The following is a 60,948-nucleotide window of genomic DNA, read 5'->3' as shown; positions in this document are numbered from 1 at the left end:
AGTTCTAAAGATTGTAATTGTTAGACATGTGAAGCTAGAGATTATACTTCGACCAACTGTCAAGAAAATGATAAAATGAGGAATAAAATGCTTTAATCCGACCCAAGATATTAAAGAAGCAGTTTATTACCAAGATCTTGTTCAAGTATACTAGTTTGAGGATATCGCCGCAAACGAAAGTATATACGTAAAAGAATAAGTCTCAAGTCAGGAAGAATCCGATGGAACATAATCAAAATCTGATTAAAGGCGATGTGTTTCGACACGAAACGCACGAAGATTTTTCTAGTTTCTTTAGCCAGACAAAAAGTTCTCATAACATGGTCCAAATAATCATGAGAGAAAATCATAGCCTACAGAAATATCAAGGATTATCTGCAGGAAAAATAGAAAATTCTTAGAAAATCTTGGTCTAAGAAATAGAAAACATTATCTAATCTATAAAGTTCTCAGAAAGAAAATGACAATCCTCATGGAACTTACGAGAAATAGAATGGAGATGGAATAAATTGCTTCTGAAGAAATAAAGGAGGAATTATAAAACTCAAGATAGAAGTAGCAGAAACAATGTCGTAGATTCATATCGGAGCAATACAGATTATGATAAAAGCTACTTTTAAATAAGGAATAGAATCACCCATCGATATTTATATATTCGATATACGAATGGGTGACCTTCAAGATTCAATACTATGAACAATCTCAGGGAACCTATGTGCAGAGAAAATTGTATGAGTAATTTATCGAAGAATTCCCTATAACCTAACAGATCGAGATTTCAGTAGAGTTTTGACGTTGCATCAGAATTTCAAAGAAAAAAGGCTAATTAAAGAGGTTAATATACCATATTCTATTACCTATCAAATTCATATGCTATATCTAATACACATCATTCAGAATTATTTATTAGAAATGAGTTCATTGAAATACCTGATATATATGAAAAAGTTGCTCACACAATTTATCCAGAAAGAATTGAGTTTCCATTAATATAGAAACCGATATCCAGATCCGAGACAAACCGATTTTACGAAAGAATCAAAGTCTTAAACTAGAACAAGAAAGACTATCTTTTCAAGGAGATAGAATTACGAGCTACAGGTGGGGAAAAACCCATGTTCGAGAAACCTAACATGTACTAAAAATATTTTCGACAATAAAAAATCTTAGATGTCCAGAAAGATGAAAAGAAATCGAAATAGTATTTTATATTACAAAACAAAGGAATCAATTTTCTTGCATTATCGTATAATATTCTGAACAACCTATGATAGGAATTTACTAAGGAATCATTAACATCGGAGAATTGGAAGTTCATATCAATGGAATCCCAATAAAAGAAACAGAACAATTGGTTCTTGGGCAGAGTTTCTCGAAGAACATAAACATTGAAAACGTCCAGAAAATGGAATTAAGTTCATGGCAGATGATAGAATGTGGAAAATCCAATTACCACAAGCTCATTCTCAATACACATCTTAGTTGGGATGTTATATGAGCAATATATGACAAAATATTTTGCTGTTTATATTGATTCATGAATTTAAATATATAAAACAAATAGAGTAGTTTTTCCAAAATAATTAGAAAAATAATACCCTAGATTGATGGATGAGATTTCTTTAAAACAATCTGAATCTTATGTAAAAAGATTAAGATGATATAAATATTAATCGGAGGTGTGGGACAAACACCTTGATACATGAGTTGACATTCTATTAGGAAACAATTTACTACAAATGTGTAATTCCTATACACAAGAAAATGATATTAGAAGATTAGTGTTCACAACATTGTGCGATCACAAAATCATAATCCAGAGACTAAAAGAGTCGTTTTAAAGAAAATTGTCAATACAGTTTCGCAGCAAGCGTGGTGATGAGGAAAACTTCTGAACCCAAAAATAAAGGATTTTAGAAGGTTTAGGGAAACAATACTCCAATTAAGAGCAGATAAGGACCTCCAACCTGAAGAAATAGAATTCCTCAAGATAGTTGTATGCCAGAATGAGATAGAGTTTGAATAAAAAATATCTCTAGAATATTTCAAGAAAAAGATCAAAGAAAATTACAATGAATATCTTTTGACATGATGGATAAGAACCAACTTTAAGCCAGCCTTAAAATTAAGAAAAACAAGGAATATGAGTTTGTCAGAAGTAAACATATAACTTCAAGCCAGCCTTAAAATTAAGAAACACAAGGAATATGAGTTTGTCAGATGTAAACATATCCTGATGAACATAGTTGATTAAAGGGATATGCAGATTATAATCAATGAACATCTGGACCTTGGTTTAATCAAAGCATGAATTTCACCATACAATAGTCCAGATTTTCTTGTAAGAAATCACGGTGAAGGATCGTTTGTTGGGCACTTTGAGGTGCTTCAAACAAAATATTCTCCAAGAGCTGCAATAGCTCGCGTTCTAAGAAAATATACACTGATGAATTAGATCGAGCTTGGTACTAAACCAAACGGGAAACAGTCGAAATAATCCTTCGTTAAGAAACACTGATATATTTTATATCTTGTATAACTGAATGAATGGAAATTACTAGGGATCAGTTCTGGCTTATATTAGTTCAGTTATGGACAGAATGAACTGATATCAGCTGAACCGATCAAATCAATTAAGAACAAAAACAAGCAGTTATACAGAAATAACACAAGATATGTTTATAGATGTTCGGAGATTTTAACTGCTCATACGTCACCCCTTATACCACCTTATGTAGGAACCACTAGAAGACTTTGATTAATTACAATAATTGTAATAACCCACCCAACTTACCCACTGCCTAACTGAACTCCTAGACTAGACTGAAGGCAGCACCTTCCAGCCAACATTTCTTTAACTTATGTGTGTCAAAGACTACATACACAAGTTATTGTCTTTGTGCAAGACTGTATTTGAGTGGTGGTGTGCGTGTGTGTGTGTGTGTGTGAGAACTGATCAATGAAAACTACCCGAAAGTGCTCTCCCACACTGAAGGTGTGTTTGGTTGAGTAGATTAAATAAAGATAGATTAATAGTCAAATATTTATCGTTAAAATTTTAAGATGTTTTAATAATCATTTTGACCCGATTTAAGATCCAATTTTATTAATGAAATAGTTATCCATAACATTAGATCTTAAATCGGGTCAAAATGATTATTAAAACAACTTAAAATTTTAACGATAAATATTTGACTATTAATCTATCCTTATTTAATCCACTCAACCAAACACACTCTGAGGGAAATATGCTTCTAAAACTAAGCTGATAACACGATAAAGTGTTCCCTCTGGGCTGATTGCTTCTTGTAAGCTGATATGCAATATGCGTGCCTTTTTTCTGAATCTTCACACACTCTTGTATGTTCTCATGCTACTGATGATGGTCTTGAGCTTTGTATATATAGAAGCATTGAGACCGTACTCCAAGACTCATCACATGTGATCGTTGCAGCTTGAATGTATTTCTTGGTATATGTGTCTTGACTTTTCTGACATGCTTTCAGGAATCTCTCGGCTTTAATCTTTGCTGCAACGTCCATTATTGTACATTTATTCGTACAAATGCTTTTGTATCTTTGTGCATAGCTGGAATCCACTTAGATAAGCTTATCTTGATCTGCAACTGATTGATTCCTAACTGATGTTTCTAACTGGTAATCTGAAATTATCTTCAGTTGGGCTGGTGAAATCAGTTGACTCGTCAGTTGAACTGATTTTACTCTTTCAGAGTTGAACTGGTCAGCTGAGTTCTTCATCAATTGAACTCTTCATCAACTTGCCGGGCTTCTGAAGGTCTTCTGCTGAACCACCTATCAGCTGGACAATCAGTTGAACCCTTCTTTGAGATAATAGTTGAGCTGATTCAATTTGGTCGATCAGTTGGTATTTTCAGTTAGCGTCTCGATAGCTTCAGTTTTGGCTCGTTTAACTGATCAGTTCGAAGCCTGATCAGTTCGAGCTTCCTGCGCACTTAGGTAAATCATTAGAAACAAAATAAGAAGTTTTGTTAACATCAAAATTAAGATTGCGAACATGAAATGTTCCAACACACGGTGAGATAAAAATGAACAAACCCATATTATTTATTAGTTAACAAGAAATTAATAAGATTTTGGAGTTTGATGGATATTTTATACCTAGTAGAGAACATTTAATCAGTGCATACAAAACGCTAAAATATTCTCTAAATTTTTGTAAATCTGGATTTTATCAAATTCAGATGCATGAAGAAAGCAATAAATTCACAATTTCTCCACACCACAAGGACACTATAATTGAAAAGTCTTACCAATGAGATTGGCTATTTAAATATTATTTCAATGTTATGTTTGTCCATATTAATGATATTCTAATAACATCTAAAAATACGGAAGAACATATCAAGCATTTAAAGTTTTTTTTCTAAAGGTTGTTAGAAAGAATGACTGATTTTATTTGAAAATAAAGCAGTCGTTGTCACAAGAAAGATTGAATTCCTTGGAATAGAAATCGATGAGTCGGGAATAATTTGCAAGAATACATAGTATAAAAGGTGTAAAATTTTTCAGATATTCTAAAAGAAAATAAACATCTTCAAAATTTCTTAGAAGTTATTAATTTTACTGAGATGTTCACTAAGAACTAGCAAAACACATGAAAATATTCAGTTCATTATGAAAAAAGATGCAAGATTTATATGGTAGAAGAACACACAAAGGGACTTATCCAATAAAGGAGATTTTCAAAAATCTTCCAAAAATGGATATTTCTCAAGATGAAGATGATCTGGTACTAGACACATATGCTAGTGATCATTGATGGTCAACGGTTCTAACAAATCTCACGTTAAACAGAGAACAAGCATACAGTATTGCATTTGGCTATTCTCAAAAGTAGAAGCCACAAGATGTCATATCAATGAAAAAGAATTTTATACTAAAAAAATTTTTTTTGAAAAATGAAAATTATTTTTACTAACAAAGAAATTTATTTTAAAGGTTGATAACACAAAGGTGAAGACTTCTTGAAAAATAGAATAAAATAAAAACCCGAGAAAACTAGATTATTAAGATGACAAGCTTTATGTCGAAATTAATTTTTGATATTATTATTATTAAATTTCATGAAAATATTCTTTCAGATTTTTTAACAAGAAATGGACAGCGTTGATATCGTTGTCATCATAAAAATACACAGGCATTTGAGGGAACACTTTGAAATACTTCAAAACGAGTTCAACAAGCTTGCCATAAATGCAGATGTTGCGGGTAGGCTACAACAAGCTGATAAGAGAATTGTCTCTTATCGAATTCAGATTTATACTGTAAGGTCCAAAATGCGATAACGTAACCTAGCTGCATGTAAATCTAGAGAAAATGGAAAATGATCAAATAAACTGTTTTAATTGCATAAATCAATTATGGTAGGCATATTTACATGTTCAAAATATTTTTTTCCTACTAGAATGCATAAAACTGTATTTTTAAAGGTTATTAGTGACACGATCGAGGAACGGAGACCAGGAACCGGAAAAGGAAAAAATATTTTGATTAAATAATTATTTTTAATTATTTAATGTATGTTATATTTTAATTGGTATTTTCGAAGATGACAAATTTTGAGATGTTTTCATGCGTCGAGTCGTATTTTAAACTGGTAATCAATTTTTGATGAAAATAAAGACTTTTTGGGAATTTGGCTAATATTTTCACAAAACTTCCTTAACTAAATATTTTAATTATTATCTAACGAGCCTAATAGACCTAACATACTATGATTAGTGGGCCTAAACCTTGTATCAATTATTTTATATCAACCAAGGCACCAAAACCCTACCCATAAACCACAAAACTCATGCCCCACCCCAGGAAAAACACAAGGACTCTTCCACCAGCACAAACTCACACATACCGCACGATTTTTGAGAGGAGATTCACGTGAACAGTGAAGAAATTCAGCAAGGTCCCTTTCCGCAAACGTTCATCGTATCATAAGTCGTTTTTCGTGCGTAATAAACGCAAAGATATGCTTTAATCTTCATTTACTCATATTTCACATCATATTATGTATGTTTAATCATGTGTGCATGAAATATATAAATCCATCCATGTATTTTTGTTTTATGGCTTGTGCATACCAAAACTTTGATTTTCAGGCATTGAAACTTATGTTACATTGCACAAAGGGGGCTGCCATTGTAGGGATCTTAGAAGGTATGAAATCTAGAGGGTTTAAGGGCCTAGACAATGCTATATAAGGGTTGGACATGGAGGGTAGCAAAGTTGAACGAAAAATTGATTGTATGGGAGTTAGGGTTTCAACTACAGGTCCTTAGCGGGGCCACGGAACTTAGCTGCTATTAGGCACATCCAAGAGACCTAAATGGGTTGTATGATGTTCCTAGGGTGGCTACACAAGTGATGGTTCGAAGGCAAGGGGTTGAGACGTAAGGCTTGGGGCGCATGGCTAGGGGTGATCGTCTTTGAGAGCTGCGACTTCTAGGCGTGTTAAGCTCTGTCCAGTAGGTTCCCTAGGGTTCAGTAATGGTCCTAGGAAGGCTTCATAGGGGCTGGTCGTGTTGGCTGAGGGCTAGGGCTGAAGGGGATGCATGGCAAGTTCAACTAGGTTTCGATAGGGGAAACTTCAGTAGTTGTTCTAGGCATGTTTGATGGTTTTAATGGGCTTGATTTGGGTTGTGTATGGTATGATTAGGTGTTATTAAACTATGGTTCAACTTTGGTAATGTTTTGTTAAGTTTTGAGTCGATTTGGGTTAAAAATGAGATGTACGTTTAAGTTTTAAAAACGGATTACGAAATTAGTCGAAGAGCTTAAGTTTACATCGAAGATATATTTATGAGTGTATTTTAAGGTGTTATGTTAAGTTTGGATGGATTTGGGTCGCAATTTTAAGGTCTAATGATAAATTGGGAAAGTCAGGGTTTCAGGGGAAAAACAGGTCATTTTACACCTTAAAAATGTTGGACGTCTTAGCAGTGCTCTGAATGCTGTAATGAATGTTAAAATGTCTATTTTAAATGTTTATGTAATTTTTATGATAAAAAAGCTAATGCTAAAAGATGTGTTGCATGCTTGGTTTAAAAAAAATGATTTATATATGCATGAATTGTACAAGTAATGAAAACAATGAAAGGTTGAAGGAGGTGAATTGATTGTGACTGTTGGAACTTTTCAAGTTTGCAATTTTGATTTTGATGTTAACAAAACTTGTTATTTTGTGTTACTAATAATCTACCTTAGTGTGTAGAAGATAGGATCAGTCACGAGCTGTTTACATCGCAAACTGAAGACTCAACTGATTGCACAAACTGAATCAGTCTAACTGTTACGTCAATTGAGCAGCCTAGCTGATTGTCCAGTTGATAGGTAGTTCAGCAGGAAAACCTCAGAAGCCTGGCCAGTTGAAGGAGTGTTCAACTGATGAAGAAACGAAGCTGATAAGTTCAACTGAACGAGAGTGAAATCAGTTCAGTTGATTTCACCAGCCCAAGTGAAGATCAGTTCAGCTGACTAGTTCGAAGCATCAGTAAGAATCTTTCGGTTGTAGATCAAGACAAGCTCTTTCTAATGGATTCCAGCTTTACACAAAGGTACAAAGAAATTTTCTAGTCAAAGGACAATAAATGGACGTTGCATCAGAGCATTAAAGACAAAACGTTTCAGAAGGTCAGTCAAAAAGTTGAGACACAAAGTCCAAGAAACGAATTTGAAATACAACAGATATAATAATTGAGTCTCACTGTACGAACAGCTTTCCCGCTTATATAAAGATAAGATCAGTGAAGACTCAATATATACGTTGAGAGAAAAGAAGCTTCAACGAAAATACGAGAGAAAAAGGGCGCGCTCATTGCACATCAGCTTTCAGAAGCAATCTGCCAAGAGGGAATTCTTCACAGTCATATCAGCTTAGATTAGAAGCTTATTTCTCTCAGTGTGTGAGAACATCCTTGTTCCGTTCTCTCACACAATCACTCTCACAATCACTTAAATACAGTCTTGCACAAAGACATTAAATTTGTGTATGTAGTCTTTGACACATACACATTAAAGAAGTGTTGGCTGGAAGGTGTTGCCTTCAGTCGTAGCTAGGAGTTCAGTTTAAGCAATAGTGTAAGTCCTAGCTGAGTGAGTTTGTACAAAGTATTGTATACATCAAAGTCTTCTAGTGGATCCTACCCGTGGACGTAGAAGGGGTGGCGTAGGAGCAGTTGAAATCTCCGAATATCCATAAACACATCTTGTGTATTTAACTGATTAACTACTGTTTTCAAACTGTTTGGATCAGTTAGAATATCCATCAGTTCAGTTGCCACCATAACTGAACTGATGAATGCAAAAACTAATCTACCCTTTTTCAGTTATTTAGTTTACATGAGTTAAATTGTTTTCTAATATAACAGTCTTCTTCACGAAGGATTGCTTCGAGTTTCTTCCGCTTGGTTTTAAACCAAACTCGATTTAATTAATTGGTGTTAAAATTCTTAGAACACGAGCTATTGCAGCTCATTGGAGAATATAGTGTTCAAATGCCTTTCAAGGCACTAGCACACTTGGTCCTTCAGTGACTAATACTATGATATGATGATATGTAAGGCCAATGCTCAGTATGAGAGAGAGTGTTGCTGATGTCTCCGTCGTCTGGTACCATAGTTATACATAGATGGATCAATCAACCTTCAACTGATACGAAGTCACAATTAAGGATCTGAATTCAATAAAAAGGGAAACGTATACATATATGATGAATTGAAATGTTTATGATGAAAGGATAAATGTTTAAAGTTTACGCATTTTCATGAAAGCTATTTTATTAAAAGTATTTTCACTGTTGTTTGTGAATGTATATGTACCACTTGTTATCAGGGTTAAGGTTTGCTGAGTCATTAGAATCACCGGGTGATATCGATGCAGGTGAGCATGATTTTGATGTTGATGGTTGAACTAGCTAGACTAAAGGTACACACAACACGAGGACCGTCGCTAGTTTTTCCCAATTATGTTTATGATTTACGTTTACTTTAAGGATTTTATGATTTATGATGCTTTTGAGAGGTTTTGAGATAGTAAGATGTTTATGCTTTATTTTGAAAAATGATAAATATAGGTTTGGTTGACGATTTACGTTTTCATGTTTTGAAATGTGTTTTTGAGATTTTCATATAATTAGTTGGTGAGTTTATTTTTAAATAGTGCAAAATAATATATATTTTCATATACCAAGCCATTGCCTGTAATGCAAAGGCCTATACTCCAAGGCATCGATAAGCCATTGTTTAATAAATGGAGATTTTTTAATACAAGACTCTATACCTTGAGCAGAGGATTCAAATACCTCAAACACAAGTGTTAAGTCGAGATCATCTCCAGATGAGTCGGCTAAAACACAAATTGAGACTCCAAATTTTTATCTTGAGTCTTCAAGTCAATCCTTCACCTCAGGGATTGAGGAAGGAAAGATCAACCTTAGGCCGAATACATACAAAAGTAAATCTAAGGTTTATACTAATGAAAATGAAGTTTATCCATTTCAGGTGTATTAACAAAATTAGGAGAAATTGAAAATAAGAATATGCATTAACCAAACCACAATCAGGGTTGATGTATCAGAAAAATATCTCAGGGTATGGATGAAACCAAATTCATATCCAAAGGAGGTCAATACATTGTATGAATTCAGGGCCCTTGCCTCAGTATATAAAACATCAGCGATTATCTTAGTGGATCCAATAAACAGCTCATGAAACATGGGCAAACAATGATTATTTGTCCATAGGACATATTTTGGAGCTATATTTTGTCAATACAGCACCAGAACCAGTCGGAAAAGACTCACACGAAATCTTTTATTTTATCAAGCTAAGGAAGTCAGATATGAATGTTTAAAATTTTATCAAGGATCTTCCAGTAGAAGAAATACTCATTGTTGCTTCAATAACTGAAGATGACATATTTACTAGAAGAGCATGATGTCTATAAATCTATCTAATCGAGATGAAAAAAGTCAAGTTTCCATTTAAATTTTATCATAATTCTGTAAATGGATCATTCCTGTAAAATACTATGACATCAAAATAACAAGTTTTGCATAAGACCTATTTGAAAAGAAACGAAATCTTCTGTGGAATAACAAGCTGTCAAGGAGAAAAGAAACTCGTCGAAAATTCTGTAATACGACTCTATGAGAATATGGTCAGAAAGCATCTGCCCAGAATGCCCAAATCAAAAAAAGGAGAGAATTTGGTAAATGTTTTCGACCCAAATCGGACCGAAAACGTCTTGCACAAACATGACCAAGTAGTGAAGGACCACACAAGAAACAATTTCCTCTTAGACAATACAAAAAGCAAAAGATTCCTCGAGAAAGAAAAGTAGACATTTGATCCAACCACTACATTAGTGGAGGATGAACCACTATTAAAAGACGATTCCACTAACTAGTCTAAGAGATAGAGCACTCAACCACCCATAAAGAAAAGCTACCAATTATTGCTTGAAAGGATCATCACTCACTAGATGCTGTCAGCCATAACAAGCAGAATAATTCACAAGATTTGAAGTTCAGATTTCAAATCCATCAAGAGTTTTATAATTACCAAGGCAGAAGGAAGATGAAACCATCGTTCAACCACTTCATTTTCTTTCAAATAAATTGTAATATTTTTCTTTCTAGTTTATGTGTTGTATTCGCATCTACTATAAGTATCTAAAAAAGTTCCTCTAGAGGAGGTTACTATATAATAATAGTTTGTATATTTGAATAAAAAGATCAAGGCTTATTGTCCCTCCCATGTATTATTTTCAAATTGAATTACTTTACTATACAACATGAGGTAGGAAACGAAACAAAGTTGTGATAGATTCTGCTGAAGGAATCTACGTCAGGAACTATCTGTTGCGACTGTGTGGTTAGGCTGTGATAAGCAATCTGTAAAATCCGGTGGATACAACCCAATGCACTCTGGTCAAAAAGGTAAACTATTCAATTTATTATATGGAAGCATGATGAGTCATTTGTATATCTAAAAAAATCGATCATCTAAACATGATATATATGCTAGAAACTTTGCGTAACTGCTTGTCTTTGGGCTATATACTTATAATAACATGTTCAATATGTAAAACAATGTCACATACTATAATTATGAAGATTGAGTATATTTTTGGAAATTTTAAAAAATTAGAGAGCTCAAACAAAGATTTAAAGGAATATGGAGTAAAGAAAAAGTTAAGTTTGATGATGGAGAGTGATTGATAATTTGCTCAAAAATATATTACTATTAATTTTAAAAGATATGAGCTTATTCTAAGTAATATACCGATATAATTTTTGTCCTACTTCTTTCGAGCAACCCAAACCTAGCCCACTATAGTTGGGCCTTTTTCTAACGGGCCGGCCCATCATTCTCTAAGTAGAGTTTTGGAGGGACCTGGGCCGGGCTAGCCCGAGAGATGACGCAAAAAAAGTTGACCGCGATGTGTGTTTTAGGGGTTTTGCTTCGTGCGTAGGAGCAATCCGTTTATTTGTGTCTCTGTTTCCCCGATTTTCTCACTCCAATTTTCAGACCTATCATTTACAGATCGCTTTCAGTTTTATTCTATCGGAGGTCAGCGTTTACTTCCTTTCGGTTATGTTTATTTACTTCTTGTGTTTTCTAGGTGGACCTTTTGGGATTCAGAAATGCTTTGTTATCTAGGTTTCAATCTCTTCTGTTATTGGTTTATTATTGTTATTTCTGGTCAGTGGATTGTTGCCTACATGATTTTTGTTCTTAATGAATACTGCCATTTTTTTTCTGTTCTCGGGGTTGTTCTTGAGGTTCAGGATGATTTTTTCTTTGCTTTTATGCGCATGTCTGTTCTTGTGATTGAATTTGGCTTTTTTTTTTTATTGGTGTTTTAAGATTAAGAATTGTTGATACTGTTACTGAGTACTATGTGCTGTATGACTCATGTTTATACTTTTCTTTTGCATTCAGTCTGCAGCTTCTGTAGATGTTACTTTGCAGTTTCCAAAATGAGTTGGTCCATGGATGTGAGATGCGTTTTTGGATTGTCCATTTTTCTGTGTTTGTTCCTTACCATAATGGAGTATTTTGGTCATGATATTTTTTTGATTGTGATACATTGTGAAAATAGTTGGTCGGGTCAATTATTTTTGGAACATAATTTCTATCTTATCAGGGAGGCGCTATTTTAGTTACATTAGAATGGAAGATCTGCAGCTTGTAGAATAATTAACAATAATTGTTGGATCTTTTGGGGAATTAGGTGACAGTCTGTTAGGTTTTAATTCTATTAACTTCTTTAGAGATCATATGCTTTATATTTATGAATTTATCATTTTGTTTAGGTTGTGTTTAGATGGATGAGTTTAATATGAATGTGAGATTTTGATTTGAAACATAGAGTCGAAATGACACCTATCTTGCTAGCATTTCATTCATATCCATCTCAATTACTATCACATTTTCCTAAATTAATAGAAGGTGGATTTGAATTTTTTTTACCTAATATAAGTTCATCAAAAAAATAAAATAGAATTGAATTCATGTACTTGAAATCCATGTTCCAAATACCTTAATCCAAATGTATCCTTGAGGAAAACTGAGGATTTGAATCTTATCACTTATGAAACTCTTGTGACTCAAGTGAAGCAGTTTCCAGTTATTATATGACTTATTTTATTGTGCATTCTAGTCGGCTCCTTTGCATTTATAAACAAAGCATGCCAATACAGGCCAAGAAGGATACTTTGTGGATATCTATAATGTTTTATCCATATTAAATTCAAAGGTGTGAGTGTTCTTTATGATATGTTATTTTATCATTCATATGTTATACATGGCGATTTAATTTTCTTGAACACTTTTTGTTGTAAATTGAATTTTTATGTTCGATTATGCCTAGGGTCCCTAGAATTCCCAGTGGTTCATCTCTACTCCGCCTTTTCATGATATTACACGTCTGATGTCTTTCTTTTTCATACAATTTCTGAAATTCTATCCCATATTCTAGCTTATGTATGTTTTTTCTGCAATGATAGATTTAATTGCAGCTCATTATTTTGATGGCTGCTTTAATTATTCTCTCTCTCAGGAAACAAGCCCCGGATCACATTTGGAAATCTTTCTTACTTTAAGGAAAAAAGAAAGCTGCTTCTTAGCAAGGGATAATTGTCTTCATGACCTCTTGACATTCTCACAATGTCAGGGTTACCCAATGTAATGATCCTTCATCCACAACAGATACATTTATCGATATCAGATGATAATCTTTAGAAACGTGGATATATTTTTTAATATTTTTTTGGGTTCTTTTACTTTGAACACTACAGCTGGTATCTTTAAATGTGATTGCTCCATGGTCTGTTTGAGATTGTCAATTTCGTTTGACCGATCCAATTTTGTTATCATTTGAGTGAAGATTGATCAATCTAGTAAATGGCTGATCTTTATTCAGTGAAGATATCTTGATGTTGATAATGTGAATATGCACCTAAGATTGATTGATGCTCTTTTCTCTTCATGGATTTTTCTAATTGAAAAGTGATTATTAAAATTTGTCACCATAAGTCAATAAATACTTGACGAACACTGCTACCAGATCTTATAGTAAGAGGATAACAATTTTGGAAACCATGGCTAAAGTCAGGTACTGCATAGTCATGTTGGACTTAGATGTAGATGAGATGATTATTGAAATGTTTAAGCACTTCCTTGGATCTGCAAGAGTTCATCACCCAGAAGCTGTCGTTGAATCAATGGAGACAGTGATGTCATTTATGATAGAAGAAAGTGGAGATGAATCTTCAGCTCTACTCACACCTATTTTTGCTATCTTGAAAAGAAACAAAGGGTTGCTCTTCCAAATGCAAGGAAATTGTGTGAGACGATTATTCAAAATTGTGCATAGAAGTGTAGATGTAGCATCCTTACTTGAGCCACTACCATAGTTGTCAAGGGCACAAGGCGCACCGAGGCGCACGAGGGCTCTGGAGCCTGAGGCGCAAGGCGCAAGGCGAGGCGTGCGCCTTACTGAAGCAAGGCGCACGTTTTTAATTTTATAAAAAAAATATATTTATCTTAGAATAATATATTAAAATATGAAATAATTAAGTCACAATGTCACATAAAACAACAAATAATTAATAAGTTCATAATAATAAGTAACACGATTAAAATTCTTCAATCATCCAAATCAAGTTCATCTTCTTCCATCGAATCATCAGAGTACCTAGAACTTTCGGACTTGTATTCTTCTTTATCTTCACCACTTTCTTGATCCACATCAATTTCTTCTTCCTCTTCATCCAAAAGATGTGAAATTGGCCTTTTTCTGGTTGTTTTGGATGTAGATGCCCTTCCTCTTCGTCACGTTGTTGGCTGTAATTCTGTTGCAGTGCACAAGTCTCGTCGCTTATTTAATTTGTTAACTGGGCTACTAGGGTTTGGGGTTGGGCTGGGCCTTTTACATTTTAAGTTAATAGTTAAAAAAACAGAGAAGTTGCAACTTCTCTGTTACAGAATTTTTAAAAAAAAGCGATATCAGGCGCGCCTAAGGCGCGCCCGAGAGCCTTTCCAAGGCGAGCCCAGGCGTGCGCCTGGGCTCGCCTTTGTAAATTGTTGTGCCTGGGATGAGAGGCGCTCGCCTTTGACAACTATGGCCACTACTAAAAAGACTATTAAACATGCATGATTAAAACTTAATTGCAACAATTAGACATCGAAAACAAATAACTTAATCATCATACAATCCACACAAAAAACAAAACAATAATCTCAATCTTAATCGTTAATACAACCCTATTGAAGTCATAATCATGCATGGGAATACGAGAACCAAATAAAACCTCAACTGGATCACCACTGAAAACCCAATTGCTCTAGCCACTGTCCTGACTGTCCGAACCGTCCAGCCTAAGACCTGGCTCGTGAGATGAGGCGTCCAAGATGAAAACATGGACGTGAGCGACAATCGCCAAATAAAGGATGTACGAGTATACAAACCGATATGATGCATGTAAAATGCATTATGTTCGGATATCAAAGATCAAGTCAAAAATCTCATGCTCATTCTAGATGCACTTGAGTGTGTAGTCTCTGATTTGCCATAGACATGTTTTTGCTCCCACACTAATGAGGAAGACGTGGACCTACAATGTCCAGGGTCTTCAGAGCCCGCGGGTTTCGTCGGACACTGTAGCTCTCGATACCCAACCGTTCACGATACAGAATAGTGCTGAGCGGCCCTAACAAACGAGGTACATCTCAAAAGTATTAGGCTCAACATGATATATCATGCATAAATTTCAAAACAATAAAACATATATTATGCAACAGATAAATATGCTGCATATAAAGTGTATACTACGCTTAAATATCTCAGTCAGTACATCATGTACTTCAGTAAAACAATCTGGGTCAAAACACACTTAAGTCTTGTGAGTGATGCATCAATATACACAATGTACCCTCCTGATCCAGATGACAAAGCTAAAACTGGTGGAGTTGTCAAATGTTGACGCAGTTCATTGAAACTATTATTACAATTCTGTGTCCACTCGGACTGCACATTCTTACACGTCAGCTGTGTCAATGGCTTGGCAATCTAAGAGAATCAGGAGATGAATCTCCGGTAATATCCTGCCAAACCTATAAACTTCTTATCTCTTGTGCTGATTCTGGTCATGCCCAACTCAACACTGCATCGATCTTGTTAGGATCCACTTATATCCCATATTTGGATATGACATATCTCAAGAAGACAACTCCGTCTAGTCAACATTCACACTTGCTCAATTTAGCCTACAGTTAGTGATTCCTCAATGTTTGCAACACAATCCTTAAATGTTGTGCATGCTCTTTACGGTTATGAGAGTATACCAGTATGTCGTCAATAAAGACAATGACGAACTTGTCAAGATAATCCTAGAATACTCGGTTCATCAAATCCATAAACATTGCTTGAGCATTCGTCAAACCAAATGACATTACTAAAAACTCATAACACCCATACCTTGTTCAATATGCAGTCTTACGGATATCACATTGATGAACTCAAAGCCGATGAATCCAGACCGTAAATCGATCTTCGAGTACACTGAAGTTCCTTGCAGTTGATCAAACAAGTCATCGATCTGTGGTAAACTATATATATCTTGGCTGTAACTTAGTTTATGCAAAGCTGCATAGACCATCCTTCTTCTTAACGAACAACACTGATGCTCCCTAGGTCTAATGTTCTCTTTGTCAAGAAGATCTTGTAACAGTTGCTTCAACTCTTTCATCTCCGACGATGCTAATCTATATGGCACTCTTGGAGATAGGTGCGGTTCTTGGTACCGATTATATCTCAAATTCCACTTCTCTCTTCGGAAGAAATCCAGGTATTTCATCAGAGTAAAACATCAGGATATTCATCGAAATGTTCTTCACGTAGAAGAACCAATAATCGTCTCTTCCTTGACGAAACTGAACGAGATGCTGATAACAATCTACGGTCGCTCTATACTTAGTCAATATGCCGATTCCCCATAATACAATCGAAATCTTCCATGGCCAATATTATCAAATTAGTAGAAACATATTTTCCTTCAAACTCTAACAAGCCGTCTACGACTAGTCGCTTAGCTAAAACCTCTTGTGCCATAGGTGTAAACACTGACATTAAAACATCTAATGACACGTATGGTAGTTTATACTTCTCAACAAACCTTGATGCTATGAATGAATGCGATGCCCAATGTTAATTAATACATATACAGAAATACCACATAAAAGAAATTACCTACAACGACTATCTCGTTTTTCTCACCAGCTCGCTCTTGATTTAGGGTACACTTGCCCTTGGACTTGTAGGCGCATAGTTGTCAAAAGCGCGAGGCGCAAAAAAGCGCTCAAGTGTCTTGGGGCTTCAAGCGCAAAGCGCAAAGCGAAGCGCACGCTTTACGGAAAAAAGCGCAATAAACAAAATATTATCAAAAAAATCAAAATAAAATATAAAGTCTTTGAAAATGTTTAAATACTGAAATATAAAAACAAACCACCTATTATATTATTAAAAATAAATAACACAATTTTGTAATTTTAAACTAAAATTCCTAAAATTAGGGTTTAGACCTTTAGTGGTTTACCAACTGTAGCAAATGAGAAGGGCGGCGGCGGCGGCGGCGGCAAGGTAGAGGCAGAGAAGACTCACGCACAAATGCAACAGGGGACTTCAGCAGAGGCAGACAACGTAAGGAAGGATAGGATTTTCATATAAATGGGCTGGGCTTACCTTTGGAGCTGGACTTGGGCTAAATTTTGACTTGGAAAAAATTTAAAAAACATAATTGGGCTGAAGCGCAAGAGCATCGCTTAAAATTTCTCAGGCCAAGCGCACTGAAGCGTGCGCTTGGTCCACCTGCTGCGCTTCTGGACCATCCGAAGCGCAGACAGGTCGCTCCGCGCTTAAGCGAGCGAGGCGAGCGCTTTTCACAACTATGTGTAGATGTTGCTAAGATCCTTGCGATGCGCGATGCCCTCCCACGACGGAAACCTTGAGTAGGAAAACCTTTCTGCTGCATAGTGGCCTCAGACTGTTTTCCACTGTAAGACCCTACCATAGAGCCTCCGCCTCCACTCTGATCCTCCGAGTTTGGGAAATCCTTCTTCATGTGACCAAAACCACCACAATTGAAACAAGCACCTGAAACCCTTCGACATTTCTCCGTCTGGTGGTTGTTTTCGCAATGGCCACATTGCAACTTCTTCTTACAAAAACTGTGCATCTTCCGGGACCGGAAGAAGATATAAACTTCTTGAAAGACTGACCCTTCGTTCCAACTAACTATAACTTTTGCTAGCTTGCATAGCCTTTTTCCTAGCAATATTGATCTCGACTTGACGACAACGATTCACTAATCCTTCTTATGAATCGTATACAAAAACTCGATAAAAAAACTCTTGGTTCAAACCATTTAGAAAATGCGGATATTTTACTGGAGAATTAACTGATGTGAGGAGCATACAACAAGATATCCATAAAACGCTTATGTAATCCTCAATGCTCGAATCTCATTGCTTAATGGTCAACAGTTCCATCTACTTCGCCTGACAAAAGCTAGCAGGAAGTGATGATTGATCAAAGCATGATGGAAATGTTCTCAACGAATCTGTCCATGCCGTTGATTTGGAATGACAAACATATTTTCACCGTTTCCGAGCTTTTCCTTTGTTCATGAAATCGGCTACCTCCATCTTCTCATCATCGTCGTAGTGCATTACTAAAAAACACTGCTCCATGATATCGACCAAGTTTCAACAAAACCAGCAATCTCATCTCCTGTCAATGGTGGAGGTCCAATCTCATGTAATCCATAATGTTGATGCAGTTCCTACGTCTCCTTTCATCATGGTCTCGATGAAGCCTTCCGTCACGATCTCTATGACGATGTTCTTGGTCTGCCTCGTCGTCCCCATAACGGCAATGTCCCACACCTGACAATTAAAAGAAAACAAAAATCAACTTTTAAATCCCCAAAACATAATTATTAATGTCCCAAATATCTTTGCACGCTCTGATACCACTAAATTTAGTGCCTTACTTGAGCCATTACTAAACAGACTGGTAAGCATGCATGACTAAAACTTAATAATAATAATTAAACAGCGAAAACCAAATAACTTAATCATCTCACAACTCAAATGAAAACTGAACAATAATCTCTTTATTAATCGTTAATACAACCATATCAAATTCATAATCACGCACGAGAATACGAGAAACCAGATAAAACCTCAATTGGTTCATCATCGAAAATCCAACTGCTTTAGCCACTGGCCTAGCCGTCCGAACCGTCCAAACTAAGATTTGTCTCATGGAATATGGTGTCCAAGATGAAAATAAAGATGTGAACGCCAATCACCCAATATGAGAATGTACGACCATGATGTGATGCATGTAAAATGCAACATGCTCAAATATCAAGGATCAAGTCAAGAATCTCATGCTCGGCCTAGAGGCGCCGAAGTATAGTCTCTAATTTGCCATATGCATGTTTTTTCTCTCATACTCATCGTCAAGATGTGGACCTACAATGTTCAGGGTCATCAGAGCCCGCGGGTCCCATCGGACATTGTAGCTATCGATATCCAACTGTCCACAATACAGAATAAGACTGCGTTTCTCAAACAAACGAGGTATATCTCAAAAGATATCATGCCCAACGTGATATGTCATGAATAATTTCAAAACGGTAAAGCAAGGATGATGCAAGAAATAAATATGCAGCATATAAGTATGTATACTACACTTGGATATTTCAGTTAGTACAATACGTACTTCACTAAGACAATCTGACCGAAAGTCTATGTGTCTGAATCTAGACAATATCAACATACTGAAATCACTATCTTGTCAGATCCATAATTATTAAACATGCTTCAAAGATTTTTTAAATTATCCTTAAACAACTATTTATGGCTTCAAGATTATAGCTGCGTTCGTCGTCAACCCGTGATGACGTTTAGATCTACGTGTCTTAGGTCACCCACCCATCCTTGTGCCGACACTAGCTCCGAAGCTTCTCGACAATAAACTACCATATAAACTGGCTAAAAACCTAAGATGTATGGCTAGACCTCGAGAAAGAGAAGCTGAGAGAAAGTGATGTAGGCAACAAATGAAATCGATTTCTATTTATAGACTGTATCCGGACTAGTTCAGAAGATCCGAACTCAATCTTATCCGTCACGGTGTCACATGTCAAAATCTCATTCGTCTAGTTGAATTTCTTGGGATAATGTAATCTGAAGTAGATTGGGTGGTCCGTTTTAAATTCAGTAGATACATCGTGTTGATATTCAATTAATCAATTTCTTAATAATACTTAATTAACAACTCTTTGATCATGTCTTAATTAGTACTTCATTCAAATGAAGATTCAGGTCATTACAATAGATCTTATTTGACTCAAGTATCAAAAATTTCAGACCAGAAGATGAAGGATGGTACAGACTCAACTGGATGGGAATACATAGAGGAGCAATCTGAAATAATTGATTATCCAAAGGCGGGAGATTGTATGAAGGGGGCAAACATGGATTGGAAATGACCTTACAAAAGAAGTGATCTAAAGATATTGTGGTAGAAAACCAGCTGATCCTTATGAACTTGTTTCTACATTGATGGAGGGTGGGTTGGAAGGTCGTGTTATGGTAGTGGGTCAGCTGTTGGAGATTTTGATGGATGACCACGAGGAGCAACATATAGGTCATGTGGATAATGAGCTAACAGACAAATTATGGAGAGGGATGAGAACCCATGGGCTTACCACCATCAAATGGGCCGTAGAATCAGTCAATTTAGTTATGGATTAAAAGGATTATAGGGGGAATAGTGGAGTATGTTTTTGGGCTGTAAATCATAAGTAAAATTGGGCCCAAACAATTTATATAGGCAGACCAGTTATGGGTACGTCTCACTTTGCATCAAATCCCAGAATCAAGGCAAAGGAAGGAGAAAACATCGTTGGGAGTGAAAACCTTGGATCTGATGTGGAGAATCAGGCTTCCAAGATAGAAAATTCACTGGGATTCGATGGGAGGGACTCGATTGGATGGATTTTGAGAGCCAAGCAACAGATTGGCACCAAAAACAATTCATGACTCTTTTTTGTTAAATCGATGCAGAGGCGGTCGACTGAAGAGACGCTGATTGTATTATTTGGGATTTGGGGCAGGTCCAAAGGTGGGCTATGGCTGAAAAAGGTTACTTGGGCTATGTCACTAAGAGGACCATAAATGAGATTTGGACGAGAAATAGACCCGGCCCAATAATAGTTGTAAGGGTTTTGGACTTTATCTGCAAAAGTGAGAAGCAAATTGAAGGTATCGTGATTTGTTTCTACAACTAGGGCGGATTTGCGTTGGGTTCGATTAGGAAATTGAGTCAGGATATATGTTTAAGAGGGAAATAATTGCAGGATGGTGTAATCAACTCCTCAGCACTTTTTCAATTTTCCATGAGGAGGGTTGAAAAATAGACGTGGAAGATGGAAATCCTAATCAAGTGTGGAGTGGCAATGAAAATGGGGCACTTAGGCAGCATGTTTTTGTGTGAATGTGCTACGTGTCCTACCTCTGGGTCTTCTCATCAAGAACTTTGTAATATCTTTCTTGAATTGCATGATGAAGCAATTCCTCCAAGCAGATTCTTATTTTGAAGTTTTTTGATATCAGCTTGCATCTTAGTCAAGACACTTAGTCCTAATGGAGAGGAAGTTTTTCTTACTTGTAAGCATATGTCTTTGTTGAATGTAAATCTTGCTCCTTCATTACAGTCTATGATCTCTCGTACAAAAGTTGCGTGTGGCAGTGGGTCGCGCATCGTGGGTACTGGACAGAATCTGTTTAATGGGTTATCTCCTTGGAGGGCATCAATGGATATTGAAGTTTTCCCGAAGAATTTTGAAGAAAATCTAGAAACATCAAGAGGCCTCAATCTTAGGAATCTATTCTACTCAGAGCAGACATTCATAATGGAATTGAGGTTCACTTCTAAAAGTCCAGCCAATGAGAATCAAGAAAATTGACCAAGCTGTTGAATATCTTCACTTTGCTGTCCACAAGAAGGATTACAAGATGAGCTTTCAAAATGTAAAATCTGAAAGAAAAGGCACTAGGGATTTTTTGTTGATAAAGGTGTATTTCTTCATGACGAGGGAACCGTGGTATTTGTCATATTCTATTATCTTTGAAGCAAAATTGGGGAGGAATTTTATTCTTGCCTCTGACTCAAAATTGCATATAATTAATTATACAATTATCATTTCTACTAGAAGTGAAGAAGGCTTGTGTATGGGAATTGTGGCAGCTGAAGAACTTTTCTTAGTTCTTCACTATTGGGGGCATGCATTCTTGACACTAAAGTGGTGCTGAATGCAGAAGATGCATTGTTTCAGATCATAAGGAAAGGCAACACAATTCTCTCCAGAGATTTTACTTTACTCGGTCCACAGATTGACTGTTGTGCCCCCAACCAGTGTTGTGGTTGACAAATCACGCATTAAGGTGGAAGTAAATCCCACATTAAGGTGGAAGTAAATCCCGCATTAAGGTGGAAGTTCAAATTAACAATCAGAGAGAGGTTCACAAACTGGGAACTGTGAAGCCAAGGAAAGGGAAAACTTTGAAGACCAAATTCTTAAGCTCAACCTTGAGGACAAGACAAGACTGATTTTCAAGAGGGCGGTATTGTTAGTAACTTATGTCTAATGGCCTTATCAGACATGGTGGTTATATTTTCATGGGCTTAAATAGATTGAGCCAGAAATTTTTCTAGTTATGAAAGGAATTTTAGATGGAATGACTTGGGTAAGAGGGGCAAGGGAAATTTAAGAGGATGAAGTAGAATAGAGTTGGGCATTCAAATGTTTTCTTTTGAGTGTTGAGACTCAAGACTAGCTAAAAGCTAGGGAATGTAGTTATGACCCTTGTACAGATGATTTCCTCTGGGTTTACCTTTTCATTTCATTTTAGTTATATATTATCATATTTCAGCTTTCTTTCTTCTTCTTTATTTTGTTGAGTACTGTGGTTGTAACATGCTGCAACTGTAAAATGAATTTGGATGCTTTTGACTCTCCCAAATGCCTCAACTATCTTGTGCTTTTTGGTTGAGCTGTGATCAAATATGAATCCTGAGATAACTTACTTTTCCAGTTTTAGTTAAATATTCCTTTCTCTATGTTAAGAAGTGGCTAAATACTGTACTGATCATATAAAAACTAATCTTAATGGATGATGGTTATTTATTGCATTTTATATTATATATTTATATGTTGAACTTGAGGCCTCACAATCATGTAGAGTAAAATATTTCAATATTCTTTTACTCTGTAACTGCAGACATTGAATGGGTCATCTTCAAATCTCTCCGACCCCTCAGGACGCTCTTTTTCTCTCTCTTTCTCTGCACAGTCTGGTGGTGGCTCTCCTGTTTTTCATCACGGTGGTATGCTGTTTGCTGCAAGGATCAATTCTTTATGTTCTCAATATTAAATTCTCCTATATTAGCAAACTCTCTTTCACAGGAAATATTCAGGGATTGCACAACATTCATGGAAATTTCAATAATCCTAACTTGCCTGGTTCACTAGGATCACGAAATACAGTCTTGAATAACATTCCTCCGACTGGGGTGCAACAAGCTGCGGGAAACCTTTCTAGTCAACGGTTTGCTTCAAATAACCTTCCGATTGCTCTTTCACAGGTGAGGTTTTACTTTTACATTATGCATATGATTTTTTGATGCTAAAGAATGTGAGTACGGAGTTGAAAATACATTCAAAGGAGAGAGAATTAAAAAAACCATTATAACATGCAGAAAGAGAACTAGCAAGTTCAATGATATTTTGAAATTTGAACCATCTAAACATGTCTATATCACGACTTGTGGTGAACTCCTTGTTTGTTGTCTTCTGATCTACAGATTTCTCACAACAGTGTGCATGGCCATTCGGGGCTTCCAAATAGAGGTGGTATCAGTGTTGTTGGCAACCAGGGGTATAGTAGCAGCAACAACGGAGTTGGAGGTTCTATCCCTGGGATTCTTCCAACCTCTGCTGCAATTGGTAATCGGACTGCTGTTACAGGTTTGGGAGTGTCTCCTGCTCTGGGTAATGCAGGGCAGCGGATTACAAGTTCTGTGGGGAACATAGTTGGTGGCGGAAACATGGGCAGAAACATTAGCTCAGCTGGAGGACTCTCTGTTCCTGGTCTTGCTTCTCGCCTAAATTTAACTGCCAACAGTGGTTCTGGAAATCTAAATGTGCAGGGACAAAATAGATTGATGGGTGGTGTGCTTCAGCAAGGTGCTTCACTATGCATTTTCATTTCAATCATGGGTCTCTTCTGTAACTAGTGCTTTAGTGTTTGAGATGTGCATTGGAATGCCTTTTGGATAACATTATTAGTTGCTGCTTCAACTCACTTAAATTTTGTCGCAATATATGTGAAATTATTGGTTTTATGGTTTTCAAAGTTTTCGTGTTATCCTAACATTCAGTTTAAATTAAAAGGAATTTACACAAAAGAATGAAAAAAAACCCTAGGACAGAGAATTTTTAAAAAAATGCTCTCTCCCCCTTCGTTTCTCAGTTACGGTTCGGTTCAGCCCTTCCTTAACACATCCCTTTGAGCTTTCATTTCCGTCGTTCCTCACTTGCGGCCGGTTTTGTTGGTCGCATTGCGATGCAAGCCAGGTCCAGTGGGTTTCCGTCTAATGCGTTAAAGCCCACGTTTAGAGAGGATGGGGTTAAGATCGAGTTCAAGTTGTTCTCGATTAAGTTGGTAAACAGAGGCGGCACGTTTCGATGGACTGAAAGAACTAGGAATGCGACATACTTCCTGGACTTGGATCGAAGCGAGGCTCGTTGGTGCAGCTTCAAAATCAGAAACTTCATTCTTAACCCTCATTCATGCTCGGACTTCTACCGATTCAGGGGCTGCAATGCAACGATCGTAGCACAGAGATTTGTCAATAGAAGAGGACGTTTCCTAGAGGTTTCCAGATTTAGCGATAACGGGAAGAAACAGAACATAATCATTCCTAGTGGGTTAAAGCAACAAGGATGGATTAGGATTTCAGATATTCTCGCTAACTTACTGTCAGGGAGACCGTTGTCGTCGGGCCACAAGTATGTTCAGCAAGGTACTGTTCCTATCTCAATTACTCGGAATCAGCAGATAGCAAAGGTTGAACAACGGGTCCTTCATCAAGATTTGTTGAAGGGCAAGGATGTCAGTTGCTGTAATTCATCAGAGAAGAATTGGAATGAAGCCATAATCATTACTAGAGGCAGGGTGAATGTGTCTTGGGACCAGGTTGCTAGGGTTATAGGTCAAGATGTTAAGAGGAGGATCGAAATTCATCCGTTCCAAGCTAACAAAGCGGTTTGGTGGCCTGCGCATCAGAAAGAATGGGAGTACTTTACCCAACTAAAAAGAGGTTTCTTCGATGGTGGTGTGGCATTAGATTTTGAGAAGTGGAGACCAGATATCAATTCATCGAACTCGGTTCTCAGTTGTTGCAACAGCTGGATCAAGATTGCAGGGTTACCTTGGCACTTATGGACATTAGACATCTTCAAGGTAATCGGGGAGCAATGTGGGGCCTAGTGGAGGTCAGTAACAACACTAGACTCCTTCGCGATCTAGGGGCTGTGAAGATTAAGGTCAAAGGAAAAACAGATGGTTTTATTTCCAGCAAAGTCAGGGTGCCAATCAACGGGGTCATCACGGATTTTACTATCAACGTTGACACTTTCGATATTAAGGCTTACGAGCTTTACGGAAAACAGACCTATGCTCAAGCATTGATCAATGGTAAGAGGATAACGGTTGGCGGGGGAACCAAAAATAATAGCAGGGACAAGATGGAAAATGGAGAGCCAACACTTAGCCACTCGGAACGAAGCGATGACTTGTGGGGTCCAGGGCAAACAAGCAGAGCAGAGGCTGAGGTCAACGATACAAGAGTACCGACAGTCAATCACAAGGGTAGAAAGGTAGTTAAAATTTTGCGACGGATCTCACCAAAAAAAAGAGGATTTTACAAGATCTCCTATTCACTCTTTATCCGATGGACACGGTGAGGAAAAGGAACCTACTAAGACAGCTGAGGGACAACTTTCACCTACGAATTCCTATGGACAGCTCATGTTTCAACAATTCAATTACAAAGATTTTGACTTCTTTGGAAGAGGGGGGCGAGGTGATAGATTATGATCGAGTAATGGAGGATTTGAGCAAGCCAGGAGATTGTGAGCCAGATGACACAAACGATTTTGACTTGGAACATCCTGAAGATGACCAATTGGAAGACGGTTTTGACTCCACAGAATCGAGCAGCCTCTTCTCTTCTCAATCCGAGTTGCAGACAAATAATGATATAGTAGAAGTGGATATCCATGGGTTGTTTCCTCAAGACGATGATAGGTAGCCTTCCAATCAACCATCGATTCACGGTAACACTAAACCTCTAGTGGGTAAGGTACTTTCTTGCTTCCCTTAATCGTATACTAAGCAACCTTTTTCACTTCACTCTTTTTTCCCCGCGTCTTTCATTGCTTTGGGTCAGTCTAGTGGGTTTTTAGGAGGGGGCCAATCAATTGTTTCTGACAATCCGGGGTCCGAGAGACCTACTCAACCGGGATTTGGAAGGGAAGTAGAACTTCATGCATCAAGGAATCCACAGAAAGATGTCATTCATCCGGAAGTTGAAAAAGGATGTGATCAAAGCTTCGGGTAAGCTTAGCAGAGAGCTCGTTAGGTTGCAGAGCGGAGTCAACTATGAGAAAGGATTGACTTCGAAGGGTTACACTCGTTTGTTATGAAGATTTGTTCCTGGAATATTAGAGGGGGATGGTCCTCACGAAGAAGGGAATTAGTGCGTACGGTTATCCTCAAGGAAAACCCGGACATCGCGTTCTTAGAAACCAAAAGTATTACAGTTGATCGGCGGTTTGTATCAAGTCTGTGGAAGTCTAGATATGTTGATTGGGTGTGTTTACCAGCGGAAGGAAGATCGGGTGGCATCCTAGTGTTGTGGGATCCTCGAGTGGTTGAGGTGCGCGACAATCTAATTGGGAACTACTCGGTTTCAATTCAAATTCAGCGTCAAGATGATATCTCTTGGTGGTTCTCCGCAGTTTATGGCCCATGTAATCCGCGACATAGAGAGATATTTTGGGAGGAATTAGCAGGCTTGCGCACAATATGCGGAGACAGATGGTGTGTAGAAGGTGATTTTAACGTCGTTCGAAATTTGGATTTAAAGTTGAATAGCAATTCCTTCACAACAAGTATGCAATGCTTTGATGCTCTTATTGAGGAGTTGTGTCTTCATGATCCCCCTTTATTGAATGCAAAGTTCACTTGGTCCAACTTCAGAGAAAGCCCGATTTGTTGCAGATTAGATATATTCCTTTTATCCGAGGGATGGAAAGCCATTTTCCCAACGTTTAGACAGACAGTGCTTCCGAGAATAACTTCTGATCATCACCCAATCGTATTGGACACTACGAGGTTCAAATGAGGACCATCACCGTTCAGATTCGAGAATGTATGGCTGTCACACAACAATTTTCGAGAGTCCCTTGCAGTGTGGTGGAACACTGGGAATACACAGGGTTGGGCAGGCTTTAAGTTCATGATGAAACTAAAATAAACAAAAAAAAGTCTCAATTTGGAACAAGGAGGTCTTCGGTAATCTTAATCTCAAAATTAAAGAGTTGCAATTCAAGGTCTCTCACCTAGATGCGACAGAGGAAGCCGGTACTTGGTCAAGCGAATTTCAGGAGCAGCGTCGGGATGCAAGAAGCGAGTTGGAAACTTTAACAATCCGGAAACTGCAGATGGAAAGTCAAAAGGCCAAAGTTAAATGGCTGAAAGATGGGGATCAAAACTCAAAGTTCTACCACTCGTTGAAAAACAAAAGAAACAAAGCTATGATAGACAAGATCGAGTTGGATGATGGGTCTTTACTTTCAGATGATTCAGAGATTGAGAAGGCAATCATTGATTACTATAAAAGATTTTACAGAAAATCAGAAGGAGATGGATCGGGTTTAGAGGGGTTGGAATGGATGCCGATAGATTCTTTCGATGCCGCAAAGCTGGATGAGCCATTCTCCGAGGAGGAGATTAAACGTGCAGTGCTTCATTGTGATGGAAATAAGGCTCCGGGACCGGATGGGTTCACACTAGCTTTTTTTCAAAAAAGTTGGGATACTGTTAAGGATGATCTCTTCAAAGTTTTTGCTGAATTTTTCGAAGACGGCATCGTAAACGGAATTACCAATGAAACCTACCTGTGCCTAATTCCAAAAAAACAAGAGGCCGTGAAGATCAAAGACTTTAGACCGATCAGTCTAATCACCAGTTTGTACAAAATTTTAGCTAAAGTATTAACTGGCAGATTGAAGGAGGTGATGAGCAAAACTGTGGCGGAGAACCAATGTGCTTTCATTCATGGAAGACAGATTACAGATTGTTGCCTCATAGCCAACGAAGTCGTCGAGGAGCATAGAAGGAAAAAGAAGAATGGTTGGATCTTGAAAGTAGATTTTGAAAAAGCTTACGACAATGTGGATTGGAGATTTCTAGATTTCGTGCTTGAAAAGAAGGGTTTTGGAGTTAAGTGGAGGAAGTGGATTAAGGAATGTGTCTCGAATGTCTCATATTCAATTTTCATTAATGGGAGACCGAGGGGGAAGTTCAAAGGGGAAAAGGGCCTAAGACAAGGGGACCCTTTATCCCTTTTCCTCTTTAATCTAGTGATTGATGGGCTAGAGAGAATGGTGGATCAGGCCAAGTCTACAAATGTCGTTAGAGGCCTCGAGGTTGGGAGAAACAACGTTCAAGTTTCACACATTAAATTTGCGGATGACACTCTCTTCCTCGTTCAATCTGAGCAGCATTTGAAGGCCGTCGTAGAAATCCTTAAATTGTTTTGTTTAAAATCGGGGCTGAAAATTAATTTTGAAAAGAGTTCCTTGCTTGGCTTGAATCAATCGGATGGGGTGGTTGATGGCGTGGCTACGGCAATTGGATGCAAGACAGAAAAATGGCCTATTAAATACCTCGGAGCACCTTTGGGAGGAAACCCAACTACATTGGAATTTTGGGGACCGGTAGTTTCCAAGATGTCCTTGAAGCTGGCAAGTTGGAAAAAGGCATTCCTATCTAGAGGTGGTAGATTAACACTGATTCAGTCAGTGTTAAGTGCTCTACCTACATACTTTGTGTCATTATTCATGGTCCCAAACCGGGTGGCGAAGCAAATGGAAACATTGATAAGGAATTTCTTGTGGGATGGGCCTGATGGGGAGACGCATTGTCACGTTATTAACTGGACACCGGTATGCAAACCGAAAGACAAAGGAGGTTTAGGCTTAGGTAACATCCGGTTAAGGAATAGGGTATTACTCGGGAAATGGTGGTGGAGAAGCGCGGTCGAGGAAAGTCCTTTGTGGAAAAGAGTTGTGGGTAGCATTTACGGGCTTCAAGACAATGGTTGGGATTTAAGAATGGCAAGAAACACAACGTTTAGAAGCCCGTGGAAGTATATCTCTCGGACCCATTGATGAAGAAAATCAAGATCACCTGTATTTGGATCAAGGTCATGTAACATTTGGGATTTGAATGGACCTTTCCTCTCCATTCAAGAGACATGTTCGTTATGGAGCACGTTTATCTAAAGGGAAAGGGCCTTGGACACTTTTGGCGTATTATTGTACCTTGCTTATTTTGGTCGGTATGCCTGGAGCGCAACAACAGACTTTTCAACGACTTAGAAGAGTCTTCAGAGAATTTGTGGGAGACAATTAGACTCAGAGTGGCGAGATGGACACTAACCATACCCTCGTTTCAGCATTTACTATTAACAGATCTTGTTAGGATCGGTGTTTTATTTGTTCATGACTTGATCCTGGTTTACATTTCACGTCGTGGATCGTGGATCGCTCGTCCACTACGCTTTGTAAACTTTTACTATTTATTATTAAAATAATAGTTTCTTAACAAAAAAAAAAAGGAATTTACACGTTTAAGTAAATCTGACAATTGATTGGCTTGGTTATGGGATCCCAATTTTGCTTCAAAGTTGTGTCATGAATTGTAGAAGTACCCATTTATTCATTAATTAGCACACCAATTGGTATTCAGTACTGTGACATGAATAGTAGAAGTATAATTTATTCATTAATTAACTCAACGACGGATTACTATCCTGTTTAGAGTATATGTTTAAGGTGCGTTCGTTGGATATATATGATTAAGTTCTGTTGTCACAAAAGGATAGATTCTGCCATTTAATTAGGTGTGATAAAATATGAAATTGTAATGAAATGTTGCTAGACCTTAGTGGACAGTCCTTCAATCACTAATTTTCGGTCTTTTTTCTCATTCTTCTTTCATTTTATTTTTTCGTACTTCCTTTTCTACACCCTCAACAAGATTGAATCACCCTTTCCAGCTGAATTAATGAATTTGTGGTTGATCATGTTTGCGGAGGAGGCATATATTGCCACAATCACCACAATTGCTGCCACTAGCCTCCATCATGACCTGCGACCATGTAACTGTTCTCCATGATCCACTTAAACCATCATAGCCTCGAACCACCTTTCATTTCCTCTTTGTCATTTTCCATTGCACTCAACCTTTAACTACAATGGTGATAGTGTAGATAGAGGAGGGGTGGTTTCAACTGTTGTGTTGGTGAATTTGTGCGGGCCAGTAGAGCTTGTGCTTCTATACTTTAAGCAAAGGGGTATTAAGGCAAACAGCATTACTTATCAAGAACACTATACAATTTTTTAACAAGAATTCCCGTCTCCATAATGTGGCAATTTATCAACAAATTTGTGTCTACAATGGAAGCTTGGTGAGCTACAGTCAACCTAATATAATATATAAAGTGAATACTTAGTAATCCAACATTTATACCACAAACCGACTTCACCCGTATGTATTTTAATATTTTGGCAAGTAAAAACAGTCATCATTGTCATGCGTAGCCCTGATGTGGCTCTATGATTGAAATGTGGGCTTTTTATTAAGTTTAAAATATTTAAATTGTATCATTGTCATCAATTATAGTTTTTTTGCATCGCAACACGCACTCGGAGTCAGATCTGTTCCGTTTTTTGTTACCATGACTTGGAAAGTGTGATGGTTGTCATTCATGTCTTGTGTGGTTGCAAGCATGGTGGCACAATGGTCGAAACATGTTTAAGAAGCTATTCAGCTTAAAATATTTGAAGTGAGTAATTAGTAACGGTTATAGTTTTTGTTACAACAGAAATCACTTGATTTTACTGTTTTTGTTACAACAGAAATCACTTGATACTGCATAATAAAAATGTTGATATGTTTGCTACTAATTTTCTTGTATGCTAAAACACTACCGACTCTGCAATCATTTGCTGCTACTTATTTATAATTTTACGAAGTAGTAGGATGTTGTGGATGCAAAAGTACATGAGATACGAATTTCACGTGCATAACTTTTAATTAACTTTTAATGTGTATATTTTGAATCAATCAGTTTGATGATATTTATATTAGGTGAGAGTATAATGCTACTTGCTTAACGACTGCAATTCTGACAGTTCGGGTGTTCAGGTTCCCCACAGGTACTATCCATGTTAGGAAACTCCTATCCTGGTGCTGGTGGTCCCTTATCTCAAAACCTCGTTCAAGCTGTCAATAATCTAAATAGTATGGGTATCTTGAATGATGTGAATACCCATGATGGTGCCTCTTTTGATATCAATGATTTCCCTCAACTGACTAGTCGCCCTAGTTCGTCTGGAGGTCCTCAAGGACAACTTGGTAACTGAGCGTATATATTTATTTTATGTTACTTTTTTCTGCTGATGTGTTTCTGCTATAAGATGCGATATAAACCCATCTTTCAGGGTCCCTGCGGAAACAAGGTCTTGGCCCTATTGTTCAACAAAATCAGGAGTTCAGTATTCAAAATGAAGATTTTCCAGCATTACCTGGATTTAAAGGTGCCCATATATGTTTATTTCAATCTTATCAACAAGAAAAGTTAATCCATGTAATTAATTGTCATCAAACAAGTTAGTCAAGTAAGAAGAACAGGCAATAAGGAGAGATGAAACTTTTATATTGTTGTTGGGTTGTTGTTTGTCTATTACGTCAATTGGTCTTTAACTCATTTAGTCTGAGATCTCAGCTATCCTTCTTGGATTCTTCCAACTTTGGGTATGGAATACCACTACAATCTTCCAACTTGCCTTTTGGTGTTGAAGACCTTGAAATTTGTTTACCCAGTTATAAATGTGTCATTCAACATTTTTTCTTTTCACATTTTGAAGTTTATATTTTCTCTTTGCTTAAACAAAAATTGGCTTTATAAAAAAACATATATATATATATATCTTTGAATTAGAATATATCCCATAGAAAACTTTCGACGAGGCTTTGGTTGTTGCTTGTCATTGCTTGTCTTTCTTTCTTTCTTTCTTTTTTGAAGCGTTTTGTTGTAATTGGGAAGCAATGTACTTGTTATTTTCAAATTTAACCTTTTGGCCAATATATCCTCCGCACACTTTTATAGTATAATTTGTTAGATGGATTGAATGTAATCTAAAACTGTCGCACAAATATGTCCTGAAATTTCAGCAATTCCGGTCTTCCAATTTTGTTCAACAATCAACATTTCACAGTCTGTTGCTGTTCTGTTCTGTTTATCTACATCATTGAACTGGTCATCTTTTTTTAGCATACAGATTAACTTCTAATTTTGATGTTTATGATATCATATGTTCGGAATATCTTTTCTCATTTTTTCGTTCATTTAATCACAATTTCATTTGCAATTCTTATTCATGCATAACTATCTTGATTCGGATTTATTCATTTTAATCTGAAATTGGCCCTCTGAAATGGTTATCGATCTGACACAATTATAATGGACACAATTATAATGGATGTATTTTCCAGATAAAACAGATAGACCGACAGGGTATCATTGTCTTTTGATACATAATAGTATGCAACTTTTGAAAAAAAGATTCTCACTAGTAACCTGTCGGCCTTTTCTATTACTGTAGTATGGCCTTTAAAACTTCGGTCGGAATCCTGGAAAAACTTCTGGGTCGATTTAGCGATATTTTTAACATGTTTTTAGATTTTAAGCAGGTGGCAATACTGATTATTCAATGGACCTTCACCAGAAAGATCAACTTCATGATAGTTCTGTATCCATGATGCAACCTCAACATTTTTCTGTAAGAAATTTACTGATAGATGTGCATTTGGATTAACTATCATCTCCAGTCTTCCTCAATCCATTTCAAAATGCAGATGGGGCGATCTGCTGGTTTCAATTTTGGGCCAACATTTTCATCTCATCGACCACAGCAGCAGCAGCAACATGCTTCAGCCAGCGGCACTGGTGGACCTTTTTCGAATGTGAATAATCAGGATCTACTCCATTTGCATAATTCAGAAATGTTCCCATCATCAAATTCCAACTATCATGCGCAGGTGTGCCTTCTGGCTCTTAAGTTGATATTCAACCTAACCATAAGGTGTAAACATAAACCTAACCAATAATTTAGTATCTTAAAATTTGTTTTCTAAGTGTTAATATTATTATTTGCTCTAGCAATGTAACTCAGTTTGTATGTATTTTACCCAGTACTTTTTCTTTGAAGCATGGGAATAACAGAAAAGATTTATATGGATATCTGCATGAAAATTTTGTTTGCTACCCTTGTCAGCTTTCTGATTAAATTGTGTTCTGTAACAAGACTCATATCTCATAGTTTTTTGATCAAATTTATCAAACAATCAGTTAAGAATGTGTGAATTGTGAAGGAATATTTTCACAAGTTTGTAGATGACATTGTTGTCTCCTTGCTATTTTGTTACAGCTAATGTTTTGTACGATAAAATGCATTTTGAATTGTCATTTTACATTATCCAGAGTGGTGCACCACAAGGCATGGGATTGAGACCTCTGAATTCTCCTAGTTCAGTGTCCGGCATAGGGTCATACGACCAACTTTTACAACAATATCAGCAGCATCAGGGTCAATCCCAATTTCGACTTCAGCAAGTTCCTCCCATTAGTCAACAATATAGGGAACAGGGAATGAAACAAATGCAGGCTTCACAGACAGCTCCTGACCTTTATGGTTTGCATGGTTTGTTAAATGTGATAAGGATGAGTGACCCGGATTTGACGTCTCTTGCACTTGGAATTGACCTAACTACACTAGGATTGAACTTGAATTCCACTGAAAATCTCTACAAGACGTTTGCTTCCCCTTGGGCAGATGAGCCTGTCAAAGGAGATCCAGAATTCATTGTGCCACAATGTTACTATGCTAAACAACCGCCACCCCTAAGTGTGAGTTTACCCAATATTCTATTTTCTATCTGCTTTACTTCTATCATTTTCATTTTGCTGAATTTTTTTGGGTTGGCATGCAGCAAGTATACTTCTCAAAGTTCCAATTAGACACATTGTTCTATATTTTTTATAGGCAAGTCTTCTTTCGATCGCCAAAATTATTTTTTTTTATCAGTGACATAAATATGACATTTGTTACCTCTTATGGATCTTATGCAGTATGCCAAAGGATGAAGCCCAACTATATGCCGCTAATGAATTGTATGTTCTATGCTATGAATTTATGCCATTTTCTTGTTTGCTGACTTGTTTCTTCTTCTGTTGCTGTTTTTAATGTTGGCCATTAGCAACTTTTGTTTTCTTTGTTTATACTTTTTAATTGTTGTGGATTGAATAGGCTCAGCTATCATGGTTGATTCTGATTTTGCTGCACTGTTTCTCAGATATAACAGAAGCTGGTTCTATCACAGGGAGCACCGTTGTTGGTACATGAGGGTTGCTAATATGGAGCCTCTTGCAAAGACAAACATATATGAAAGGGGCTCTTATATTTGTTTTGATCCAAACACGTGGGAGACAATTCGCAAGGTTTGAGATTCTCTTCCTGTTACATTTTTCACTCCTCTGTTTTGTCAGTTATTGAAACTGAAAGAATATCTTGTTTATCAATGTAACTCATACGAGCCTCAGCCCCAACCAATCGGGATTTTGCAGGACTCATTTTTCAACATTTTCTACCCTCTTTGATTCCGGATCAATCAATTTATCTTCAAAATCTTTAAGTTGTATGAACCAAGTGCCATTGATAATTATTTATTGTAGTTGAACACATTTGACTGGATAAATTTTTGCAGGAAAATTTTGTTCTTAATTACGACATGTTGGAAAAGAGGCCAGCTCTACCTCAACATTAGCAAATGCATTTGTTTACAGTGTAAATCTTCTGGTTCGACGTGTTTTATAGAGCAGGAGTATGATTTTAGTTCTATATTGTTTTCTGTAGTTCCTTGGTGTTTTTGTTGTCGAATTGAACATTTCAAGCATGATAGATCAGTTTTTGTGGATTCTTTTTGTCATTTTTGTTCTCGTATTAAACTTTGGAACACATTGACAAACCAAGGTACTTTTACTAATCTCTTTGTTAGATTTAGTAACAATTCAACCGTATTCTGTAGTGATATGTTGGTAAATGTTTGATAAAATTGATTTACATATATGCATTTTCATAAATGCCTTAGCAATACCTTTTTTTCTGAAAAATGTACACGTACTTGTAACTTCATCTGATTTGAATTGATTGAAGTTCAGCATGCTTTATAATTATTGTAGGTCTCTTATGAATGCGAGATGATATCACGAATCTATATCAGTGAGACGGGTTAAAATGATTTATATTTATATTGACTTTTTCCATTGGTTGGGTCGGGTAGGAATTGACCTGTTTAACGGTTTTATGTGAGTTTGTGTTATTATATTTATGTCTGGCTTTGTAATATTTTAAAGTTCACCATTTTATTTCATGTATTAAGTTACATTAGATTATTTCTAATTTTTTTTTGCAAATATGTTTAATTTTTGTGTGTGTGTATTTGATTGGTGAATGAACGGATCAAAAGATACTAATAAACATAACTTGCATGATATTCCGTGTGCCTTCCCTACAACATTTTATTTGAGAATACGGTGTAAACTAACCCATAGCTGAGTTTTACGTGATGGCAACATTAGCAAGCCACCATGCATCACATCATGTGATAGTCCGGTGAGTCTGTCTGTGGATGCCTGAGAATGAACGAACCAATCGATGCGTATCATTGAATCCAATCATCTTTAAACCTATACTTCCAGCCAGGCGCAAGCCAAAATCGTCTTCTGCCCCAACACTTCTTTTATCAAATAAGACACTCTTTGAAGCTTTGTTTGGTTCTTTCCCTTCTTATTTCCATCTACGGGTTTTGGGTTGCCTGTGTTATGTTTCAACCTTGCCCAAGGGAGATAAATTTGTCCCTCGAGCAAGTGCTTGTGTCTTCCTTGGATTCCAATACCCAAAAAGGATACAAGGTTCAAGATCTCAACACCAAAAAGATTTTTGTTTCCAGGGACATCATATTTAATGAAATTGTATTTCCTTTCTCACGTGCCCAGCTACTGAGCCTGTATTTTCCAACCTAGATGTGCCCATTTCTATTCCCGAACCCGTACCACCGTCTTCCCAACCACAAGCACCTACTCCTGGTCTTGTCACCTGGCCTATTAGACACACTACTCGCATTTCCAGACCACCGATTTGGTCTCATGATTACGTTTGTTCTCAATCACAGTCATATCCCTCTCATATTCATTCACTCTCCAACTATGTTCAGTATACTGGTTTGTCCTCTGCATATAATGCTTTCCTTTTCTCCTTATCTTCCATAAAAGAACCATCCACCTACCATGAGGCAATTCTTGATCCCCGTTGGCAGTCTGCTATGGACCTCGAGTTACAAGCTTTGGAAAGTAATCACACATGGGAGATTGTTGATCTCCCTCAAGGAAAATTCCTATCGACAATAAGTGGGTCTATAAGATTAAATACAATCCGATGGCAGTGTGGATCGGTTCAAAGAACGTCTTGTTGCTAAAGGTTACACTCAACTTTATGGTGTGGATTTTCATGAAACCTTTTCCCTAGTGGCTAAGATTGCCACAGTTCGATGCCTTCTCAGTGTTTCTGTCATGTTTAGCTGGCCCTTATACAATATGGACGTCACAAATGCGTTTCTCTAAGGTGATCTTGATGAAGAGATTTACATGGTCTTTCCTAAAGGCTTTCGAAATCAGGGGGAGCTTCATGAGGGACTTTGAAATAAGAAGGAGATTCAAAGCAATAAGGTGTGTAAGTTGATGAAATCCCTATATGGTCTCAACCAAGCTTCAAGACAATGGAATATTAAATTCACATCAATCTTGAATGAAGCCGGTTTTTTTCAATCAAAGCATGACCACTCACTGTTTGTTAAGAAAGAGCAAGATTTTGTTACCATATTACTGGTGTACGTAGATGATATAGTAATCACGGGTAATCACGAGGAATCAATCCAAACACTCAAGAAGCCCCTAAACCTGCACATCAAAGTTAAAGATTTGGGAACATTAAGATACTTTATTGGCATAGAAGTTGCTAGATCAAAGGAAGGGATATGTTTGAACAAGATAAAATATGCTCTTGAACTCATATCAGATGCGGGCCTATCTGTTGCAAGTGTTTGTGATAATCCTATGGAACAAAATGGTAAGCTTACATCAAAAGACTTTGATGATAGTGCAGGCCAAGATACTGGTGTCGATCCTCTGTTGGAAGATGTTAGTGCATATCGAAGATTAGTCGGTCGACTCATATACCTCACAGTGACAAGGCCTGATATTTGTTTTGCGGTACAGACACTAAGTCAATTCATGAACAATCCTAAGACATCGCATTTGTAAGAAACATTAAGAGTGTTGAGATACATAAAATCTGCACCTGGCAAGGGAATCCTACTCTCGGCACAGTGTTCTTTCTCATTGACAGCCTATTGCGATTTTGATTGGGGAACTTTTCCCATGACTAGAAGATCCATAACTGGATATTGCATTAAGCTGGGAGGATCCTTGATTTGCGTGGAAAACTAAGAAACAAGCGACTCTATCAAGGTCTTCAGCTGAGACAGAGTATAGATCGATGGCTAACACGACGTGTGAAGTAGTTTGGTTGGTCGGTATTTTAATTGAGCAAAACTCAACATCAAAATCTCTTGTTCAAGCTTGGAATGGTGAACTTATTCCAAGTTTGAGGAAAAGTGTTAAGTTGTGTTTTAAATTATTAAAATGCACTTTGAGATGATACTTTTATTCGTATATAAGTAGGGTAGTTATCAATTAATAGGAGTAGCACATTATTGGAACTTTGAGCTTATCTTCTCCATTTTTTGCTGAACCACACGATGTGCTCTCTTTTCTTTCTTTTTCAATTTCAACACCTTATACCATGCATCTATGGGAATGCCATACTCCCAATTTAATTCAAGATATGAGTCTTGCAATAATCCAGATATCATCCAAAAGTAGGGATCGATAACTTTTGGAATATTTATGGTCGTGCAATCACAACAAATATTCTACTTCAGAGGGCAACTTCTTGTGCATATATATGGAAAAAAAATTAATATATATAATTTGCTTCGACCTTTATAAGTTTCGATACAAAGAGAATGGTTCACTAAAATTATATTAAAGTATTTTTTTGGTTTGGATTAAAAAAAATGTAATTCACATAGGTTTGCTATCTCATACTACACGTGGTTCACTTTCCCAATTCATGTATATTTCGATCAAAACCTTCAACTGAAATACTAAATGTGTTGTAATGAAGTAAGATCAAATAGATTTAAAAAAGATTATTTTGAGCCTTCAACAGGATTGTCGGCAGTAATAGGTGTGGAAATATACATGACTATGATTCACGGTTACAGGCTAATACCCTCTTGGGTGCTCTACCTTAGCAGGGAGAGTGGGTAAGATCAATCCTCCATCAATATTTGGATGAAAGAAGAAAACAATATTGGATAAAAATTGCAATTTTATCTAACAATGGTGTTAAAAGTCAAAATGTAAAAACCTTAAAATTAAACGAGATTCGATTCATTCAAAGGAAGTTGCAGTCAATCCCTGAGCCTTTTATTTGGAGCTACTGTTCCAAGAAAAAGTCGGATTTGTTCAATTTCATCACTCAAAGGATAATGTTTCACGGTACTGTTTATTACATAAACCACAACGGGGTATACAAAAGAAAACTGGTAACAATAAAATGCAGGCAAACCAATAACTAGTTCTTCAGAAGCTGGGATTTGTAAATGGAAAAACCAGAGGTGGATGCATTTACCGGCGAAAATCTGATGTAGAAAGAGTAATTTGTAGCAGGCACTAGATATTTTTCATGAACACAAGGAGACCAGCTATCATCTCCACCTATACCCATATGCTTGTGGTCGAGATGCACCTTTATTAAGAGATATCACGAAGAAAAATGTCAACTATTTAGATATCCATAGGCGATTACTGATAAATAATAAAAGGGCCAAAAGAATACCTCGATGTTTTCTCCCTTCACTAGCTCCTCATTGTGTGTCGCTCTTTCAAGCTCTGCTGTGCCATAGTAACTTGCAGACATTTGCATGGGTGGAGACCCTCCATAAATGGAAGCATATATGCCGTGGCCATCCTTGTTTTGAAACGTTACCCACCTAATATCAGCCCTACCAGAACATTCAACAGGCGCAATGTATGGCACATGCATGCTACCGACATCTAGTTCGTATGCTCCAACATGTGCAGCAGCCTTACGATCAGGATAACACTCAAAAGGACCCCTCCCATACCATTTGACCAGGTCCATTGATTTGTCCAAGTGAAATTCTACACCGACACGAGGCAAAGGAGGCAAACTAGAACTTGGTTTTACTTCACATTCAAGTATGACATCTCCAGAACCATAAATTGAGTAAACTAAATCAATCTTATAGAGAATATTAGATGCATCGCATTGAGATGACTCTAAACCACTTGGCATGCCAAGATAAACTATTGCTATTTTGACCAGATTATCTGTCATATTTTGAGCAACACAGCTTTTGGTGACGAATACCAAATCATTCATTTTAGCGCATTTCCACTTTGAAAGGTAGCTTTCCGCCTCACCTCCCTTGTCATTATCTATAGGAGCCCTCCAAAAGCACGGCAGTATACCATTGTACATCACAAGTACTCCATCAACCTTTCATTTATTTCCATACATCAAGTAAATCATGCCAAGATTTTTATAAAAACTAAATGAAAATACCTAATCTAAAAAAACTTTTCCATCAAAAATTTAAATCCTGTATTGCTTTCACTATTACGCTATTGTATAAATATAGAGATCCAGGTGACATATATATTTTCTATTCAGTAAATGATGATTGAAATCTTGAAAACCAGATGCTGTAAGCTACCTTCCAGCTCTCGATAGTTCCAGTTGTTTTGTTAAATTTGATCTCCCACAAATTCTGATTCTTAACGTAAATGGTATCATCGAGAATTTCAGTGAAGATAGCTGCATCTTTAACCTTGATGATCTGAAACGGCAACACTTGTTAAATATTTTGTTATACTTAGAGAATAATAATTACAGTATGATCACCTACATGATTAACAATTTCTTGTTTCGCCGGCAAGAGGACTTGCGAAGTTGAAACTACATGACCACTTTCAGCCCAACGAGTCGAGTGTTTAAGCATTACAGTTATAGTCAAAAATATTTCTGCAGCATCTGAAGTAGACCATAAAGCATACCACGGGCCATCGGTCCACTTTATGTCACAACTTTTTTGAGGTTCAACTTTGTGTACGCTTAGAATTCCAGAACCAAGATCGATACCATCACCATGCACCTTCCAGTGAAACTCCAATGCTTCCGTCGTATCAAAGAAGTGCGTGTTTGTAATCTACAGGAGAAATTTCGGTGTCATATCATTAAATTTGAGAACAAAACCAGGAAATTTGCACGTCATTATTTTGATACCACCTTCATCGTTCCTTCCTTGAAAGAGACTTTGATTGGCTGGTATACGAACTTTACCTCTGAGATTATAGAAAAGATTCTTAAAACATTTGTTAATGAGTACTGATACTATGTCATGCCGAAAGATCAAAACACTCAATTTACCATGCAGAGCAGGATGAGGAGTTCGATCTGGCCATGTAATGCCATTGAGACAAAAGTTTAGATCGTTAGGAGTATCTCCAAAATCACCTCCATAAGCCCAATGTTTGCTACCATCCATGCCCTCCTTTAATAATGCCTACATGGAATTAAAATAAAACTATTTATCATCTAATCCAGTTGGAAACTCTTAATGCAGCAGGGATACATGGCATTGACACACCCCTTCAGTTAAGTTAACTCACAGAATACCCCGTAAGATTTGAATAATTTCATCCTTCCATAATGGAAGTAAAACAAATCCATATTTTGATTGAATGTGATACGCATCTTTAGTAGGTGCCATTGTGAATTTTAAAACCTTTCTGTAATCTCACATAGCTCGCCTGTCATATGGCACCCAGATGGTTTTACTAGATTGATACCTAGAAAATGCTATAATAATTGCTTCAATTCTCCCTTGCCTCTTGAAAGATTTCCTGTTTAAATATATAAACACCACTACCCCTATCAAAGGTAAAAATGGAAACTGAAAAAAGAAGAGGCTCTAACATCTGTTAGTAAGGGGTGCATAACTGCAAGATTCGCCAAATATCAGGAGGATAGAGGCATTGCTGAAATTATTTAAAAATCATGGTTGTTTCTGTTATAAAGTCAAATCTAACGAGTTCTTAATGAATCCATTAAAAAATAGGGATTGTCACAGAACTTAAAACTAAAATCATGGCGATATTGTTTTCGCTAATGAATAAATGTACCGATAATATATTTAATTGTTACTTCAGATTTCTTTCTTTCCATACAAACTGCACAAAATTATGCTACTAAAAGTGAGAGAATTCATGAAAAACATTCACCAAAATCGGACCTGATCAACCCAATCCCAGATGAAACCTCCCTGAAGTCCAAATGTGCTATCAATTGCTTCCCAGTACTCATGAATATTTCCGGTGCTATTTCCCATCGAATGAGAATACCTGCAAATGTTTTGAGCAGTTCAATATGCATGAAAAGATTGGACTGAGAGATTTAATATATCTTAAATGATGAGAGTATCAAGAACTAACTAACATACTCGCATAAAATCAGCGGACGTAATTCAGCTGGATCTTCTGCTATTTTAACCATGTCCCACACACGCATGTACATTGGACACACAATATCCGTTGAAGGTGTTCTAGCTCCGCCACCTTCATAATGGATAAACCTTGATGGATCTTTTCCTCTTATCCAACCTGACAAAAAAATTGTGAAAAAAACGAGAATGCATGAGCTGTTTGGCTAAGACAAGTTTTTACTTGTACAACTCTTAATAGTTTTCTATTTGACTAGATTAAATGCTCTCTGATGAAATAACGATAAATGAGTGATCATGACGAGGAAGCTTGAAGTTGCTCTCAAGTATTTTTAGCAAAAAAGTTTAAATGCAATAATGGAAATTCAACACAAGCATATTTGACATGCATCTGCTCCTACTGATGAATCCTTGGAAGTATCGACTTTCTTCGCACTCCGTGTGTGGAGTAATTTCTTATGTCAATATAGAATAATCCATTTTTAATAATTTCGAGCGCCCTAACGCAAGCGTGTTGTACGCTCGTACAATCTTTTTTATGAGAATTTTAAATTTGATTTTGTTCAATTTTTATATCAAAATTGGCACACTATTATAAAATAAATGCTATACGGTAATCATTAAAATTTTCAAATAGTACATTGATTATTTTAAAATTTCTAGGGGTAAAATTCTAGGGGTAAATGTCAATTGTCAAAATATGAATAGGGGTAATATTGGAAAATAATAAAAAGGTCATATCACAAATCACTATCATTCTCGTGCTTAATAATATAGTTATAGATTTGAAGATACGGTTAACTTCGAGAGAACATTATAGTTCATAAAATAATACCAGCAAGAGCAGAGTGATTAGGGCCATAGCTAGCCTCATTTCCCAATGACCATGCTACAATGCACGAGTGATTTTTGTCCCTCTCAACCATTCCAATAACTCGATCCAACATGGAAGATGCCCAACATGGTTCCATTGTTGGATGCCGCACATTTGGCGAAAGATGAAACCCATGTGTTTCAATATTGGCTTCGTCGATCATGTACATGCCAAATAGGTCACATAACTCATACCATCGTTGATGTTGAGGATAATGGCTGTTTCTGACAGCATTAATGTTATTTTGCTTCATCAAGACCAAATCCTACGCAAATATAACAAAACAAACATGCCAAAAGGGTGGACTTGAAAATGTCTGAAAAGTATGGGAAAAAGGAAGTGGATTTGTTACCTGAACCATGCAGGGCTCCAAGTTTGTTTTCCCAAGACGAGGATGGTGTTCGTGTCTGTTCACCCCTCTTATCATCACTGGTTGTCCATTTACAAGAAGTTGTTTAGGAGCTTTTGTTATTTGTCGTATACCGACTTGGCATGATTCACAATCAACTATATGCCCTGATGCATCTTTTAGGGTGATAACAAGAGTATAAAGATTTGGCTGTCAAAACACAAATAAAAGGATAAGAGAAGCATGGAACAAAAAGCAAAAGTTAAATGGATGGGATTCATTTTTATGCAAGATTCAGATCAAATGTCGTGAGTTTAAAAATGAACAACAAAGTATTTGAGTTTAAAAAAGAACAACATAAAGTATTTATCATTAAAAATGACAGTAGATCAGAAGAGAAAATGCGATTAATAGAACATCATTTGATGCTACATCGAAAACAAAACCACTGGAAAATGAGAAAAAGTTTCCAAGATGCATTTTGATACCATAAGTCATAACCATAGTAAATTTGTCGTTCTATGCACTGAAAAATTTAAGTTCTGAGAACTGATAATGCGTCCAGAAAGTCGCATAAATATACAATATGTTGACATTAAAGTTGGTTGCATGATATAGTTTAACATACAAAAAATATGGTTCATAAAGCTCCTACGATTCCATATATGTGTAATAACTAAACTGTTTTATGTCCTGACATTGTGCAAAAATTGAGAGTCCTAAATAGTTGTGTACTTTCCTTCCACAAACAAGGAATCATGCAATTCAAATTATAACTTTGTAGGTCAAAAGCATCTTACATGCTCAGCAGTCCACAGCTTAGGCATCTGCAATTCTCCTTTAAGATGATACCCTACGAACCCAAGAATATAATCAACAGAGTGAAACATTTTTAGATGAGCCACGCTCGTCGCAAGAAGATTGACAGGTCCATTGCTGGTGTACCAACTTCCAGTGTCGAAAATTTCAGCTTCGATTGTGAAGTTCTCAACAAACTTATCTTTAGCTGTTACAGATGAGTCGTCTATATTCACAGTCGAGTTGTCAATTCTGACCTCAACCTGGATGGTGATTTCGAACAAGTACAAAATGATCATCATACATTTGCCACATATGGTCGTCATAATTATAGACATTCTTCACAATCGCAGGGTTTTGGTGCATTAAGAAATCAGCTGCTAATCTAAAGAGCTGGTTTGCGCATGAAAAAATATCTCCCAACTCATAGTATCCCGTTAATTTTTTACGGCCAGTTATAACAATTTATATGCTTGATAGCTTTCACGGAAAAATTCCTGACATTAGGGGGATGATGAAGCTCCTATATTAGCAGCACCTGAACATCATCATTCCCTAAAAATTAAATTTTCAATGTTTTGATGGCTATTCAATTTAAATTTTCAAGCATATTTCAATAAGAGTCACAAAAAAATCAAGTGGCCAGGAAAGGAATGAGCATGTTTCTAAGGACTCAGACTTTGTTATGAATAATAGAATTTACATTTTATTACCTTCGTCTACGTAGCAGAAACAACTGATTAGGATGTGATGGCTTTAAACTTTTCTTTCCTGAATTCAACTTGTTTGTAAACACTAAGGTTGGGGTTGAGATCATGAGAGATTGAGTATTTTGTATACACTTGTAATATTTCTCTATAATAAAAATTTGCAATAACTTCGTGGACGTGACCTATATTGGGGGAACCGCGTAAATTTTTGTATTCTTGTTGACTGTTTTAATTTTGATATTATATTATCATCATTATCACCATCGCTATGATGTAATTACGTAACAATTGGTATCAGAGCCTTGTCATAAAATTGAATTCTGAGTATAATATGTGGTTGCAGCTTTGTCTGTCTTCCACATCAAAATAGATTTTTTGTAAGGCTAGAGAAGCGATGGCTGGAGGTGAGAACATGATTTTTGTTATGTCGGTTACAGATTAGAGATTATTTATATAGCAAGAAGTTGCATCAACCTTTATCCAGAAAGAAGCCGGAAAAGATGGAGGATGATGACCGGGAGCTCCTCGACCAACCGGTGTTGGATGTAATACGATTGAATGTAATACGATTGAACTTAACGAAGAACGAGGCACATAACGTGGTGGAGGCACAAATCACAGAAGATATGATATCCATTTTATCAGACATGTATGAGAATCCATCATCAAACAACAAAGTACATCTAATGAAAAAGTTATTCAATTTGAAAATGGAGAATGTGCTTTGGTGGCTAAACATATCAATGAGTTCAACACGATTGTTTCTTAGCTAACATCAGTTGAAATTAATTTTGATGATGAGATTCGTGCACTTATTCTTTGGCGTCTTTATCAAATGTTTGGGAACCGATGCGGAACGATTAGCAACTCTGTCGGAAAAAGAAAGCGACAATTCAATGATGTCAAATATCAAATTCTTGTTGAAGAAGTTCGAATGATGGATTCAGGTGAAGGGACATCATCAAAATCTGCTCTAAATCTCGAAAATAAAGGAAGAGACTGGAGTGGTGAAAGGAATTCTAACCAATGACGCGGTAGATCCAAGCCAAGAAATGGGAAAAACAAAAACACCTTTGAAAAGAACTATAAATCAACCAAGAATAATGCAAATGCTATTACTGAAGAGGTACATGATGCTCTATTACTATCCATGGAAAGCCCGACTGATTCTTGTGTTATGGACTCATGACCACTGATAATCGTGATGTATTTGATAATTACATCACTGGCGATTCGGAAAAGTTTTCCTGGCTGATGGAAAATCTTTGGAAATATTTGATACGAGTGATGTCCGTATGAAGCTGTCAAATGGATTTGTCAAGAAAATCAACAAAGTTAGACATGTACCAATATTTTCACGCAATTTGATCTCCGTGGGACAACTCGATGACGAAGGCCATAATGTGACCTTTGGTGAAGGTTCCTAGACGGTGAACAAAGGAGCCATGGTTGTTGTTCGATGAAAGAAAACTGGAACACTTTATATGACTTCCAGTTGCAGAGATATATTAGTAGCCGTGGATGCTGGAGCTAATTTAAGTCTATGACATTATAGGCTTGAGCATATAAGCGAGAAATGAATGAAGATGTTTTTATCAAACGGAAAACTACCAGAATTAAAGACCATTGAACACAAGCTCTGTGAAAGCTGTATCTTTGGAAAGCAATAAAATGTCTATTTTTCAAAAGGCGGTAGAGAACTTAAAGTAGCAAAATTGCAGCTTGTTCATACTCAAGATATTACGTCACAATTATGGACGATTCGAGCCAGAAAGTTTGGTTTTTTTCTGAAAAATAAATATGATGTTTATAAGACTTTTAAAAGATGGAAAATCATGGATGAGAATGAAACCAACTTGAAGACGAAGTGCTTACGATCTGATAATGGTGGAAAATACGAAGATGATGAGTTCAAAACATATTGTGCACATAACGTGATCAAGATGGAGAAAACCATTCCTAGTACACCTCAACAGAATGGCGTAGCTGAAATGATGAACATGACCCTGAATGAACGTTCTAAGAGCATGAGATTGCACTCTGGATTACTAAAATCATTTTGGGCAGGTGCTGTTAACACTGCAACATATCTGATCAACAGAGAACCTTCGGTGCCACTTGACTGCAGGATACCCGAAGAGGTATGGAGCGGCAAAGAAATAAACCTTTCTTTCTTGAAAGTGTTTGGAAGTTTATCCTATGTTCATATTGATTCAGCTGGCAGAACAAAGCTTGATCCGAATCAAAGAATTGTTTCTTTATTGGTTATGGTGTTAATGAGATTGGTTATCGCTTTTGGGATGATCAAAATCGGAAGATCATTTGGAACAGAGATGTAATATTTAATGAGCAAGTATTATACAAGGACAAGTCAAGCATTGGAGCTGGAGATGAATGTCTTGAAGTCAATAAGACCGATGAAGTTCCATCGACAGATATTCATGTGAATGAATCGAAAAGCAATAACCAGGAAGATGAAGAAGCAACTGCACGAGATGATAACCGATGAAGCTAAACATGTGAATACTCCTTTGGCTAGTCACTTTAAACTAACCAAACCACAATAACCAACAATGGAGTAGGAGCAGGTTTATATGAATAAGGTTCTTCATGCTTCTGCAGTCGGAAGTCTCATGTATGCAATGGCGTGCAGTAGACCAGACAAATGGATTATGATGTACTTGAAAAGTACTGCTAGTTCATCTTTATGCTTCAGGAGGTCAAATTTTGGCTTACAAGGTTTTGTCGATGCCGACATAGGTAGTGGCCTAGATGGCAGTAAAAGTACCATTGGTGGTACGACAGTAAGTTGGGTATGGAAGTTGCAAACTATAGTTGCGCTTTCGACTACTGAAGCTGAGTACATTGCAGCTACAAAAATTATTTCCGGAGGAACTGGGTCAGAAGCTTGAGGGGAGGACATTATACTGTGACAATCATAGTGTTATTCATTTAGCAAAAAATCCTGTTTATCATGCTAGGACAAAGCATATACAGATTCGATATCATTTCATCAGTTCAGTATTGGAATATGGAGTCTAGATGCTCCAGAAGATTCCTGGAAATAAGAATCGCACCGATATGCTCACAAAGGCTCACGCCGATATGCTCACAAAGGCTGTGATCATTGACAAACTAAGTTTAACTTTAGCTGGGACTCTATACATAATGAGGAGATATGAGTTGATGCATTAATGGTGTGAAGTCGTAATTGGAATCAAGTCTTCCATGGACGTAGCCTATATTAGGTGAACAACGTAAATTTTTTGTGTTCTTGTTGATTGTTTTAATTTTGATATTATATTATCATCATGATCGTCATCACTTCGACGTAATTATCCAACAAGGTCATATATTAACCTGGACTCATTTTGTTGGAAGAAAACTTTCTTGTCTAGAGGTGGTCGTTTGACTTTGCTTTCAACATTATTGAATGTGCTGCCAATGTATTCCATGGCTCTTTTTAGGGTACCCCGAGGTGCAGCGGAAGCCATGGAGAAGATTATGAGAGATTTTTTGTAGGATGGAGCAGATGGGGATCACCACGGTCACTGGGTGGCTTGGGATCAAGTGTGTAGACCAAATGAGCGAGGTGGATTGAGTATTGGTAAGATATGTTTGAGAAATAAGGCTTTGTTAGAGAAATGATGGGTGGAGATTTTCAAATGAAGGTGAGTCGTTATGGAAGAGGATTATGATTAGCAAATATGGAACACAAAATCACTGTTGGGATGCGGGTATTGCAAGAAGTTGTACATTCAGAAGTCATTGGAAATTTATTTCAAGAATCTATCCAGCTTTTCTTCAGTCAGTGAGAGAGGTGGTCAAGGATGGAGAAAATATTAGGTTCTGGAAAGATGGATGGCGAGATAATTCTTCTTTTCGGGATCTTTATCCGTCTTTATTCTAGATTTCATCAATCCATAATCATCTTATTTCTTTCTTTGCACAATTCAATTCTTCATTCAATTATTCTACTCTTTGAATTTTTATTTTCGGCGGGATCTTAAGGAGGATAAAGTAATTGAATTAGGTTATTTAATCGAGTCTTTAGAGAGGGTCATATTGCTTGAGGCTGAAGAAGACTGGAGGAAGTGGTTTGGGATTCTACTGGTCAGTTTTAGTGAAATCTTTCTTTGACTATTTCTTTTCTAATTATCCTATTTTTCTCTTTATCATACAATTTTGAAATTGTCTATCTCATCCAAAGTGCAAGTATTTTCATGGATTGCAGTACTCGGGAAATAATCCTTGTTTGAGATGTTGCAAAAAAGATTCCATTCATGCTCTCTTTGTCCAAATTGGTGTGTTCTATGTTGGTAAGAGGTGGAGACTTATGAGCATTTGATCATACATTGTCCTTTCTCACGCCGTCTTTGGTTTAAAGCTTTGGCGGAGTTCGGCTTGGTTTGAGTATCTCCTAGAACAACTTGGGATTTATCCGAGGAGGATCTTGGACGGGATTTGGGGAAGAGGGGGCTTTTTGTTTTGGAATTTTGTGGTTCACTATTTGAGCTGGTCTGTATGGATGGAAAGGAACATGAAGATTCAATAGAAGAGTTTTGGTACAAGATTAAATTCAGTGTTTCATTATGGAGCTCGAAGATTGTTGAGTTTAAATCATTCTCGGTCTCAGATTTGTTTAGAAATTGGGTCTACTTGTGTGTTAACCTATTTTGAATTGGAATCAGCGCTCTGGTTCATTTTTTGTAACTAATTCTATTAATCAACATAATATCCTTTTTTATCAAAATAATTTTGTTGTGTACATGCATAACTTAATCGCATGTTTTGGGGAATTGCAAATAGTTTTGAGATGTGTTACAAAATCTGAATTTTTTTGATCGAATAAGAAGGCTTATAAGTGGTATTATTGTTGAAGGAAGAAAAGGAAACTGAGAACTTTGAGGAAACATTAATGCCAGGGAGAAAAGGACAACTTTATCAATTCATGTCGGAATTATATTGCCTAAATTGATTTTGATAAAATATTTATACCAAATGTGCACCAGTTTCAACTATCAGAATTCATGTAGGTATAACCTCATAAATCAAGTCTACATTATCAACTGATGCTGTACCCTCTGTGTAATAGTTGATACTGGAATTACATATATGGGTTATTCTTCATCATAATGGGCTGTGTATGCTACATATTTATACATTAAAATTAAAATAGTATTATTTGGTATTGAGAAATATGGCAACGGTCGGGTGAATGTGGTGTTGTTGAGGCCATCCCCTAAAAAGTGGTATTACGCTATGTGCATTTAAACAGAGAATGAGATGCTCCCTAAGGCATCAAGGCATCAGGAAGGGATGTTAGGCTCTTTACTTATGCACATTGGAAATGGGGTGTTAGGCCACAGTAGTTGGATTTCTCGCCAACTGCACTGACATGTAATTGTAGACTATCTAAAATCAATGCTCCACAAGATGAAATAAAGCGAAGGGTATTCTCTTTCCCATTTTACTACGTTATTTAATTTATAGATCACGTCAGTTGTAATATGATGTGGTGCATATGGGGTGCTGTCACCATTTTGATGATTCTTTATGTGTGAAACAAGTGGGATATGAAATCTAGCAATTGAGGAGAAGATAGGAGGGAGAGATGGAAGAGGATAGTGATACTACTGGGTAAATGATAGAAGGGATAGGCATCCAAGTTCTATTGATGATTTTGCTTAAATGTCAGTATATGGACGTGTTTGCATGATGTCTTGTACTTACTATATGATCGTTGCATTAAACCCTAAATTCTCGCTTCTCTTATCAAATGACAAATTTTTGTTTACAAGATGTCCCAACTTTAAGCTAATCGTATTAAAGGTCTATATATTGGCAAACATTCCAAGTCGTGATTAATGGTAAGGAAAAATGTCACAGACTTAGTTGTAAGCTTAATCAATGCTTATTTAATAATACACCAAAGGCAGATTGCACGTAAAGAGGCAGAAAACACAGTTAAACTGCTTACAGTACCTGTATATCAGCACTAGAAAAATCTTGAGTCAAGTTTGATTTGAAGAAATAATCAGCAATAAAGACCTGCAGATAAAAACATGTGATATTCTTAGCTCTTACAAGCCATTAGTAATTAAGTTTATACACAAAAATCATACCTTTTCTGGAAAAACGTAAAATATTACTGATAGCAAATATACTGTTGATACTAAGGCTATAACCCATTTTAACTTTTTCCATCTCTTGTTGACAAGTAGGGATGTAAACGAACCAAACCGTTTGTGTGCTATTCGAAGCTCGATTCGATAAAAGTTCGTTTGAGCTTGTTTAATGAGGCTCATTAAGATAAACAAACCAAACTCAAGCTTTACAGTATTCGGCTCGTTAGCTCGTGAACATGTTCATTAGTAAGTTCATGAGTAATCTTTTAGATGGAAAAATAATAGTTTTGATATTTTTTTTGATAAGAAACTAATATATATTGATAAAATTTAGTTAAATATTACAACATTAAGTGGACAAGCCATCCACAAATCGTGGTAAATGAAAAAGATTACAGCCTCAACTTTCAAGAATCAACAGAGGATAAAACACCAATCCCTAACAAGATCTGATAACATTAAATGGCTAAAAGCCGGAATCGCAACTGTCCATCTTGCCACTCTGATCTTAATTGTTTCCCACAGATTATCTGAAGTCTCTTCTATGTCGCTGAATATCCTGTTGTTTCGTTCGATCCATATCGACCAAAATAAGCAATGAATTATGATCAGCCAGAACTGGTTTAGGCTTTTCCCTTTGAGATAGCAATGATCCATAAGGTACATATCGCCTGATTTGAAGGGAACGGACCATTGATATATTTTTCTTTAAATATATAATTTACTTTTTAATTAATTTAATGAAAATTTAAATGTATAATTCATATTTATTAAGCTTGTTTAGGCTCGATAAAGGCTTGAATAAACTCGTGAGCCATGCATATATTCGTTAAATAAAGCTTGAGCTCGGCTCGATTATAAACGAACCAAACTCAAACATTCAAGAGTTCGGCTCGACTCGACTCGATTACATCCCTATTGACAAGATAGGTATATGACTAAAATAGGGAAACTGGAGAAAGATACTCCGATAATTGATACGCTAATCTATTTTGTAGTTATCAAGGCAGTAATCAGGAGCTTGAGCATCACACAGACACACAACACACACACAGACATAGAATGCGCAGTGGTGGGAGGAAACCATTTCTCATAATGTAAAGACCATACAGTTGAGGCAGCTCAGAGAGATTATGACAGTGCTCAAACAATTTAAGTCAGAAACCCATAGTGGTTCCACTTGCCAAAAGAATATATTAACTCCGCAAAGGTCCATGTCCAGGAGAAATGAAAATAATCAAGAAATTCTAGAGAACTAAATAAGAAGCATACGTGCATGTTACTTTCTAATTTTAGTAATCCCAATTTTCTTTTGCTTTTCAGCCCCTCTTAAATTTGACAGCTGATTACGCTTCCTCAAAATTTTGTCTGTAGTCATCTATATGATTTTTAAGAACATGCTTCACAATCTCCAAAAACACATATCATATTCACTTCTGTTAGTTAATAACACAAGGACCAGTGATGACTCAACTGTAAAAAGGAACGATAGGTGGTAAAGACGTGAATCAGTCATTAAGTTATCATTTATTTAAGTGATGCTCTTTACTAATGAACCCTTCCCCTTTCTGTGAAATCACAACAGATATTTCCGGCATGTCTGAATTCTAAACCATTGGAAAAAGAAGGCTAACAGAAAATATTTCACAGCATTCATGCTGCCAAGCAGATACATCCTCAAATTTATTATTTGATTACAATAAACTGCCAGTCTACAAGCAGTGTCTTTCTTTCAAAAAAGGTAATTGCATACTTCATCCTTACGTTATAATTTAGGAATCACCATAAAATTGCAAACAGTGAAGACTCAGTGCATAGACCACAAACCTTAGGTTTAGAAAGAATAAGGACATCGCGATGGATGCCGGATAACCACCAGTGATCCTGATCTTCAAGATAAGAACCATCACTCCATCGCATGACCTGAACTGCTAAACAATTCCTCTCCTCAGAACCACACGGGTGACAAAAATCTGTGATTTCAAATTCAGCAGGTAATCTGCTATCCTGACTGGCCACACAATAAGAAGTGTCTTAAAGCATGTAGATAATTAATATTAGTAGTTCAAATATATGCATCTATAGGCCAAAGAAGATTACTCGTAATGTAATGCTACTCACTAAGTTCACAACAAGTGTCATCATGCATAACAATCATCTTAAAAGTGATTGTGATGAGCAATTATAAGTTCCAGACTCACAAAACTAACAAAACCACACACAAGATTTTACACTTGTTAACCCAAGTGCAATTTGCAAGTACTCCTAACTATTTACCATGAATTTTCTTCTCACAAATTCAGAACCAACCTAGGTAGAACACATTATCATACCTAGATATGCTTCAACTTTAGCCAAGTTTAACTATAACGGCAAATGAACAGGGGCAGAGACAAATGAAGAGTAGCACGCACTGTTCTCCCACCCTCTAAGCAAAAGAAAAGATGAAAATGTTTGGTGAAAGAACTCTGATTGATCAGTGGGGTTACCTCACCTCCTCCCCAGTACAAACAGCAAACACTTGTTAACCCAAGTGCAATTTGTAAGTACTCCTAACTATTTACCATGAATTTTCTTCTCACAAGTTCACAACCAACCTAGGTAGAAAAGATTGAGATATCTCATATACAGTTTGCGGATGATACACTATTTTTCGCAAAAAATGATGATCACATAACATTCTTGGTAAAAGTGGTGAGTTCTTTTTGTGACATGTCTGGTTTGAAAATTAATTGGGAAAAGAGTGCATTGTTGGGAATCAACCGCGAGAATGAACAAGTAGAGAGGTTAGCAAGTCAAGTGGGATGTGGTAAAGATTCATGGCCTATTACATATTTGGGTGTTCCATTGGGAGGCAATCCTTTGCGAGCATCATTCTGGCAGCCGGTGATCGCAAAAATGTCCAGAAAATTGGCTTCTTGGAAGAAAGCTTTTTTGTCTAAAGGGGGCAGATTGACATTGATACTTTCGGTATTGAATTCCATCTCGATATATTACATGTCATTATTCAAAGTCCCAAAAAGCGTTGAGGAATCAATGGATAAGATATAAAGGAATTTTTTATGGGACGGAGTGGATGGAGGCAGTCACCTTCATTTGGCAGCATGGGATCAGGTTTGTAAACCAAAGGAAAGAGGCGGATTGGGTGTTGCAAAAATCAGATTCAAAAATACAGCATTGCTAGGGAAGTGGTGGTGGAGATTCTTCCAAGAAGATGGGACATTATGGAAAAAAATTATTGTTAGCAAATATGGGTTACAAGAGAATGGGTGGGATGCGGGTTTGGCTAGAAACATATCGTTTAGAAGCCCTTGGAAGTTCATTTCCTGGATAAACCCAACTTTTAAGCATCACACTGTAGTGAAGGTGAGAGGAGGGAATAGAGTAAGATTTTGGGAGGATTCTTGGGTGGGGAATGGCTCTTTCAAACTCTGTTTTCCAGCTTTATTTCAGTTGTCTTCTTTTCACAATCTTCCTATCATGCAACTATTCTTGGGATTTCCATTTCAGAAGAGGGGTGAGAGATGAGGAGTTAGACGAGTTGACGGGGCTATTAGAAGTTTTACAACCAGTGAGTTTAGTGGAGGGGGTGGAAGACTTTATTCAATGGAGTGGGGATTCGTCGGGTATATTTTCAGTGAGATCTTTCTATGAGTGTTTCTTCTCTGACAATCTTTATCCTAAATTCAATCTTTTCGAAGCTATATGGAAAGTCACTGTACCGACCAAGATTCAGCTGTTCTCTTGGACAGCTTCTCTGGGTAAATTACCTACCTCGGAGACGATTCAAAAAAGATGCCTCGGGATGGCTTTGTGTCCAAGTTGGTGCGTTCTATGCAAAAAAAACTTAGAGACTCAAGACCATCTTCTCATCCATTGTTCATTCACGTTGTCACTGTGGATTAAAGCTTTGCAAGAATTAATCAGCATGGATTTGGGACGGACTACGGGTAGAAGAGGTGGAATATTTTGGCAAGTGGTGGTTCAGTGCATATGTTGGACGGTATGGCTAGAAAGAAATCAAAGAATATTTGAAGGAAAAGAGTCAGATATGGACAAATGCTGGGAGAAGATAAGGATTAACGTTGCCGTGTGGATTGGAATTCACAAAGAATTCAAGAACGTTTCAGTTTTTGATTTATTAAGACATTGGGAATATGTGTATCACTAGATTTTCCCCTTTTAAATTGTGCTTGTTCAAGACAGTGAACTCCTAGTCCACTGTTGTAACATTTATTATTATATCATTAATAAAGTCTTGTTTCCTATCAAAAAAAAAAATTATCATACCTAGATATGCTTCAACTTTAGCTAAGTTTAACTATAACGGCAAATGAACAGGGGCAGAGACAAATGAAGAGTAGCACACACTGTTCTCCCACCCTCTAAGCAAAAGAAAAGATGAAAATGTTTGGTGAAAGAACTCTGATTGATCAGTGGGGTTACCTCGCCTCCTCCCCAGTACAAACAGCAAACATGAATCAACCATTTAATTTAAATATTTTTTCATGTATGATGTGCTGATGACCAAATATTATATTCTTCTCTCTAGGATTCTTATATATTGATCCTTGTCCCAGATACCTAATATTATTACCTTATTCTAAACCAAAATAAAATCAGCGTTTTGGAGATTTTATTTCTTTTATTTTGTTACTCCAAATGGCTCTGACAAAAACAACCATATTGGCTTTTCTTGGATAATTTTCAAACCACACCAACATTATCTTCTTTGGGATTTCAATTTGTCCAATATTATGTTATGATGAAATTTCCAAAATCTACATCCTGGCTATTGTGAGAGGATCAAAGATGTTTTTACTTGCAAATCTATCACGAATGCTGGTAGGATCTGAAAAGGTAGAAAAAATACATGGAAAAGATTGTCATCTCCATCTTTTCTTTGTTTCATTCCACTTTCACATCTTGCTTTATGCATCAATTTGACTTAAGTACACTATCTTAACTATGGGATGGAAGCAGGTGTGTAGACCCAAGGACAGGGGTGGACTGGGTTTGAGGAATATTTGTTTAAGGAACACAGCTTTGCTAGGGAAATGGTGGTGGAGAAGTACAAAGGAAGGAGAGCCGATGTGGAAAAAAGTTATATCGAGCATTTATGGCTACCAAGATAATGGGTAGGACTTGGGGTTGGCCAGGCAAGTGACGTTTAGAAGCCCATGGAAATTTATTTCTCGTTCTTACCCAGCATTTCATCTGTTGACTAGGATGGTTTTAAGAAAGGGTAACCTCATTCGGTTTTGGGAGGATGTGTGGGGAGGCGGGGGCCTTTCGCTCAAAGAGAGATTTCCAGATTTGTTTAGGGTTTGCACAGAAACTAATAAGCCGATCCTTAGGTTTATAGAGGTCGTAGATGTAGGAGTGAGCCAGTCTTTTCGATGGGATGTTCGCTTCAGAAGAAATCTGCGTGAGATTGAGTTGGGGGATTTTGCTGATCTAATAGGATTCTTAGACTCGGTCAGATTAGAGTTGTCATCAGAGGATTTCAGGGTTTGGGTGGGTGATCCTTCGGGTTCGTTTTCCATCCGTTCTTTTTACGACTCTTTCTTTCCTATTACATCTTTTCCATTTTCCTCTTTTCACGACCATATTTGGAAAGTACCTGTACCGCAAAAGGTTCAAATTTTCTCGTGGATTATGGCTTTGGGGAAACTGCCTACTTCAGACACAGTGCAAAGAAGATGGCCAAGCTGTGCTTTGTGTCCGCAATGGTGCACTTTATGTCAGAACCATGAAGAAAATCAGGATCACTTATTGCTACATTGCTCATTCACGACAGAGATATGGATAAAGATCATTACAGAGTTGGGTTTACACTGGATTTTTCCAAGAAGTGCACGAAACATGTTCATCATTGAGCCCGGAATCCCCGCAAGGAGAAGCGCTGTCAGTTTCTGGTTTTTGATCATCCATTGCACTTTTTGGTCCATATGGCTCGAGAGACATAACAGAATATTAAAAGACGAGTATGCTTCCGCGGAAGAAGTTTGGGAGTTGATCAAATTCTGGGTCGCGAAGTGGACAACAAAGCTCAAGGATTTTAATCATTTGTCCATTACAGATATTGTTAGGGATTGGAAGTTTGTCCTGTCTTGAGTTTTGTTTTTATCATAGTTTAATGTCGCGGATTACTCATCCGTTGCATATGTAACTCTTTTTATTCAAAGAAATAAAATATTTACGTTTCCTATCAAAAAAAAAAGTACACTATCTTAACAGATTAGCAGGAATGTTAGAATATAACATCTACTGACCATGAAAATGTATAAACTACGATTGTTGGAACCAATGAAACAGAGGACGGAATTCCACGAGCACAAATTTATCACATATCATGCAATCTAACAAAATGTCAGGGCGAACCTATATCCAGTGGGATGTCCATTCACCCATGCAAAGAAGGAAGAATCAACTGCTTCAAGATGTAAGAATATCCTCCGACCTGCAAAGGCATTGCAGGATATGATTAACAGCAAGAAAGATCATCATTTAAATATTGAATGTGATTTAGTAAATATTTAAGCTTCATCAATAAATAAGTTCAGGAGAAAAACAAAAAGAGGATAACCTGGAAAAACTTTTACAAAGATATCCAGCGCAATTCCATGTTAAAAATTTAAGCAACAATACTTGATGCAGAAAAGAAGTGAGAATCATGGGAAAAAATAATCTAATTCGACTGGACTTCAGGAGAATGGAAACATCAATTCTATCATTTGCTCATGGTGCATCTAGTAAGTGGCATAATGCAGAGAGAGCCATTGTAGGGAAGCAATATACAAAGTTAACATTATAATGTATTTTAAGCAAATTGTAAATCAACTATTGCGAATTAAAAAATATATTGAATGGTGCCAAAAAGAATGATTTAACATTTCAACTCAAGTTTCTGAGCTCATCGTAGAAAAAATATTGCAAACGGCGAGAAATATAGTGGCCATTAGAAATGCACAATCATCCCCAAAGCCATACCTTCCCAGTCTGTAGGAAGATGAAAGAAAGTCCGGTAGCAGCCAGTGGGATTAGCCTCAGGTACTTTAGGTGGATTGAGTCGAAATGGATAAACGACATTAGTATAGATCGGTATGTCAAATCCATGCATCTGCCAGTTGGACGGGACTGTTTGAATTGAAGAAAAGAACAATTATGTCACAGCACAGTAGTAATAGGAAACTTAGCTAGTCCACTGATGTAATTGTTCTTATCATATTATTAATAAAATATCGTTTCTTATAAAAAAAAATAGGAAACTTAGCTTCAGTCACTTCATTGTGAAAATAACTTGACCTTTAATCAATGCTCAAAAGAGGAAAGGTTTTCAACAAAAGTATTAGGTAGTTCAAGCCTGGACAACATAAAATTCATTATCTTTTAGGGGTAGGGTTGATGAAAATATTCAGTGCACTATTTATACAAGTATAAGACTTCTATCTCTCAACCTCCCTTCTATTGATACAAGAATAAGACTTCTATTCTCTCAACCTCCAAGGGACTCAAGGAACACAAGACTTCTATTCTCTCTGGTAATTCCTGGTTGATGAGGTATAAAATTTGGTAAATTAAGGTGCACGTGCAGGAAACATGCCAGTTACTATTACAAGATGAGGTCAAACTATTACCTGGTATTGTATCCCACGAAGAATCTTCATACGAACTATCGTAAAATTCCGGAGGAACACTGTTGGGTTTGGAGGCAAGAAAAAATTTCCAATTCCCAGACAAAGATCTGATAAAAGGCAGGTTCTTGACCCAATGTGCAGCACAATCGAGAGCCTTAGCAATCGCACCATCATCCCAAACAGGCTGCTTTTGCCGTCAAGATGTCCACTTTGTTGCGTTCATACCAGTACTTCAGAGATCCTAAGAAGAATCGGCAATAAAAATATTTTACTACTTTGAATTCACTTGGTTAACTGCTGGAGAAAACAGAAACTTAAAAAAAAAACTTGTTATATTCTATCCATTAGTAGATTGAGAATTTATCTCTTCTAGTACCCTCAAGTGCATTGAAACAAGCAGGTTGTACAAAGCAAAAGATTCAGTAATTGAATTGCAAAAGAGTTCAATCTCAGATACATTGAAATAGATAATTAACCCCTCAAAACAAGAAGCTTATATAACCACGTCAACCTTCCTACTACTTGAGAAATGCATTCACTAGAATTCATGCCGGATTTTTTACTTCAATAGCTGCAGAAAGAAATACAAAGAGAAAGAGAGCAGAAAATACCTTCAACAGACTCGTGACAGTGCAATCGAACATGATAATCTCTTTTCCTCCACTTGAAGAAAGACGGATCTTCCCAAGCCTTATTACCATTATTTGAAGGTAAAACAATTTGATTAACCAATGAACCCATCAATACAAATTTGAGCTTATTGCTGCCCACTATGAGATCTGCCATGTAAATTAAAAAAAATATATACATATATACGTTAGGGGAAAAGGAAGCAAAGAAAGTAGATATTAACTCGTCAAAACACATACTGAAAATGAAACCAGAGGCAAATTAAAATTGAGATTAAGAGGAATCATTCAAAAGAGATTGACGATCAGTCATGAAATAATGTCACACAAATATATTTTGCTTGTCACATATATATTGCAATTTAATTTAGAGGTTTAATCTTAGGAGACTTCCTCTATTTTCAAACAGTATCCAAGCAGTTAGCATTATGCTTTTGTATAGCCTCAGTATTTAAGTGTCGTCCTACGCTTAAACTTATGCATTGTGATAGGGTTAATTTGGAAATAGAAAAGATCGTATCAGGTCAAGAAAAGAAGATTGACCAAGAACATATGGCTAACTGACCCATTTGCAAAAAGCAAAAAGCTGATGTTCTTCTCGACTGTCCCCGTAAAGACTTGCCATTTTCAGAAAAGTGCAACTTTTTTTTAGAAAATTTACCCAAAAAAATACAGCCAGTTACTCAAAATCTCCCAAAAAACAACCATCTCAACGCACTCAAACTAATATATAAAGTTATTGACTAATGATGATAAAAACATTCTTGATAAATGAAAGTAAAATCCCAAACCCATGACAGATCCCAAATTTAATCACCTATCTGCAAAAATGGGCACTGGATAAGGAAAAACAAGTGCACAAACTACCTGCATTTAACAGTAGATTGTGAAAAACACGGCCTGAAGAAAGTCTTTTGAAGAACTTTGTAAAAGGACAGCAGTACAAATTTTGGGAGAGCAATGAAATCTGAATTTGATCCTTCTAACTTTTGATTTGATTCCTTATACGGATAAACAGATTGAGGAAGAGATTTTTCATAGAGTCGGCGTCAGTTCAGTCAGTGAAAACGAGATGCTCTTTCCCTTTCTTATCTATTAATCTATTATCATACATCTGCACGTGTTTTTCGTGTGCATTTTTTGGACGGAAACATTAAATATTTAATATTTAGTATGCTTATATTATGTTATTATTCGTTATAGTTTTCATCCTAAAATACTTAGGAGTAAATCTTATGTGAGACTGTCTCACGGATCTTAATCTGTGAGACGGGTCAATCCTATCATATTTACAATAAAAAGTAATACTCTTAGCATAAAAAATAATATTTTTTCATGAATGACCCAAATAAGAGATCCGTCTTACAAATACTATCCGTGAGACCGTCTCACACAAGTTTTTGCCAATACTTAGAAAGATATATTTACACCATTTTTCTTTATTCAAATACCTGTTTTCTAATTGTACGTTTAAGTCTGGAAATATACGATTGGATTATGTTCCAAACTTGAGATATCGATATCAGAGTATTTATAATCACAAGCCATCAACCAATTTCTTTTAGAGTAGGTCTGTTATGAGACGGTATTACGAATCTTTATCTGTGAGACGGGTCAACCGTACCCGTATTCAAAATAAAAAATAATATGCTTAGCATAAAAAGTAATATGTTTTCATGGATGACCCAAATAATATATATGTCTCACAAAATACGACATGTGAGACCGTTTTACACGAGCTTTTGTCTGTATTTTTTTTTTAATTTTGTTGAAAATTGTTGGTCTTGTTTTGCTGATATTTCTGAATTTAGTTACTTCCACCGTTATCAAGAATTTATTTTTCTTGTCTTTATTCTTGTAATGGACATAAATAAATTTGGCTAGAATATTTTGATTATAGGAACAATTATTTTTAGTATAAAATTTTAATCATTCATATGTTTACACCTAACATTTTTATCTTTCCATGTTAAACTTGTATAGAGCATTGTTCTAAAAGCATTTGACCGGATAAAGATGATCATTCGTCGCTTATGCAAATTTTTTAAGTCTATGTCTCTGATATTTTTTTTTTTGTTCATCT

At 36.7% G+C, this 60,948-nt stretch overlaps 2 protein-coding genes and 1 non-coding gene across 4 annotated transcripts; 1 reads left to right on the top strand and 2 right to left on the bottom strand.

Moving 5' to 3' along the window:
- Positions 1-11,465: 11,465 nt before the first annotated feature.
- LOC140803038 (probable NOT transcription complex subunit VIP2) lies at positions 11,466-35,144 on the top strand. 2 transcript variants are annotated; one of them, XM_073158716.1, is made up of 14 exons: positions 11,466-11,608; positions 13,101-13,225; positions 22,892-23,000; positions 23,080-23,258; positions 23,478-23,859; positions 31,175-31,384; positions 31,471-31,566; positions 32,723-32,811; positions 32,888-33,070; positions 33,513-33,938; positions 34,022-34,074; positions 34,161-34,202; positions 34,385-34,529; positions 34,796-35,144. In XM_073158716.1, the coding sequence occupies exons 2-14, from the start codon at positions 13,208-13,210 to the stop codon at positions 34,853-34,855; spliced, it is 1,992 nt and encodes a 663-aa protein (XP_073014817.1). In that variant the 5' UTR covers positions 11,466-11,608; positions 13,101-13,207; the 3' UTR covers positions 34,856-35,144. The 2 variants fall into 2 exon arrangements, with proteins under 2 accessions (XP_073014817.1, XP_073014818.1); XM_073158717.1 differs by having other exon boundaries at positions 11,467-11,608; positions 22,895-23,000.
- LOC140804130 (small nucleolar RNA snoR35) lies at positions 22,920-23,000 on the bottom strand. The gene has a single exon (XR_012112088.1). It is a non-coding gene; the product is annotated as a small nucleolar RNA snoR35 (small nucleolar RNA).
- A 3,437-nt stretch (positions 35,145-38,581) lies between the features above and the next one.
- Positions 38,582-59,967, bottom strand: LOC140803037 (uncharacterized). The gene is given in 19 exon segments (XM_073158715.1): positions 38,582-38,961; positions 39,052-39,735; positions 39,953-40,075; positions 40,145-40,444; positions 40,525-40,580; positions 40,666-40,801; positions 41,531-41,639; positions 41,738-41,897; positions 42,573-42,876; positions 42,964-43,170; positions 43,761-44,021; positions 50,454-50,519; positions 52,424-52,607; positions 56,981-57,059; positions 57,590-57,736; positions 58,237-58,417; positions 58,419-58,477; positions 58,848-59,015; positions 59,733-59,967. Coding segments are annotated over 18 exon segments (3,360 nt in total). The 5' UTR covers positions 58,978-59,015; positions 59,733-59,967; the 3' UTR covers positions 38,582-38,787.
- Positions 59,968-60,948: the final 981 nt, after the last annotated feature.

This window comes from Primulina eburnea, chromosome 10 (assembly GCF_022965805.1).
Source record: "Primulina eburnea isolate SZY01 chromosome 10, ASM2296580v1, whole genome shotgun sequence".
NCBI lineage: Eukaryota > Viridiplantae > Streptophyta > Magnoliopsida > Lamiales > Gesneriaceae > Primulina > Primulina eburnea.
Note: the sequence above shows the minus strand (reverse complement) of the source record. Positions and strands in the feature narration are given on the sequence as shown.

What these genes read in the sequence shown, in the direction of transcription:
- LOC140803038 (XM_073158716.1), top strand. An exon ending in TCCTGTTTTTCATCACGGTG is followed by an intron (nt 23,001 to 23,079) that starts GTATGCTGTTTG and finishes TCTCTTTCACAG; the next exon opens with GAAATATTCAGGGATTGCAC. An exon ending in AGCATTACCTGGATTTAAAG is followed by an intron (nt 31,567 to 32,722) that starts GTGCCCATATAT and finishes GATTTTAAGCAG; the next exon opens with GTGGCAATACTGATTATTCA.